At 41.6% G+C, this 72089-nt stretch overlaps 1 protein-coding gene across 2 annotated transcripts; it reads right to left on the bottom strand.

The window, feature by feature from the left end:
* Nucleotides 1-38703: 38703 nt before the first annotated feature.
* On the bottom strand, nucleotides 38704-71885 carry LOC111229726 (protein Wnt-7b). Of its 2 annotated transcripts, none has more exons than XM_022756189.1 (4): nucleotides 71588-71885; nucleotides 64071-64297; nucleotides 46685-46956; nucleotides 38704-42158 (listed from the first exon to the last, which is right to left on the bottom strand). In XM_022756189.1, the coding sequence occupies exons 1-4, from the start codon at nucleotides 71656-71658 to the stop codon at nucleotides 41679-41681; spliced, it is 1050 nt and encodes a 349-aa protein (XP_022611910.1). In that variant the 5' UTR covers nucleotides 71659-71885; the 3' UTR covers nucleotides 38704-41678. The 2 variants fall into 2 exon arrangements, with proteins under 2 accessions (XP_022611910.1, XP_022611909.1); XM_022756188.1 differs by lacking the exon at nucleotides 71588-71885 and adding an exon at nucleotides 68831-69141.
* Nucleotides 71886-72089: the final 204 nt, after the last annotated feature.

The raw sequence follows: 72089 nt of genomic DNA, 5'->3' as shown, positions 1-72089 counted from the left end.
TAAACAAACAGAGAGAATGTCAAATATGTGAAATACAACAAAGCTGTCATTGCACCATGGGCAAGGATTTGAAAAGTTTTGCGCAACATGCTTATATCAGAAACCTTTCATGATTCTTATGTTTTTCACAGAGTTCAATTTTCAGTATGGCTAAAGTCCGAACTTATGGATGTCTTCTTCCATCAAAATGTGTTTAAAAAAGACTTGACTCTATTTTCAATACCGTTACCAATATCATCAACAATATGAATGTTTAGAATCAAAGCTCATTCTTGACCTTTGGAATTAGTAGTTTGACAAAACAATCCCTAATGAACACACTCACAGGTTTTCTGCTGGAACTTTCAACCATTTCAGCCTTCATCAGCAAATTGAAATCTGAGTAATCTCCAGCCACTGATGAAGACTTTGTAACATACTGTATGTATGTATCTTGGGTTTATTTTATTGTTGCCAAATATAATTATTTTGTTAATTTTTCCCTTCGGTGAGAATGAAAGTACAAGGTTGAAAGCTCCAGAAACTCATCACTGAAAACTCACTCATACATGAGTCGCGTGCCTGGGTGCTTCCTCATCAGTGTGCATCCATTACTACGGGTGCTCATCGGTACTGCACAAACACCAACACACGCGCCAACCTAAATACACACATATGTCTTCACATTTCTGCATATGCAGAATAATGCAAACACTTCAGTGATGCAGTGAAAGTGTCTGATGGGGGGCTTGAAACTGTGACAGCTGGCTGTATGTGGGTTACCATTAGCAGCAGGGCCAGTAGGACACAGCTCTCAACACCAGCCAGCAGAGCTGCTCAGAGGGGTCCTGGAATTTACACGCATAATTATCACTCTCTGCTCTATGGCTTTAAGAGGCTCACTGTACTTGTATGTGTGCGTGCGTGTGTGTGTGTGTGTGTGTGTGTGTGTGCGTGTGTGTGTGCGTGCATATTTTTGTGTGTAAGACATATAATGGCATGTGTGTTTATCTCTGTGGTTTTGGGAATAATGTCATGTTCAATTGTATCAGCATCACTCACCTCTTCGGTAATTCATATTTTGGTTCAAGCTTCTTGGTTGTTTGTTTTGACAATCCAGCGTGGGAAACACAAACATACAATGAACTGCTACCTCTCTGTTTGTGTTTTTCATACCTAGATAATTCTTCTTGTGTTCTGAAGTATCACTTACAGGCGCTGTCTTGTGTTGCTGTAATACATCATTAATAAACTTGATGTGAGCAGTTTGTGAGACGCTCTCCAAGTTACTTGCTCTAACACTAGGTGTCAGTGTCGTGTCTAGCTCTCATGGTGCCGGCAGCAGACTTTCCATCCTCCCCTTTTTACTGACTTTGAAAGTCTCTCACTGAACGACTCATTAAATGACAGAGACAGGATAATAGTTATAGATGCTCAGTTTCAAATTTCACTTTTGCAGATCTTGTTAGGGGAAAAATAGAGTGATGACATGGCACTGTTATGACTCTTCATTCCACCATATTGAAAGTCCCTCATACAACAAAGAACACACAATAAAGGGTTATGTGTGTGCTTGGTAATAAAGTGTTTGAAGTTTGGTGTTTGCAGATTAATTCATAAATTAAGCTTGTACTCTTCCTTCTCTCTCAAGTTTTATGAAACACCCCATAAAAAGTCAAACACATCTTTAAAACAAAATTCCTCTATTAAAACTCATTTATAGATTAATACAACTGGTTCACATTCCTTTCAGAGTCCATAAAATAGAACCACATATCATGGCCTATTTGGTATCATACTGTTAAAAGAAGTAGATCATTAAGCAGGGCAGTGCATGACCTGTTGAATGTGCTATTTTTAAATAGTCCAATTAACGCACTCTTTCATTGAACAGACGAGATTTGCACCTCAACGTCTCTTTGGGCCTCTCAGTAAAGACATCGCTGTGCTGATAAGGATTTTGAGGGCAACACACTCCATTACATTACACCTTCATTTTGGGACAGAAAGCAGAGGAAGACGGGTCTGCAGAATGTCAGCAACTTAATGGTGATCTGTGGGGTCAATAGCGTCCTGCACCAACACGGGAGAAAATGCCTGACCTTCCACATCTGACAACCTTTACTTCCTTTCTTGTTAGATCTCTTTTTCCAATTTCATCTCAGCCATCTCTTTATTCCTTTTCTCTGTCCTCACATTTTTTTGTAATCTTTGTTTTGGAATGACTGCACAGTTATTTTAGGCTCAGCAACTGCTGGTAGTTCAGCTTATGATGATTATGCAGATTAGTTCATTCTGGAGAACAAAGTATTGTTACTGGAACAAGGAAGAAGATTGGTGTTCCTGGTTCAACAAACCAAACCAGCCTCAAGGCATTATAGCCACATGACAGCAATCAAATGTAGCACCAATTTGAACATGAAAGAGCATTGCATTTGTGTGCAGGTGCTACTTCATCCACTTTTCTTCAGCAGTTTGGATGATGACATGGCTTCATCAAAAAGACTGCACACCTTCCCCTGCAGCTCTAGCTTGGTTTTATTGGTTTCACTGTTGCCATCCCAAATGGCTGTAGTAGTCAGCTGACAAGATCTCTCTTCAGACTCTACTGGCCCTGCATGGGAAATACAGGTGCTTGGTGGAGACGACTTGATTGTTTCTTCTTTGTCTATCAAGGGGAACGGTAGTGCACTTTCCAGAATAGGTTGTGCCCCACTAATTAGCAGTTGTCACCGACACAGGTTATCAATGTATCAATAGCCCTGGACGCTGAAGTATTTTGGTTGAGTTTCTGTCTGCGAGCATATGTTAACCTTAATGAACCAACACCAGCTCTGAGCTGTGAGCCACCAATACATGGTTGGCAACAGAAGGAGACGACGGGCCAAACATTGACCAAACTATTCAGTCAAATCAAATGTTTGAGCTTGTAAGCTGTATACTACATGTTTGTGTGAGATGAAGGGACCTGGTTCCTGGTGTATCTGTCACTGTGAGGTCATGTGGTTGAGCTGGCGTACCACTGTGATGCAACAAGGTGAATGACGTCTGCTGAGGAGGAGGAAGGGAAATGCTCGGTGCTCATGGCCACAAGGAAATGATGCCACATAAACACACACACTGAAGGTAAAGGCTAATCTCTTATCTGGGGAATCACAAGTATGCTTTCCAAGTTTAAAAAGAACATGGGGATCCATGTGGAGCTGGGTGCCTATATGGAGTTGCATGCTTTGCGCGTCATAGAGGAAATTGCAAGATTATGCCTTAGGCCTGGCCAGTAGCAATTACTGAAGAAGTGGCCTATAATCTGTGGTTGCTCTGTGATGTGTGTGAGTATTACTGTGATTGTGTGGAGGCCGGGATGGCATTGTTGCGCATATTTTTGTACTCTTCTGTAAAGGTTGCTTGTCACATGCGTAGGATATTCAATTCACACCTCAACTTTTAAGATAAAAACAGTCTCTAGATTTAAAATATGATGATGATAACGTATAATACGGTATATAATTGAGGCTTAAAGACCTAATAATGTTTTTGGTTTGTTTTGTTTTCAAAGATGGAAAATGATCATTGCAGAAATGACATGCATTTTGACTATCATCTATTATTTAATGGAAGGGAAATGGGGCATCAACTTTTGAACTACACAGACTAGTAATTACAAAGCCATAGAAAATAAAATCAAGCTGTTCATAAATATCCCGGGGACAGTAAAAGCCCCTTTTTAAAAGTCTCACCTTTGATCTCACAAGATCACTGGCATATATTTAATTAATCATCAGTTTTTCTTGGCTCTTTCTTTCTCTTGCTTTCGTCACCTTTCCCCTTGGCACCCCTTTCCACATCAGGATTAAAGTTTCTCTGAAAATATTAATGAATATAAAGTCATATTTACCAGCCAATCATAATCTTTGTGTCATTAAGGCTTGATAAGAGCCCTCGTCTGGAGGAGAGCACCTGCTCTACCTGCCATCAGCTCCTCATGTGCTGCGTGCAGCTGCTGTCTTGGCTGGCCCATCGCTGGTTCGGTTCCAGGCCTTGAAGCTTTTTACCATCAACACTCACTCAGAGCTACCACATTAAGGTTGGTGACAAATGACCCCCGAGGTCATGGCAAATCATAACACCACATCATAACACCTCACAGCAGCTCATGACAGCTCAGAACATCTCGTTCCAGCCAGGGCTTTGATGCATGCCAGTCTTATTAACCACAAATGGAGGCAGAGTGCTGGATACTGCTGGTGGCGCAGTTAGGGATTTCCCAGGTAGAGAAGTAAGGTCATTAGGTCAAAACACAGCCGAAATTACAGGGAAAGGATGAATTGATATACTTTTGGAAATCAGTAGTCAGGTTTCGTGTCCATTCGACAGCCTGTATTGCAAAGTGTGCTTATGCTTCACAATAAAAAATATTTGAAACAGTAGTCAGGTTTCCATTTAAATGTAGTGCAAAATCTTTTTATAGTAATTGAGGAAAGAAAATGGCAATGTGTGTTTCCATCCACCACCATTACACAGGAGTTTAGGAGTTGAGCACAAGACAAACTGCTGTTGGGCAGCCAGTTGTGTGCCATTGAACCATTGCAGAAGATGAAGGCACAGTGAGACTACAGAATTAAAAAAGCACCGAACCTCAAATGGGGTAAAACCATATAGAAACGTGATACAAATATGACATTTGTGTTCGTTTCTTGTATCAATTTAAGGAACGCTATGCTCTCCTCATCAGTCTGCATAGATTGGATGTTTTTTTGTCACTTTAGTGGAGTGGAAGCTTAAATGACAAATAAGTTGTATTCTTCATGTACATCATGATCTATTTGCTAAGTCAGTCTCCATTTTTAATCGATACATCAACTTTTATAACTCAATGAAATGTAAAAAATTTTTTTTGATATTGTGAATTTTTTTTTTTAAGTGTCATTTCAGGCAAATGTAATTGTTGTAGTTTTGGCTGCTTACATAGTCAGCAGTTACAGCGGCAGTAGGTATGATGCACAGTTCATGGAGACTTTTGTTAATCTCTGCCATACAATGATGTATTTCCCCAAAAGAGATTAAAAAGAAGGCAACACTTTAAACCTTATTTCATATTTTGATTGTAACAATTTACAAATCAGATGATGCGTTCACCAGCCAAAACACTTTGGAGCAGATTTGCCACTTGCTTGAAGAAATCTTGACAAGCAATCCAGTCGTTGTAATGGTCGTGATCACTATGTGGTCAGGCAGACACCTACATGAATAAGCTATATAACACTGATAGGTCACTGAGGTTCCTCTGATCAGTAGTTGGTTGTGCTCCAACCCAACTAGAAACTATTCCTTTGAAGTTGCGTGGTGTCCAATCCAAAATCCTTGTTCACAGTAGTTCTCAGGTGGTTTAATGTCAAGGTTATCTGTTGAACACAGTTTACTACTTTTCTCCATTTTTGTATCAGCAAAGACAAGAACAACATAGTCCAACACACATTAACATTTACATTAACATTAACATAGTCAAGTTTACTGAGCGACAGGGTCCACCCCTTTCTGGAGTACAAGGCACAGCCTGTTGCACTTATACAATGAAATTTAGTTTCAAACATGATTACATTTTTTATTTTTTCCCATTTGTATACAGTAATTAGATTTTAAATGATTAGAAACATCCCTAAAACTCACTCTTTCGATCTATAGATACTATGGACACCTTACAAAAGAAACTCAAGAACCAGTGGTTTGGGCTGACCTGTTTAGTTTTGTGCATAAATCTTGTGTCTGAATTTTATGTGCGTTGTTTGCTTTTATATATAGTGACATCTGCTCCACAGAGGCATTATATGAATTAACCACTTACTTACTGTTTACATAGTGTGAACGAAGCTGTTAGTTTCTCCTGATACTGGTTAACTTTCACACATTTTGAATGTCATCCACTTGCCCCCTCTGCGTGCCTCATGGGCCCTGTTTGATTACTTGTTGTTCTATGTTGTTTTCCCACAGAACTGCAGGTCAGCTGCAACTCTCAGCTCTTTTAAATCAAGGCTGAAGACTTTTCTGTTTGTCATTGCCTTTTATTAAATCAAATATTACTCTCACACTGCGCTGTAACTTTTACTCTTGTATTTCTTCTTTTTCATTTTCTGTGTAACTCTTTCTTTCTATCTAAATATTTTTTTTGTATTGCTTGTGTTTCGTTTACATTTTGTCTTGATGCCTTTTATGTTTTATGTAAAGCACTTTGAATTGCCTTGTTGAAATTTGCTATATAAATAAGCTTGCCTTGCCTTGCCTATGTGGAAACAGAATGGCTGCGGTGTTTGCGCTGTGAAGTGGAGAAGAGAGGAGAGGAGGGCTACAAGAGGAGAGAGGGGACGGTTTTATTTGACAAACGCTCATACATTGAAAAGACCCTCTCTGTCTGTCTCTAGCCTGTCCTGCGTTTCCCTTCCCTCGCTGCTGATTTATGGGCTTGTCTGTTGCTAGGATACAGACGCGCGCACAGTGGGTCTTCATCGCTCTGAGTGGACGAGATGCACTGCCAGAACCTGGTCTGGACTCACAGCCAAACACTAATGCGAGCACAGAATGACCTGCTGTAACCGTAACCTAACCTGCCAGTCTAAGAAAACACAAGCATTAGCCAGCGTGCATGCTGCATGTCAAAGTCAGAACAGATTGGATCAATAACCTGATCAAATAACAGCCAGCAACCCACGGACTATTGTCGGGAGACCCGAGTTTACATCTGCCTGATATGGGTACAGACTCCAGCAGTAGACTACTACTACTGCTCTCTTGCTACGCTACCTATCCGCTAACACGCAGGCTAATTACCGCATAATGACTTAATAAGAGCTGTGGGTTTGACTCAGCAGGAAACAACTGTTCTGTTTTACATCCAGTAGCATGCTCCTGCAGCATGACTCACCCCGCTTGGCCCATTCCTTGGCTCCATGCGTGCTGGGAGACAGTGCACAGGCCTGCTTGTCTGACTGACTGCCTGACAGACTGATTGACACAGAGAGGGATGAAGGGGGCATGTGGTTTAAGAGAAAAGGTGGAATTAAGGGTGAGATAAAGTACACTTATTGTTATTGAGATCTGAGGGAGAGTTTTTTAGATAGAGAACAGGGAGCTTTAAAGTTACTTTCAAGTGCGTTTTCATCGCTTTTTCAAACAATTTCAATTGCTCAAGACTTCTTACACCAACATTGCTATTCTCATCAGGGTTTAACCAATAAACATGCACTGACAGTTTTTTTCTGTGAAGACTATAATAAGAGCATACTCTACCTCACATTTTTAAATTATTTGATAACACCATTCAGTATTGACTGAAGTGTGACACAGAGCGAAGCAGTCTGAAATGTTTTTGTGTGTCTCTCTTCACTTTTCCCTAAATTTTTGATTGCATAATAGTACAAGTCAAACAACAAAGCATGGTTACCTTGATATGACTATTCAGTGACTACAATCATAAACCACAGTATTTACTGTACAATTAGCAAAGTTTAATCAATGAAATGTGACTGAATTCAGAACTAAAGCTAATTCTTAAATGTCTCTGGAATTAATACTGTTCACCACAAAAAAGGAAAATCCGGCCACATATGAAGTAAACATTCGATCAGTCCACCTGCTGGCGGAAAAAGGAGCAGGTCAGGCAATGTTTAACCTCTTAGATTCTATAATCCTTCCTTAATGCTGGCTCACTCTTCCACTTAAATGGTCTGCATGTCTGAAGCTAAGCTGACAAGACGGAGGTATTGACATGAATCCGGCAATAAAGGACTGCTGGCTCCAGTTTGTAATTCCTTCTGAGGCCAGTTGGCTTATGCAAATAGTAGACCACCCGTTACTACTGAGGAAGGAGCCCACTATAATGAGCCTGCAGTCACTTTGAATGAGAAGTTCAGTACAATGAAAGTGCGAATCAAAATCATTTTCATCGCCAAATAAAATGAATGAACTAGCTCACCAGTATATTCTTAAACATGTGGCAACATGCTTTATGTTTGATATTCGGTTAATGTTGCCAGTTTTGTATGATTTATGCAGACGGCAGCACACTCAGTCACTGAACCTGCACTGTTTTATTTCTCTCCTTGACTGAAGCGGTACAGATGTCATGACAGATGTTTGTGTGGCTTAAAGAGCCAACATACATGACATACAGTGTTTCCCCTAGAATTTTTTTCAGCAGCGGTGCTGTTGTGCCAGTGTCCACGAGGATGTGACGCCAGCCCGTATTCATGTGCGTCAGAATAGCTTCAAATTAAATGACCAGGCTCTCCTCGCTCCTCTCTTCGCTCATGACCTACCGCTGCACCCTCTCTCTCCTGTCCTCCTTGCCGCTCTGTTGCTTCTCTTTCCTCCCTCACCTGCACTACTGGTCTCTCCTTTTGTAACACACTTTAGCACTTAAATAGGCAACATGTAACTAGCATTTTTATTTACTCCGTTCTTTATAGGCATTTGTACATTAAAATCCAAAAGAAACTTCTCATTAGCTTAAAAGGTGTGCAGTTTGCATCCCTAATTAGCTTTACTAACCTCAGTCACGGTCCACCTTTCTCTTTCTAACCAACCAGTTTAATAGACTCATCTGAACATAGAAATATAATAAAACTATCAAGATGGATGTGTACAGGACAAATTTGAGTTTAGTCTAAGTTTGTACCTGACGTTCACTTATTGGGCAAGTAAGTGGGGTAGTAATATCATTGCATATCTAAGTCAAGTGGCTTGCCTTACCCTGTGGAGCGCACTAGCTGTGCTGTAATTACTAACAGAGGATCTCAACACTGGACACAAAGGTAGTAATGACAAGCAGCTCATTAACGTGACTTTCCTATGAATGTAGCTAACGATACATAGTAGCCAAGAAAACATACTGTTAATGTGAGATTAGATGAACATGCTGAGAAATCAGAATGGCATATAGATATACTGTACAATATGTTCAATTTTAGATTGTAAAGTGACAGCTTCAATATGAATGAATTGAGAAACGATGTGAATTGATTTTAGATGAAGAAATAGGTACAAATGTACAACAGGCAAAAAAAAGAAGAGGAAATGATGGACTAGTATTATGCCACGATTTCATTATGGAAAACAAAACTCACATACTCACCACACACATCTACCATTCAAAGAAACATTCTGGTAACACAGCACTTTCACTGACAGAGTATAATTCACCCAGTTGTAAGACGACCTACATCACTCGGTTGGAAGCTATAAGAGGAAGCTATATAGTAACAGTATAGATCCATCAACAGGTGGTGTCAGTGACTGATTGGAGCTGCAGTGTGTGTCCCAGGCAGGAGTGTTGTTGGAATGGATGCCAGTCAGGCGCATCCACTCTCCCTGGATCGGGAGGAGGCACACCTGCAGTCGCGCCATATTTCTCTCTCATCACGTCCACTGAGAGTCATTCACAAAGACAAACACACTCTTCTTACACACTCAGATTCTGCGTGTGCGAGTATGTTTATCTCTTTTGGTGTTCTGCTCTCGTGAGTTTGCTTCATTGAAAAGAAACGCCTCAATCTGAGAAAAAAAAAAAAGTAGTTTTTTTTTTATCCATTTGTGATCTGAAGAAAGTAAGCCACTGAAACTCTTTGCTACAGTCACTCTTTTGTTGAAGATTTTGTTGAAGACCAGTTATACTTCAGCCTTTTATGAGCAGAATTGCACTGCAATGTCGTCAGGCAGCTTTCTGTTCTGTTGGATGTTACCAAATACTGTATAGAAAAAGAGGTTTTCTGTAAATGAAGGGATAGTGATATTGTGTCAGTGCAACTCAAGAATGGACTAACGCTCTGCTGAAAAATACTAAACTTGAAAGAGTCATTACTTCTGTTTTCACCAGTGTCTGTTTATTTGTCATCAGGATTTGCACTGAACTCGATGGGGGTGCGTATCTGGATCATTTACTATGAATTTGAATTTTTTTTGTATGAAGTTTGACATTGGTCTTGTCAGAGGTCTGCACCGCTGAGTGCCCTTCCAGTTTCCTTTAGGCTCGCTTGGTAAGTATAATGTGAAATAGTAATCCCACTTTGACTGAGAGAAATGAAAGGTCATCATTTTCAAGCACTTGGGGAAACGTGTCATTATTGCTTTGACTTCCCTTCTATGACCGCTGATTTGCTTTTATAAGTCTTACAGTTGTTATTATTATATCTTTCTTATTTGGTCATTTCTCAAGTGTATTGGAAACGTTCTTCGGAAACACTGTGTAGTGAAAAACAAAATGCTTGAATTATGGTAAAATCAATCCTCCACTTTGGCTGGAGAATCCTCATTCTTCTTTTCCGGTATCTGATAGAGATTGTTTATAAATCAATAATTGAGAATATGGTCAGTTTAAGGTCTCAGACATTAAAGCACCGGACCATACATTCCTTTTCAACCTGTGTCTACCTGCTGTGATTAATAACTTGGCACAGTGACTGGAACATTAGGTCACTGTAACAAATAGGCAGATCTAAAAGGTTTTGGACAGTTAAGTGTACACTTGGTGGCATGGTTAATGAGATATGTAGTATTGCTTTGGAAATGGTTTAGTGTGTGTGTGAGAGAGAGAGAGAGAGAGAGAGAGAGAGAGAGAGAGAGAGAGAGAGAGAGAGAGAGAGAGAGAGAGAAGAGAGAGAGAGAGAGAGAGAAAGAGAGAGAGAGAGAGAGAGTAGAGAGAGAGAGAGAGAGAGAGAGAGAGAGAGAGAGAGAGAGAGAGAGAGAGTGTTTTGGCTCCATAATAAGTGGTAATCAATTAGGAGACACTAGGCTGCAAAGCGAACTGATGCCAACAGAGTATTTCAGTCCAGCTGGTTCAATCAACACAGCTAAATGTGTTGAACTCTGAGTTTGAGCTGTGCCAGACAGATGCGAAAGGTGTCCTTGTAATTCTGCTTTTTAATGTTTCAACTGGCAGACCCGATGAGGATGTTTTTATAGTGGGTTCATTCAAAGATCATTGGGTTGCACTTCTCTCCAAAAAGGGGGTCAAAGACTTGCACGCCATTTTATTTGTGTTTGCCTTTGCCTTGGCTTCTTGTGAGGTGCATTTTATGATGTTGGGTGAATTCATGTCTTTGTCATGCCTGCGGTCGAGCCTGTGAGCTCAACATGCGCTCTGTATTTTGTTTTGAACATATGATTAGCAAATAAGCAAATGTAATGCTCTTGGCGAAGAAAAAAGCAATATTTTGCTTTCTGAGAAGGCAGATTTATTTCAGGAAAAAAAAAATATGGTAAAGTTGAATTTCAGGAAATAAAAAGACAAAAGACAACCTAACCACCTGCACTTAATTTTACTGGAATATGATCAAAACATGGTTAGCTAATCAGGGACAGATGATCTTAATGTGCAATCTGTATTTGGTTAAAAACTAGAACTTAAAATGGACTTATGCACTTCTTAAGAACCCAGTGAAGCCTTTCAACTATAACAACTAAACATGTTGTGAATTACTGCACGAATGCCAAGTCGAACCACAAGCCAGTCCAATATTGACCTTTGAACTTGACTATACCCACCAGCTTGATGTTGGCATTCCCTTTTCTTCTGTGCTGGTGCTGTGGTGTGTATCCATGTGTGTACATGTGTGTGTGCACATACTCTGGTGGGTGTTCATTCATCTTCCTGTGTTTTCTGTGAGGATATTGAAGGCTGTCATGCAGACATGCATGGGAAAGGTTTGCATTTGTTCATGGCAACAGGGCGTCAGGCTGTTTTTTGTTTGGGTTTGCTAAGTTGCAGGACAGAGTTCATGGACCTGCAGCCAGCCTTTAATTGGTAAACACAATTATGTTTTCAAAAACACATTTTATGGCTGTCACCAAGGCTGTGAGTAAAGAGATGGAAAGATATGTATTTATTCGCACATTAGCTGTCACGGCATATTTTGCACTGGCTATAAATGTGCCAGCGGTTGTAAAGGAACTCATAAATGATATTAACTGTGTATAAACAATTTTGATTAGTTACTCATGCTTTAAATGAGCTATTTGGATTTTTACAGTTTGATTGTTGCTTTAAATCAAGATGGTTTCAAAACCTCCAACTTAGCTCCAACTTAGCACACGTTGATATATGTGTGGAAATGTTGTCTATGCTTAAGAACACACACGATTTTGCTGCACTCCTGCCAGGTGTTTGAAGCTCTTGTAATGTTTAACTAACAACTGTGACTCTTTTAGATGGGAGGGTAGTCACGGGAGGGCGCAAATTCATGAGCTGGGAATAACGCACACACACTGACATAGTCGCATACAAGCTGGATGATACGTGCACTCATATAACATGCACACACACTCCTTACTCTAACAGCCCTGAGGGATTAGTAATGGTTTCTTGGCAATGAGCCTGGTTTCTAGCACCACTCATCATTGGGATCCCATATCGAGGGGATTTTCACTTCACCTCACAGTGTTTTTCTTGCTGTACACTCATATGTTTTGATCTTGACAGCACATGTTAAAAGAAGAGTGATTATTGTAATCATGGTAAAACATAAGAAGAGTTCAAGAGGGGACCACATGTTTGTCTAGTTGCGGTTACATAAATTGTGTGTGTTCTGTATTTCTGATGCGTGCGTCCATGCTGCTTTCACAACAAATCCACTAATGGTTTTATAGCTGCTAGTCACCATGGTAGCGCTGGAGGCCAAAAGAAGTGCACCCTAGGAGGACAATATGAGTGCGTTGAGTGTCTTCAGGATTAGGACCACAGGGCTATTTTTCATTTCACCTTTGGGCCACCGAACAAGAGAGTAATGGGGAGCATTGCCAACCCCAGCATCTAATCTCCCTTCAGCACTTGAGGCCAAGCAGCAGAGTAGGGGGGGGGGGGGTTAGGGTTGTGCGTGTGGGTCTGGGCGCGAGTGTCTGTGTGGGTGTGTGTATGTGTGTATTTGTTTGAGAGTAGGTAAGGACCAGATGATGCATGCTAACAAGTGCAGCCACGGAATATTAATCACAGAGTCCTTAGTCTCACCAGCGCTTTGGCTGAGGAGAGTATCAGCATTCATGACATGTCCACACTTGAACAGCAACACACAACTTGCTACTTTAACTCATTTCATTAGCTGCTTGTATGTTTTTGAGCTGACACACACTATCCCAAAAAGCTTTGCTTGTGGGTGTCTTGTCTTAAAGGGAGAAGTCCGGTATTTGTCAACCTGGATCTTATTTTCATATTTTAGTCCATTACCACTATGAAATATGAAGAATGTGTTTTAAATGGAGCTTAACTGCAGTTAAAGACAGCTTCCATCACAGGCATTACTCTCCTCATCTGTCATAAAGTCTAACAACAGAAAAGGCAGAGTGGCACCTTCTGTACATATTCTTCCTTTATCGTATTAGGATTACATCAATTTTGTCATCAAGATTAGGTTGTTACATAAAAACACTATGTTGCACTAGCATCAAGGCTGTTGTGGCGCTGCTGAAAGCCGATATGGATGTCATCACTCACATCTCCAGGTATACAGTACTGAGCAAACTCACCCCGAGGGAGAGAGACTTACGAGACTCGGCTACCTCCTTCTAGTGTGTTGCACCTCCAGCCAGGCGGACTGAGTGGTTACCTGGGAGAGAGACGAGCGTAGCACACAAGCACATACAAACACACACACACACACACACACACACACACACACACACACACACACACACACACACACACACACACACACACACACACACACACACACACACACACACACACGCACGCTTACACAAACATGACCGCGCGCATTGCGTTTAATGGTTTCTGTGGAAAGCTGCCAAACTCTCTGAAGGTCTCTCTCTTCTTCTCCTCCTTATTCCCTCCATCCCTCCCACTTTCTAGTCTCTTTCCCTTTACCCTCTGACCATCTCTCTCCATCCCCCTCTCTCTCTCTCTCTCTCTCTCTCTCTCTCTCTCCTTCTAACAGCATATGCTCTTAAACCCCCACCCCTCTACCTTTCCTTATGAAAGAAACAACCCAACATGGGGAAAATAAAGACATGAGATGTCTGTGAAGTAACAATTTATCATGAAACACGACGTGCCACATACAGAACAGGCCTGGAGACACAGTACCATCTTATATCATCTTCCCCGTTGCCTAAAAGCACTTAAAGAAGACCTCCATTTTATTCCTTCGAATTTTTCACTTCTGATTTAAACATGGAGGTCGTGACTAAGGTTATTGCAACAGGCCTCCACAGAGAGCAAGGGGGTGGCCGGTCAGGAATGTGGGGGAGCGTCTTAAATTGATAAAAGTTTGTCTTCGGCCATTCTGCCCACGCGTCAGATGGATTTGTGCTCTGCTGTGCTACATTCTCTTTTCTGCAAAGTGATGTTTTAAGATGCAGGAGATAACATACAGAGATGTGCTGGGTGGGTGAGACTGATGTCATCATGGTAACTTTAAAGGGCTATTTCAACACACTGTTAAAGGCCTCCAATGGAGTGCATAAAGCATTAGTATATGTGGTATAATATATGTATTTTATGAGGATTAGTATCAGTGCATACAGCTTCACTCCTTTAATACTTTGGTCAAAGCTTTAACACAACATGTAAGCAGCAGATGCTGACCAGAAGCAGTTGCACAAGATTTTTGCCTTCATTCATTTTCTGTGTGAATCATGGAAACACAAAACAGGCCCATGATGCACGGAGAAAAGCTGGCATATCGTGTGAATCAGCACAATAGTTGTGGCAAGAGATCTTGACCTTTAGTGGTGGATGGCCATGCAACAGACCAAAATTCACATACAGTCACAGACCTACAATCACTGTTCTCCTTTTTATTAACCATAAGCACAATCTTTCCATAACTTTAGGTATTGAAGTTACCTAACCGTGACCATACCATAATCATAAATTACTTGTCATAATCAAGAATCTTAACCATATTGTATCTACAAGCAGATATTGTAGAAAGCAAGAATAAAACTGTTGTTGAAATTCAGAAATAAAATGACAGTCATAAAAACGGATTCAGACAGCCAGGGTTTCATGCGTCATAAAGCCTAATGAACCAATCCTGTCAATTTGCGGGTGGCAAGCAAAAAAACCTGAAACTGACGATTTTGGTCACAACACACTCCTCATCTGAGTCTGGGCCTGACTGAGGCTCAAATGTGTCTGAGTCGCTCCGATGTTTCCTCTAACGCTAACCATCTTGATACGCAATGCTTTTTCACTGTCAGCCTTCCACAAGCAGAATGGTGGGCAGGGCCCAAGTCCTGGAAGTTAGTGTAGATGTGCTTCCAGCCCCAGTTTTAGATTTTTTTTAATTTTTTTTTTTGTTTTGTTTTAGCTTTTTATGTGGGAAAACCATGTTAAACAAAATATTAATCATAGCAGTATTTTTAAATAGTTTAAAATATGTTTGGAGAGGCAGTGAAAAGGCAACCAGATGAACTGACAAGGCCTAATATCTGCCATCATGATATTATCATGTGTATATTATGGTATAAATATTTCATTTTTTAAATATCATGGTTGTGAATGTATTGTTGGTGATTGATTTGTATGAAATTACATTAAATTCTTCTTTAAAAATGTGTTTGTACATCTCCTGGCCTGGATTCATACTGTACATGGAAGCTGCTTAGGACTTTGCAGATGTGGACTATTACTGTAAGTTACTTCACTGAAGAAGCTCAGGCCTAGGGCCTTACTGGAGTAGATTTTTATGATTCTTTCTTTTTTTTTGTTTTTTGTTTTTTTTTTTGTTGGTGGGTTTCAACCACAAATGTCCAAAACTCCCAGACTAACTCTGACCATGCGTGAACATGGTTAGCAGATCACACCGAATGTTCTTCCATCTCCTCCACACCCATTCACTTTTCACTGTTTGCTGGAGCCAGGAGGCATTTTCAGTTTCAACAGTCAGTCATTTGAAGCTTTGGACATGATATAACTCACTGACAAAGCTAATGCTAACAAAAGTTCAGTGCTGTAACTCTCCATTAGTGACTGAGAGCAGCAGTGTTTCAGATGACAGATGTTAGCTTGTTTGTCGCTGTAAGATTTTTCCATCCTTGGTGTGCACTTGCAAACACCCCATGCCTAACAATCGAAAGCTTGTGTTTCTTGATTTGCATTGCAGTGAAGAATGTGAAATCCTTGACATGCAGCAGTTTTTTTTTTTTATGGAGATCAATGAAGTGAATGGCTGTGGATGACGCAGGATAAACTGAATCAGATGTATGTGGTTTTGATCAGGAAGCTAAAGTAGAGCGACATCGAATACTTCCTCACTCCATTGTAATACATGGATCTCGCCTTTCATAGTACATTATGCCCAGACACAAACGGAAAAACAGGCCATATAATAGATTCTTTGATAGCATTATTAAGAAAAAATTGCATTGTTGTTTCAGTGCTGCAACACATCTGTCTCCTTCCCTTCTCAGCCAGATGTTTCTTGTTTTAGGCTTCATGGAGTTTTGACCATAAAAATGACTTTTTGATCTTGAATCTTTGGTCTGACATCATTCAGTTCCTGACAATGAATTTCACATTACGCCATACCAATTGTCCTGACTGAGGCTTGTAAATACCTTTCACTTGAATAAGAATCCTAATTTGTCATTCAGCAGCAGTGTTAATTTTGACATCCGTATTTGGATTTTGTCTCCACCTATTTTTTTTTTTTTCTTGCTGCAGTCTGGTCCTGATTTTATTCATTTCGTTTTGTTTTAGTCAGGTTGATGTTTGGTTGACTAATAGTTGGTAATCGTGTTTAATCACCAGTTATTCATGCATTCTAGATAGATGTTATATACAAAACACTCTCCCAGTGCACATAACCACACAGTTTGGGCTACATCTCCTGTAATTGCATGGGTACAGTTGCACTTTATTATAATAGAGAAAACAAGAACAAAAGGATTAATCCCCAGTCAGAATGAATCAGATGCTTAGTTGTACACTTCATTACACCACACAGCTGAAATGGACGATATTGATAAAACAGATACATTGTAATGCAGCAGCATGTTACAGCAAACCAATATCACAAAAAAGTCATGCAACACAATCCAAGTCAAAGGCAGCTCCTGCTACGCATAGTATCGTCCATATGCAGATAAATTACTGGGGGAAATTGTAGCTGTGGGAAATGTGATTTAATCACTGGATGTATTTTTCATTTTGCTTAATTGCAGTCAACCTTTACTGAAAAGATTTTGGTCATGGGAATTGTTTCTTGTTGTTATTTTTTGTGTTGCCATTTGCTTTAAAAACAGACTTTTATACTGTATACTTTAGTCACAATTTTCATTGACAAAATATTTGTATTAATGGTTATCATGGAGAAACCCAAACAACAAATATCTGAATAACTTAATTATCTTAATATATCTTCTATCATCAACCGCAGTGGCCTTGGGTGTACCTGCTTAACTAATTCTGTCCCATTGAGGGAGCGTCTACAACTCGTCATGGGTCGTGGGTTTCCCCATCCTCACCAACCTGTCTGGAGTGGACACTTCTCCACCTCCGCCCCCCCCCCTGCTTCGCAGAGCCCCAGGGCTCCCAACAACGCATAGGATTAATCCATATAATAAAGCGGGTGGCTGAATGGGTTTTGTAGGGAGCAGAAAGGAGGTAATGCTCTGTGTTTTCTAAATGGGGGAGCAGAGGGCCTTTCAGAGGGAAAACATGCTGATTACTGTATTGTAAAATGGCTTTTGATTCCCCCTGCCTGCTTTAATCCCCGGGACACAACAGTGGCCCTGTCTCCCACCAATGGCAATTGAGCCTCTAAGGAGACTTGTATTACCAGTGAGCGGGGTTTAATTGTGAACTCGATCAGTTATTAAAGAAGCCAGGGCCCACTGAATTGGAGACTGGTGGGCCAGTCCTCCACTGCTTTTGACCGTTCTGCCTCTTTCTTCCTAGACTGTGATTCGCAGTTTGTTGTTTGCAATGCATAGGCCCGGGATGAATACAGGCTCCCCACTATAGAGTTCTTTCTTTTCCCTCCTCCCTCTACGTTTTTCCTCCTCTTCTCCTACTGGCTTCCAGGGAACGCAATTAAAGTGGGGAATTTTATGGGAGGCTGGAGCAGTGGAGGGGAGTGGAGTGAAGGGGGAGCAGGCCAGCGAGGCTATTATCCGTCCCATAGGGTTGAATGGCCGGCCCCCCTCAGCGAACACAAAAGGAGTGGTCAGAGCTGAACTGAAGAGCGGCCCCATCTGAAGAATGGTGGCCATCAGCAGTGGCTGGTCCCTGCTGGCTTTGTGTCTGAGGATGTTCACCTTGCAAAAACTTTTGCTCTTAATAATGACATATTTCTTAGTTCTCAAAAACTTTAAAAAAAAAAGAAGATTAGTGCAAAGTTCAGTTACTTTTTATGAATGGGTTCAACAGATTTGATCACTATTGTGGAAGAGTTGGCAAATGTTTGCAGATAATCAATTCATTGTTCAGGTCAGTTATCAAGCTCTTATTTGTTTTATATGATTGTAAAATTTAGACAGTTAGTGGAACAAAACAGACATATAGTTGATGTAATTTTTCCTTATTTTCCCAAACCCTAACCTGTAGTTCAGAACCCTCCCAATGTGAATCATAGAGGTCAAAAACTAATAAAAGGGATAGGAAAAGGCTAAAAACATGTCTGTTTCTAACTTTTTATGTAATTTTTGCTTTTGTCTTGGAAAATAAGAGGTAACTCCACATGTTCACAGCCATAAAAATCCTTCTCACTACACAATATATGAAGAAAAAAAAATTATATTGAGTAAGACCTTCAATAAGTTGCGATCAAAATAGTTAGACTGCAAAATAAAACAAAAAACACTGGTTACGATTAAATACCTCAAATGAACTGTTTACTGTACCTGTTGTGGCTGTGTTCATTATGACTTTTATAAAACGTCACATCCTGTGGAGGTGATCAGAGTGGATAGTTGGGTCAACATAGCCTGTGACTTTGAAATGGGAGACTGCTATTAGCTTCCAGTCTGTGTTGCTTTCTTTAAACCATAACCATCATCTTCCCCTAAACATAAAGTAGCTTTAATGCCCTAAAACTAACCAAAGTTTAAGTGTTGGCAGATCAGAAAACAGTCATATAAATCAATTTTGTTATGGTCATATGCATTTTGGAAGTCACTGACAAGAGAAGTCATTCTGATGTCTGGAAGGCAAAGACTAATGATCTATTGTCATTTAATTTGGAGGACCTATTGAAAATAGCACAAAGAGAATATGAGATAACATGCTCACTACTGAGTTTTACATGAGTGGGTGCAACACTACTTGGGAACATCCTGAATCTACTTTCTTAGATCCTGTTATTATTCCTATATTAGTCAGTAAACAAGCCAGAGTTTGGTGAATTTGTCTAAACAATGACAAAAAGCCAGCAAAATATCAAAAAGTGATGTTGCAACTTTTGGCCACCACTACATAGTTATGTCCACGGCCACTTTTTTCCAACACTCCCTGTTTAAAACCTAAAAAGTCAGAGAGGTACACTTAATAAAACATTAAGACTTCTTACAAAACATCAGCATATTCAAACCAGATATGACAAACAGAGCAGTAAAAGTGACACCAACTTCTGCTCACTATACCACAAGTTTCTTTGAGGACAACCAAGGCAACCTTTGGCTCAAGTTGATGTTTTGTACACCTTCTACAACATGTCATACAGACCTAAAAGAGAACACCCATCCAGCACTCATTTTTACCTCAGCATTCCTTGCCATCCATCCGCCTAGTTCTCCATCACCAGACAATAGAGGATTGAGGACACCCTGGGCAGGCCAGCCTCTGTGGGGCCTGTGAGCTGTGTGCCAGTATGGGTAAATAGAAGCTCTTTAATATCCGCCAGGGGTATGAAGGGTGGGAGTGGGGTCAGAGTACGGAGCTCACTGAACTGGCAGCCATGCAGCCCATTGTTGCTGTTTGTTAACAGGTGTGTGTGTTTAAATGGGAGTCTTTCAGTGGAGCTGCTACACGAGCCCATGGGGCCCGAGCACCTCTCACCCCCTCACAGTGTTCTCATCAATGACAGCTTTTCAGCAGCCTGGGGAGGAGGAGGAAGAGGAAAGGAGAGTGATGAGGCTGGCTGAGAGATTAGAAGTGAGGGGACGGACTGCACTACAGTACACAGTGTGTGACCAGGTACATTACAGTCACAGAGAGTGTATTTCTAGTTGTGTGGGAAGGATGGACCTACAGATAAATACAGTTCCATGCAGACAATTTCAAATCTATTTAACATTATATACACTCAATCTATTAATGAACAGCTCAACTTTTGGGAGATATGTTTAATTTGCGAGAGATGAGAAGAATGATATGGTATCAGTACGGAGCAGGAGGCAGGCCACAGTTAACCTTGCTTACCATAAAGACTGGTGGCAGGGAGAAACAGAGTGTAAAAAATATGCCTACCAACGCTTCTAAACACATTAATTGATTGTACCTCATACAGAAATAGAAAAATAAAAACAGCATTTTGTGGCTTCAGGGGTTGTTGCATGCTGAGGCTGTTTTTGGCCACAAACAGCCGGTTGCAGCAACTTCCTGAAATCATAGCGAGGTGGTTTGATACCATCAAGGTTTACAGAAACAAAACCAAAACCTGTGTGCGCCACCCGTCGCTAGCAACCCACCCTGTACAGTAACTGGAGACGATGATCAGTGTTACTGGGCAGACGGATAAACTGTTCATCAGAAAATAGCTCCAACATTTTTGTTATAAGTTTATTTACGTGCATGTGCAATTTAAATGGGCTATTAGTAAGTTTTCTCTGCTGCCGAACACAGTTAATCCGGCCGTCATTGCATTTACAAGACAAAAGGTTATAATACGCTGGGCTAGCTGGTTAGCGTGCTATCTTCAGTAGTAGAAAAGACGTGATAGAGACAAGAGTTGGCATTGCTTTCCACCACTGGAGACAGCTCTTGGCGACTTAAGGAACAAAGTCGCAGTGTTTCTTCTAGCTGTTAATGCTAATGGTTATACTATGTAGCAATAGTAAAACTTACAAATAGCTCCTTTAAACAAGACACAACTTGTAAAGACAGATTTGAAGGCAGTTGTTTTGTTTATTTATGTGGCTTTAGAGAGCATAGCCAGCTGTTTCCCTCCCTCCAGTCTGTGTGCTAAGCTAGCCAAAACATGCACTGACCACAACTCTGTACCTGACACACAGAGATGGAACTGTAAGAACTGAATGTCCCCATTGTGTTCTCTATTACATTGGTAGGTAGGTGTTGTCTCCCTATTCGTTTTTTATCTCTTTTTTGGTAAGCCAACTTTTCCACTTCAGCCATGCATAATTTCTTTTTCTTTTTCAAATTTCTAGAATTTCTTTAATGCACTAATTTAAAATGTACATAAAAAATGGTGGAAATTTGCGTATTGATACCGATGTCTCCTTTCTCTCGTAAGGAAAAGTAATAAGCATACTTCCCAAAAAGTTACTATTCCTCTAAACTACAAGCTGTTTCATCTTAGGGTCTTTACATGGCTCCTCTGTTGACACTTTAAAAAACTGTTTCACAGTCGGCTGGCCATCACATTTTCCTTCGCATGTCACCCCTGCCTGTGACACACCGAGGCCCATGAAAAAAAGGTCAAGTCTTACGCATTTTCACCACGCGTGTATCAGGAAAAATCGTTACCCTGTGGCTGTGGAGGTTTAAAAACAGAGGGCAGTGAGTCTCCCCCGCTATATTGGGCTGTGTGTTGAGGATTACTGTACTGAGAGAGGGAGAGAGAGAGAGAGAGAGAGAGAGACACACACACACAGAAAAGGAAAGGGAGAGGGAAAGCTGTGTGAACGATAACCTCGCCACACTGCTCCATGGAACCCTGCCCTGTTAATAGTTTCCACCATGGGCGAGTGAGGAGGAGACTGAGTGAAAAAGGAGGGAGAAGGAGGAGAAGAGGAGGGAGAGGGGGAGCAGTGGAAGATGCTTCCTGTGTGGCTGAATGGGTGCTGGCCGCACAGCGGAGAAGGAAGCAGCCTTGGGCACTGTGGAAGAAGTGATGAAAGATGCACTTCCCTCCTCATGCAAATAAAAACTGGTTTATTGTCTCATCAACATGCTGAAGCTATATGGCTTCATCGGATCCTATGATTATGATCGTTTCTTAAAGAAAGCTATATTCATGTTGATGACATAGTTTGATTTACACAGGAAAGAGATTTAATTTTAAGTAACATACATCTTTCAACCCTAGAATTTGGGCCAACGATTTGATCTAATGTTTGTTTTTTCTTCATCTTAGATTGAATCAAACCTGGTCTTCTTTGGCCTAGTGTTGCCTGGCCTGGTCTGAGTAGAACTGATTTGTTTCCAGGCTCTGCATCTCACCACATGTCAATAACGGATCAGGCTGTCAACATGGCCCAGCAGAGGTCCAGTCCCGTCTTAAAATTCACTTCACATGAGCAAATAAACCGACAAATATACTGTGTTACTGTGTGATAGTCAGATGTCTCTACAGATTAGAAATAGATGACAGATTAGCCTCAATATTGTGCTTTTGTTGCTAGTGTTGTGTGTGCTGTGAGTCCTTAACTGTGTTTGCATGATATTTGTTCTTTGTGTGTCTTCTTTCATTTAATTTCATGAATCTTGTTACTTTGCTTTCTTGGTTTCTCTCAGAGTTTGTGTGACAGCCCTGAACTGGCTTTGACTGTACATTACCTGCAGTTAACTGGACAAAGGCATTAGATTAGATCAGAATTTATTACAGTAGAGCACAGTTGATTTTCAGCTCATCACATTTCCTCTGATACGGTGCAAATGAAACAAAGAAATGTTCTTTAAACCTAAAACCGAAGCAAAGTAATGTGGTCCTTGTAATCCAAAATGAAGTGATCCACCCTCTTTCCTCAACTCTCCCACCGCACTCTAGTGAATCATGGAGCCAAGCGCTCCTGTCCTCAGGTGGTGAGATATGATTTTGGAGCCCACGAGACAAAAACAAACTTCTGAGGCCTGCACCGCCCATGCCACCACAGGCCTTGGCACTGTCAGGCCTCAGTGGTAGAACAGTAGTATGTAGTAAAAGGCAGCTGTGCATTAAAGATTATACATGTCAGGATTGTCCTGCTGATACGGCGGGTTGAGAAACCCGTCCGCTCTCTCCCTCGGGGAGATCCTGACCCCAAGGAAAAATGAAGCATAGCGGTGTTTTCCTCTATAGGGGAGAGCAGCCGTGACATGTTAAGCGCTTCAACCAAAATAGAGAGGAGTATATTTAGGATGAGTCAACAGCTCCACAAAACAGTCCCCCATGCTTGAGTTAGCAAGCCACAAGGGTCTTTAACGTCTTTATTGTAACCTATACAGAAGAGATCTAATTCCGGAAAATCCCAGAAGCAACAAAGACTGGGACTCAATGAGAATTACACAGGACAGGACAGGACATACAGCTGGGCTTTATAGAGATACAATGCTGTAGACATTTATATTAGGATTATTTACCATGTATGATGTTCAACATATAGTTTTAATAGTGTGCTCCAATAAACTATTTTGCTAGGAGTGAGTCTCACTTGCTGAGAGACTGCACTGAATTTCTTCAGCTGATGTATTATCGTATGGTTATGCGTGATTAACATCTATTACATTCTTTGTCTTTAAAGCACCACTAATTAATATTTTTTACATCAATCATTGATTTAAAGAGACTGTGTAATGTGAAAATGGATGCACTGCTTTACAATTCTCGTTCAGTTTTACCGTAGTGTCCCGATACAGAAGTTGTTTTACAACAATACAGTTGTTTTAGGTGGAAAAGCTCGGGTAATGTACTCTATACCTCCCCAGCACCAAACAGCAGAGAGACAAAGATAGCTGCTAGCTGGTGAATGTAGTAAAGCATTTTGCAACGAAACATCCAGATTTCAAATTCAGGAATTGGTGGAGACCAAAACAGTGATAAAAGGTTTACATTGATCAGATGGTCAGATACATAACTTAAAGTGAATGTTAATGTAGCACTGTCTCTGCTGGATGTATGAATAAGCAACTGCTAACACTTGGACATAAGGTTTATAGTGTGCAAAATCAAATCAAGAAATGCATTAAAGTCGACTTTCTTTACTGAGGCAAGGAAGCGCATTCTAGTTTTTTGGTATTGAAGTTTATAAGTATCTCAGTTGACACTTTAGCAAGCTCAATGTTAGAATTACTATTAATGTATTGCACCATAAAGGCTTGGCTATTACAAATATGGAAGACTCTTATCAAATGCAAGTGTCAGTTTAAAATAACTGGAACATTAATCAAAAGCAGTGTCAGTCACTTTTGATTCCACATAACATGTCCATTCAACTTCCAACTGTATAACTCAGATTCCATTTCTCAGGGAAGACAAGTTGCATTATTTTAAAATTGGTCACACATCATTTGTCAGTGAGCAGATCATTTGAAAACAATAATCCCATGACAGAGATTGGTTGGATGGAGGTAGCCACATACAGGGAGGTCAGAGAGACCTTGCAGTGACCCTCATGACTGATCTGCATGTGGATCCCAAGCCTTCATCTGGGGAAAACGTGTGTAACTATTGCGATCCTGGAAAACACGTCTCTGAACTTCCTCTTGCTCCAGAGTGCATGCTGAAAACAAGGAGACGGCTTCCAAAAAAGACGTGCATTTGAGGAGTAGCGGGAACACAGATTGACAGTCTTTGGTTTGGTGTGTGTTTTTCTAGAGCATCTGTCTTCCTGCTTCGGCTCAAAGAGACAAGCCGGAGGAAGTGTTTTGCTCCTCTCCAAGGCCTTGAATGTGGGGAGGAAATCATCCGCACATTGCGTGAGACCCGACTGTTGCTCGCTGGTGTCTGTGACAGCACTCATCAGCTCGGCATTAATTAAGGATAAATACAAAGCATAAACAATAAACACATGACCACAAAAACCACAACTACCTCCCATACCAATTCAGACCTTCGCCAAAGAAAGTAAATATAATAATCCTTTCAAGATTTGTTTCCCCCCAACCAGCCAGAGAGCCCCCCCCCTGTACGAAGATTTAAGTGAAATGCATTATTCAACAGATAGGAGCGTAAGGATGTCATTCATTGGAATCAAGCAGACCAGCATTAGATCGTATTTCACATGGCAGCTTGGCAGGATCTAACTGCAGATGTGCAACTTGGCATATCATGTCATTTCTAAAATAACCTGTTTTTGAGTGCTGTGGGTCTGGGTCCATGTCTGAGTTTTGCTGGAGCACCCGTTGGAACTGATTTGTACGTGTTTATGGAGAACTGTGTTTAAATGGTTCTGCCTGTGTGTGTGTGTGTGTGTGTGTGTGTGTGTGTGTGTGTGTGTGTGTGTGTGTGTGTGTGTGTGTGTGTGTTTGTGTGTGCGCGTGTGTGTGCATGCATGTGTGGTTGAATGGGAGTAAGTGAGTGCGTGCAGAGGGGGGATGGTTGAGGGGACAGCTGTAACGGAATCACTTCATAAGTGAAATACCACTCCCTGTACAATAGCCAGCCACAAACCAGAGCTGTGGTGCAAATGTTTTTCCAACATGGCATGGATCTATCCCTGCATACTGAGATTAAAAAATGCATTTTTCACTTCCTTCAAACGAGAAACCAAAGAAGGTTATGACTGGTACGCTCAGGGTTTGGGGTCTCAGATGCTCTTCTTGCAAACAATTTCAAACAAGTTTGGCTGTTTTTGTGAATTTTAAATAAGATTTATGTTTCCAGTACAGGAGTATCATTAGGACTGCTAGAGCTTGAGTTGATCATCACATATGTCTTCCCCACTGTTTCACCGTTTCATTTCGGAGACAAGTTTACCAAGACAGGCTTCAGAATGCCCGTGTCAATGAAGACAGTCTATTGAGGGACAGATAAAGGGTGCTAAAATGCATTCGTTCTACATAGTTTCACATGCTGAGGGCTATTTTGCATCCCCCTGAAGAGTCGATTCAATAGTCTCTCACCCTGAATTTGTAGAATGGCCTTATTGAGGAGGCCAAGGGGATGAACTACATTCCAGAGGCCTGCTGGGAGAAAACAAGATGGCCGTGTGTGACATGTGGCTTTGTTGGTGGACGAGGGATGTCTCTCATGGCCATCAGGGTGTCAGAACTGGTTACCTCTAATCACGCCTGATAGGCGGAGAGGGCCTGGGCAGTACGGCAGGGCCTCGTGATTCAAATCACAACCGCTTACAAAAACGCACCATGACCACACATTGACAGATTAACATTCCGCATGTTTAACTCATATCTCAGGAGCTGTGAACAAGCGGTGGCAAACTCCCTCCCAGATTCCAGATCACATTGTTTGACCTTTTTTCCCTCGCAGCCTCCGTGATGTGAACCTGAGGGAACCGCAGGAATGTCAGAGATGGAATTCCTCTGAATGGCCGTTTGACCTGACTCACCACTTAGTGTCAGCACAAGGAACACACTCAATCATTAACAACTGGACCATGGTGACCACTGACTAGAATGGCTGCTGTGACCCAGGCCTCATGACTGGCGTGCCCACTTACATACACAGGCAGGGAAATCCTATGGCCCTGATTCCGCCTTTAGTCATGACCTTCTTATTACAATGATGGAAAAGAAGCTTGGGAGGTATTTAGTTTGAGTTGTCAGCCGCTACTGAATGAGTAAGTTATCGCCATGGTAATGATCTGTTGGGTTCTGGTGTGATGTTAATGGAGTTTGTTACTAAGGAGCTCTATAATCTGTAAGTCTGCTTCAACCATGACGCAAACACATTTATTTATTGCACATTTTGTGTGAACTTGAACTATGGACGCAGCCATCCAGCTTCCTCATTCCCAACAACATAGACCTACCTCCACACCTTTTCCACAAATGTTAAATCTGTATACCTCATAGCTTCAAACTCACAGGGCACATAAGGCCAGATATTAAGACACTTATTGGAGGTCTCTTGTGATCGAATTAATGTAATTGATAGCAGAAATACTAGACATTTAAACTGTATTTAATGTGGATTTGTGACATGTGGCCGATATCCAATCCGCTTAATAAGGCCAGCATCGCCACCGATACATGTAATTGGATTGGATTGTTGCATTCCTAGTTGTAACTCCATGCTATTTTCTCCTCCATCGTTAACAAATCAATGATATACACATCCTTTATCCTTTTGCTCTTTTTTTTTCTGTGGTTAGCAAGTTTGAGTTCGTGTCAGCTCCAGTGGAAATAATACTGACCACTTTTCACTGTGAAAAAAAAGTCTCACATCACTTCTGCAACATAATCCACTTCTCCGTCTGTATGCTGAGTGTGTTCCAAAACAGTCGTATTTTCACACAAAATATGCACAACTTCCAAGCTTTTTCCCCTCTATAATGTTACAGCTCATTTCCCACTGTGATGAAAAACATTTGTAAATCACAAAATATTAAGATTACGGATCACACTGGAGGCCATAGCAGAACCCTCATTCACAAAACAGAGCCTGAAACAAAGTCAACAACAAAGCAATGAAAAAATGCAAAATGGGGGGGGGGGTTTGTACAGCTTTGATAACTCAAACCCTTGTAACAAATTCCACGTGTTTATGCAGCAGCTAATTATATCGACCGCTAAAAGCATTCCATAAGCCACAAGCAGTGTCCAAATATAAAATGCATGAGGATTGGACGATCTTCAAATGAATAGTTAAACTGTGACGTTTATAATATTGATTTACCCCGTACAGAAGGTCTGTATTGGCTAATAAGTAAGTGAGTCTCATTGTTTTGACTTCTGATATTACTATTATAAATTTGGAACAAATCAAAGTTGAGTTGATGTAATAACCAGCCCGATTTACACCGTGTGCTGACAGCTTACTGCACTCTGCATAGAATGGAAGCAGGTAGACACTTAAATGCGCAATTGCTTCAAATGAATGACAGTGGAAGCAGCATCTGGTGTAGTATAGCTGACATTGCTGCCAACACTGTGAGGCCTCCCCTCACCACTTTGACCACACGGGTCTCTCCTATAGCTCCTCTGGCACAGAACCATAACAGTGAGCCATATCACTTTTTCACGTGATACATCCACCAGTGTCCTCCTGCGCAATCCACAAGGTCTTTATGTGGATTGGGAGAGATAGCGGGTTAGTTACAGACACGAGACTCTTTCCATGAAGGTCGCGGTGGTGCACCTGTTTATCCAAAGCCCAGAAAATGTCACAGCTACTGTGGTAGATGATGCCTTGTCTTTTCGAGTCAGAGCGAGTGTCAGTGAGCATCTGAGACATCTCTTGCTTCGCCAAAATTGCAGAGCGGAGTTTTGCTCTCCACACGAAAACATGCCACGTTGGTTTCATTTGATATCTGATCACAGATTATGTTCCCCAGTCATAATTAGGAAATATCTCTTTCAAACGTTTTGTGCCAGCAACATTATATTATGGTTAAAGGAAACCATTCCTGCAATGTCGAAACAGCAGCACTGAAAAAAATACGTCACTTTTGAAAAATGTACTCCAAGTGTTCATTCTCATTGGAGGCTTGTTTTTTTTCTATGAGCACCGAAATTAGTTTAACCAGCACTTGTCAACAGCCAAACCATCAAATAACTTACATGCAACATATTTGAAACCAAATGTGAGCAAGCTACCACAACAACCCTAACAAAACCAAGCTCCTCACAGGCAGGGGGCCGTAAATGAGTCCAAATAATGACACAACGCCACCCAGAAACAGCTGTTGGGGAACGATGGGAAAGGAAAGTGGACTGACCGGGCAGTGGGGACGCATGTGGGGTCTTTTTCAGGACTTCAGGGAGGAGGAACCTGTGAAAGGGCCTGCCACAGGGGAGAAAGGAACCTCTCATGGCCCATTGTGCATGAATGCTCCAACCTCTAGACCTGTCTCTCCAGCTCCAGCCATCAGCCTCCCTCCTGACCCGTTCTCATTACCCAGGCTTGCCTGCTCTCACCCAGTAGGAATGTTTGTGTTTGTTTGTGTTCGTCTTTCATTTTAGGTCACCTCTGTTGTGACCCATTCGACACTTCACAGACCTCAGCCCCGTTAACATAATCCTGGTAACCCCATATTGCTTCATTACAGTTGATGTAAGAAAAGTTTACACACACAACCTTGAAGAGTAACTCATCTATTATGGTGATTCTAAGGGCCTATGACTGACAAAGACACTAAAAACTTTTAGTTAGAATTTTAGGCAATTTTTTCAATATTAAATTATTAGCCTATCATCATTAATAGAATATTATATAGAATATTTTTATTACAATGTGCTAATAAAAATAATGATTTCTTCTTCTTTTCTTGTTTTGGTAAAACGTAGACTTCCAGAGAGCTTCTATAGAGAGGCCCAATTCCTGTATTTTCCATTCAAGAATACGGTGTAATCATAATAGAAATGATGACCAAAGCTATAAAAATAAGAGCTAAGTTGTAATAAACCTCAGTTATCCTTTAAGGTAGGGTTAGGGTTAGTACAGACTACTGAATGAATGAGTGACTGCAGTGGTTTCTGCAGCTTAATCAGCTGCATATTGCAATGGCCATTACAGGGTTGACATTCTGAAAATAGTATAGAGCTGAACACTAAATTTGTGTTCCTTTGTCATTATATTCACACATTCAATTTACATGCAAACTATTTGGCTTCTGGTCACACAATATCTGGCAGGATTTCAATATCTTATGGAAAACAATGAACTGCATTGGTCTTTTAACTTCACATGGCCACCCCTTACCTATTTTATGAATCTACATTCATCAGCTTCAGTTTCATGCAGACTCAGCTGGACTGATAACCGAGTCTTCCATGCCACATCTTGACATTGCGGCTACCCGGCATTGCCATCACAGGGCCTCTAAAGTACCAAATGTTGAGCTTGCAGATTGTCTTGCTTATACATCCAGCCTCTAATCTGCAAGATTTATACCTTGTCCCACCCCTGTAATTAACAGACTTCCTAATAACTCACCTCATACATTTATAACATTTACTATCCCCACATATCAGCACACAACAGGACCTATTAAGATGTCAGCTTCAAACTGAAAACATGAGGAGGTTTCCATAGTGACAGTCATCACTCATACTCCTCTCAAACCAGTTCTGCTTCAAGCTGTGTTCACTATTTATCCTTCAGCCAGATCTAAAGATCTTACTGAGTGAACTTCAAGTGGCATATTTTAGGAAAGAGAAAAGAAGGGATATGACCCAAGAACAGGATTACTGTGGGTCACAAATCACAGTTTGTTTAGCTGTGAAGTCACTTAGCCAGCTTATAGAAGCTTAATCAAAGAAAGATGAATAGACATGTAAAAGCTGCCCAGACATTCTCTGTCAGAATTAGCCAATCCAGATGCGCCCAAGCACACCCAGGAAGTCCAGGTCATTCACACCACCGAGTGTCATCCATGCTGTCATTGACCCCGACAACCACAGCACGTCAACCAGTAGTCTGAGGCAGGCTTTGGGGTCAAATTTCTGCCCGTGGCTCAGCACAGGAGCACAAGTGTCTGGTCAGACCCGCTGGTCAGGCACCACGCCCTGCCAACAACCACTGTCTGACAGCTGCTGTTGCCTCACCAACCTGCACGCATGGGAAAAGTCCACAGAAAGCCAAGCAGACAGTTGGGACATGACAGGACAGGAACGGCGTGAGTGTCTGCGCGCCCCATCACAACTATAGAGGGAGCAGGCAGTATTCTTTAATGGCCCGAGTGATGAGAGGTGTAACTGCAGGTCGGAGGCCAGCAAACTGGCAGGAGTTAAAAATGGATTTTACGGCTGCTCCAAGACAGACCTAATAGCACTTCCCAGTGAGGTCTAATGCGTTTATGTATTTGTGGATTACATTTTATTGCAATTCAGCTCAATAAAACAGAGAAATGTAAGGGTAGAAGTTTTCTTTGGAAGGATGATATACAGGTCCATATGTAGAAACCATGATACTCAAAATTAGAAACATATTAATTTTTCCTCTGCTTTCTGCCCAAGCCCGCTAATTGATAGAACATATCCGAATACTGGTAAGGTGATCCTAAAATGAACATACTGAGCAACTATTTTTCAAACCACATTTCATATGTTGTGAATGGGTAATGAAAATCATCACTGAGCAAACTCAAGGTAAAGACATTATCTTGCTAATCCTTCGCAACATTAAACAAAGATTTTGTTTTGCTAATGCAAGAACATAAATTTGATTTGTTGTGTTTACGGAACTCAAAGCAAGAGATCTGATTAACACCATATAATGACACCATATAATTGCTGTTTAATCCTCCTATGAGATTTACAACACATATGGCACTTCATATAGTCATATTATAATCTCCCACCCACAGAAGTTAATTGGTTAAAAAAACAAAGAGTTATTCACAGAATGGCTTGAAAATATCATTCAGATGAACCATAAATAATTATAGACACAAGTGAACTGGCTTCCAGCGAAAACCGTATCCTGTTTCTTAGAAGCAAAATTGAATTAAATTACTTTGTGGTAGCACACAGCTCTCTGCATCCAAAAAACATTAAGTTGTTTTGGTGCCAGTGTGGTTCATACTCAACAAGTTTACACCTGCACTGCAAATAAAATGATTACTCACATTGCTGATAGAAACTGACTAATGGTACATATTTGAAATGTATCTCTCCAATACACTGGTATTATTCAAGGATTACTGGGACCCTTGATGTATAACAGCTGTAAAAGCTTTAAAGAGGCTATTTGAACATTTTCTCTGCCACTGAACGTGGTTCGTCTCCAGGAGTGGGTGGTGGTGATTGTCGCTTGACAAGAACTTCGGCCATTGTTGTCTTTGCAATAAAAGAGGTTATAATACCTTACATCTTCAGGGCAGATCAGAGGCTCCAGTGAGTCGCTATCGGAAAGAGACAGGCTTGGGCTAGCTTGGTAATGTGCTAACAGTTGGGGAAATACAGTGTGCTTATTCACTTTCTTGACGAGTAATGTAAATACCTCTCCAAAATCTGTCTGGTAAATATAAGCCTACAGCCAGCAGTTGGTTAGCTAGGCACAAAGACTGCAAAGGTAACAAAATCTACATGCCAGCACCTATTAAAACTCACTAATTAATTACTTGTCATTTGTTTAATCCATAAAAATGAAGGCTAGGAAATTGTTCCAGTACATAACCACACATGCACATTTGTTTCCTTACAGATTCAACAAACCAGATATAATGTAATCATTAGTGAGCTTTAGAGCTCTAGCTGCTGGTAGGTGGATTGTGTTACCTTATGCTAAGATAAGATAGCTGTCTTCTGGCTGCTAGGCTGTTATATAATTTAATATGACAGCGGTATCAATCTTCTCCTTAAAGTCTGTCTCCCAAAGCATGTGCTTTCTGTCGGTTTAACAGCATGGTTGACTGAGTAACTACACAGGTCGTTCGGTTAAAACTGCTGGTTTTCTCATAAACCAGGGGCTGGATCTCTTCTCTAGAACTTCTCCCTGGTAACTTTGGTGGAGTATTAAAGAAGCAGAGGAGCTTGGAAGAGGACTGTCAGTGCCAGAGCTTTGCCTTAAACAAAGACATGTGTTACCAAAGGGATGTCAGCCTGCCCGCTACCCAGCACTGCGTAACTCAATCTCCCCACATTCTCATCCACTGAGGGGGTTCTTAGGAAGAAAGGGTTAAGTATGTTGATCAAAGACTCAATGATGGACCAAAGGACTTCTCTAGATCATCAGTGTGACCTTGGTGCATCCATCAGCCATTAGGATGTCAGGACTGTGGCGAGGCAAGGCCCAGTTGGTGTGGAGGCAGTAGGGGTGGGGGGTGGCGGGGAGCTGAGGGTCTTTAGGAGCTGGGGTGCTGACGGGCCTGTGTGGTAGATGGGGGAGCTGGTGGGGGGAAACGGGACCCGCAGAGACAAGAAAAAGAGGGGAAAAACTGGGAGGAGGGTTGGCGGATTAAAGCCCCAACCAGCCTTTAACTTCTCCCAAACCACATGGAGCTGGTGTCCAATGCCCTACATATTCAAAGGCATGTACACTAGCCGACTTCCAGCCGGTGACACAGATGGAGACAGAAATATACAAGCGCTGGGCAACCAATTTCTCTGATGTTGCTTTCCGTGCGGTGCGCTCTGCTGACAGACCGAGTTAGCCATCAACTCTCTGAGCAGGAGATGGACAAGTTCACTTGTGTTAAGCAAACTTTGTCACCAGGCTGCTCATCATTACCTGCCAGAAACGCTTAAAATCTGGAGTAGTTGTTGGGTTTGACACAGCAGAAAAAGCCATTAAATTTAGTCAGATAATTTCTTTGAACAACAGGGCCCAGTGTTTCTTGCAGCTACATGTTGAGCTGGAGCTGTTTGTGTGTTGTTCCGGTGACCTTCCATCCCCATGGAAAAGCAAAGGATTCAGCACAACTTTCCATGTATATGACCCACATCATGGAACCTCTTCACCTCCACCACTGCTCTTTCCACAGGCTAGACAGGGAAGGATGATACACTGGCACTGAATCTCACTGGCACTGGCTGTGTACTGGGGTTGGCTATTCCTGGACTAGCCTCTGGAACTGACTCTAAAGTATTCAGTGAAGCAAAGGAGTAACTGACTCCAGTGATACTCGTTGATTTACAGTAGGAAACTAACTAACTGCTCAATCAAAAGACTTGTCAGTGAGCTTAGACGTGAAGGGAAGTGGCTTGAGGTGATCACGACAGATTTTTTAAAGTTGTTGACAACATTTGTGTGCTGTGTAAGTTAACAAAAACATTGAAAATGCCAAGATTTTCCAAATTGCAGCTGTGGAGTGTCAAGTTCTGTGGTCTCAGCTGTGTAGCATATTTATGTTGTTTTATCAGAACAGATCATTTAGAGCGCAGCACTTGGAGCCTTTCTGAGTTTCTATGGTTTGGACTGAGTTAATTCTTTGTAATTTTAGTTCAGTTTATTATTTGCAGCATTAAACTGAAGTGGCAAATTCAATTTGCTAAAAAAGATGAATCATATTGTAAAGAGATGAATTGCCGAGCCATTAGCTCCTAAAATTCATGCTGTCTCCTTGGAAATACTGTACCTCAGTATACGTTAACAGCAACATGCCATGGAAAATGTATTACCAAGATATAAATTTTCATTTTTGTGAAAATTGTAATTTGCTTCTTCCAGAATGTTCATCTTCTGCCTCATCTCATATAGGGTGAGGGGTGAAGTGCTAAGAAAAGGGCCCTTAAGGGTCTTGTAGTTTTCCCTAGGTGGAGTCTGCTTTTAGAACCCCGACCTCACTTCATGAAAACAAAACGTGAGGAGGAAAAATAACCTCAAGGAGAAGCCGTGGCCTAGCCAACCACTGGACACTGAGCAGCACAAAAGCGCGTGTGGGCTGTCCTCGAACTCCCTCCGCCAAATGTCTCCACGTAGAAACCCACTTCCCATTAGGAATGTGTCTTTCTCACACACGCACTGGCAGATGCAGATACACACACACACACACACACACACACACACGTAGAAGTGGCATGCAGACAAAAACACAAGGTGAGGTGAACGGACAAATAAATGCTTAGTGTTCTTCTTTAAATCTGCCGTGATCTTTTGCACACACATGAACACAGACACAAATACAGCAGCGCCTGGGGTTAGACCCATCCCATCGTCTGAGACTGCTGATGCTGTCCTTACTGTAGCTGTGAGGCCTGAGGGCGTCACCGCATAAGTATTAACCTCGCTCATATTTTACAAGCACCACTTGCTACCCCAGGCCAACATAAACAGGTGTGCACGCCAAATTGGGCGTCATTACTCCCCAGGCTAATGTCTTGTCTGCTTATATATATAGATGAAACTTTCACTTTGCTATCTGTGAATCTGAAGTTATTTACAGTTTCTGTAGCACACATTTTTGAACCTGTTCAGTCAGAACCAAATGTAGGATAGAGGTTGCTTTTGTGTGTCTGTAGGTGTCTGGTTAGGGGATTCACATTCAATTAAAACTCTGTTGCATCTTGCTTTTTTTTTTTTTTTTTTTTTTTTTTTTTTAATTTTCATTTAATCATCATAAACAATATGTGCTAGTTTGATTTCAGTTCAGTTTATTGTGCTCTGCATTTTACTCTGATATAACACTGAAGATATTCTGAAAAAGGCCTCTCAGATCTCTGCTGTCTGTGCGAGAGAGAGAGAGAGAAAGAGAGAGAGAGAGAGAGAGAGAGAGAGAGACAACACACACTTCTGCAAAAACCCCCGAGCACGCACCAGCAGCAGAGACCCACGCTGGCACATTATTTGGACAATACAGTCTCAGATGGATGGAGGCAGTCAGGTAGTGCTCAGAGTCCTCAGTCTGGGGTCTTGACGATCCCCACTTTGCCTTGTGGTCTATGATGTCACACAGGGCTCTGCCTTTGAATGGCCATGTGTTCCTCACCACTAATATCAAACAGATGATGAGAAACCTCCAAATGATGGTCTTTCACTAAGACAAGCAGTCAAAACAAAGTTAAAGGAACACAGAAAAACACCACTCCAAGCGCTCGCATGAAAAAAAAAAAAGACTATACGTTCTTAATTGCTGCAGGCTGTGTTGCGGACAGTGTCAGGCTGTATTGTGTGCTCTTCTGCTTTGTTGAAAATTTTAACGTTTTAAACCGGCACTTTCATGGCAAAAAGACTGCTTACATTTCTGTCCACAACGGCTGCTAAGAGGTGTTTTCAGCACAGTAGTACTTCCATGTTTTTCTGTCACCTTAACCAAAGCCTTCACATCCTGGAATAACAAACAAGACTTAAAGGATTGCCCCAGTATAATCCGTCTTCCATGGGACTGTTAAACATCCCTTTCCTCAACTGAGGAGGAGTCTGTAATTGAAGTGCAGTGTCTGGAAGACAACAATCCTTTTTCTCCTCATTTGGTGTCTGGCTAAGCTCAAGCATCAGCTCAGAAGACCTCTGACTCCTGGATTTTTAATTTCATCCTATCATTTGGGTAATTTATTTCTTTGCCATTCTTGATCCCCCCCCCCTCCGCTCTTGTAGACGTGTCTTATCTTTGAGAGGCCAAGCTTCTGATCTGAACATTCCTCACTTTGTCTCACTTTGCCAAAGTTACAAACTACAAGAGGAGGCAGAATGATGGAGCTAATTCAAAGGAATTTGGGAGGGCTTTTGTCACATCACAAAACTGAAGAAATTCTGAAAAAAAAAAAGCCAAAAGACTTTGTTCACTGTCTAGATTGGATGTCATTTTTCTGATGGTGTATAAATTTATTGTAAACTACCCCCAAAAATGCAAAACTAAAAGTTGTTTTGTGCTTCTTTGGCTAACATCCATTCAATTATCTATGCGATCTCCAGATGATAAAAGGTTTTGTCAGCCGAATGAGGAATTAACGCTGGAGGATAGACCTGTTCTCAGCTACTTCATTGGTTCATATCATTTCAAACTTTCAGATGATGATGAGGTCAATGACCACCACTTGTGTACACAAACTTTTTCAGTTTTCTGTCTCCTCTGTCCTCTTCAATCTGTATAAATGCAAACTGGCAGTCTCGTGACTCTTTCAAATCCTCTTTGGGGTCAATTAAAGCTACCCTGGTTTCCCTAAGCACTGATATGGTTTGCCAGTGAACTCTGAATAGTGAGATCATATGATGAATTTGCATAAAGTTGATGCATGGCCTTGGCAGACATAAGCTACGCCCTTTCCAGTGATTTTAGTGGTCATGTTACTTTGCTGTTACATCTTCCCTCCTAACCGGGCCCTGAATTGGAAAAGTGGGCGCGTAGCTCCCAGTGTGAATTAGACCAGAAGCATTAGCTTGCAGAATATATCCCAATGAACTAATGATCCTGACACCCAAACAATAGCTGCTTTAGAAGAAGGCACACACAGCAGACTCTGTTTTTCTATCTCATATTTTTAATGACAAAATGTTTGTCAGAAACAAATGGATTTATTTTTCTCAATCCAGGGCATAGTATGGGGAGCTTATGCGGTTCCGGTCCCCAGGGCTTCAGACAACTAACAAAACACATCTTACTTCTGCTCTGCTGCCCACCTACAATGCTTTTCACATACAGGAGGACAAGTGGGAGCGTCCAGCAAATGAATGAAGTAGCATGACTCTCTTTCACAGAGCCACTTCATAGAAAGAGCTGGATGGAACCACTGACAATGATAGTGTCCAAAATGGGCATTTATGAATAATGTAAATTATGTTAAGTATTTGATTGCAAAATCCCTGCCTCAAAAATTACAGCTCTATCAACTCCTATGCTTTTTCATTTTCTGTGATCAGCAACATTAGCAATAAAAATCAATTAAAAATTCAAGACCACCATTATGAAGGCCAGAAAGATTGAAAAATTCTAAATTATTGATCATGAAATTATTGCTGAGATAAATACTCTTTTACCATATCTTTTACCATGCTTTGCACACAGTCCCAAACTTGCTTCGACAGCTGCTCCTACTTATATGGTGTACCCACTCTTTCTCCAAACCACTCTCAATTAGCTCCTCTTCTAAATAACCACTCTTTTCACTTGCAGTTTCCGGCTACACATGCACCTCCTTGTTTCATCAAGCCATCCCATCCATCTCAAAAACACCCTCACAAAAGAACTACACTCTTGTTTGTGTGTCTAAAAACAAGAGGCACACTGAGCCACTTCCTATTCATCCATCAGGTCATTTGCATGAAGGCTCTCTCCCCATTTAGTGACTCCGAACAGCTCTGCCAACACAGACAGCGAGAGAGGCTCGAGTGTTGAGGCAGTTATCCTGTCTTTCTGCATCCTAAATCCTCATTCTGTTTATCCTGTGTCTGAGTGTCATGAATTGTACCGCATCATGCTTTGAGAGCACACCGCTGATATGATCTGCTGTTCCAACCAGCAGAGAAAATAAACCTGCAAAGTGATGAGGTAAAGAGTTACTGTTGGTGTCACAGGTGGCTGTGACCACCCAAGTCAGACAGCCCCAATTAATTTGCAAAAAAAAAAAAAAAAAAAAAAAAAAATCTTTTCATCCTTAAACAAAAACCAGTTCCAACTTGATGAATAATCACATTTTTCAGGGTTACTAGGGATTTTTTTTTTTTTCGGAGGGGGGGGGGGCAATGTTATTCAATTTTAATGGAAAATAACTGTTTTCCATAATCCTTGTTACTTCTTGTGTTTCTTTTTTCCTTCCCTCTCTGTGTTTCTGATCACATCTCAGCTTGACACAGACATGGAGAAGAAGCTCCTTTCCATGCTGGGAGAGATAATTGACTTCTGTTCCGTGCGTGCCACAATCAAGACACAAGACCACAGCATATTACGAACATGTGCTGTGTACAAAATAATGTCAAAGTCAGCACACCGCTTGATTTATTTATTTTTGATTTTTAACGATTTATGCTTCCTAATGCATTTGCCAGTTACTATATTAAGCGTGGTTGGAATGTTTGAATAACAGACTTCTCCGTAAAGTTTGGCTTCAAACCTGGACACACACAATGACCAAATTTAATGTGTGTGTTTTCTTCGTAGGGAGAGGATTTATGAAAATAATAGCTTTGGATATTTGTTGGAACAGTGGATATGGGCAACTGAACACTGAGACATAACGGGAACATTCTTGTACCAACAGGCATTGAGCAATAAAATGAAGAATGTGGATTCCTTAAAGGATAAGCTTTCTTGTATGTTTCAAAATACAATTCATCATTACATTAAAGACACATCAGTCTTTTCACACAAGTTTTTTTCCTTGTCAAAGGAAACAGGGTCTTTTAAAATGCCTGCAATTGGATTTATTTTAATCTATTTCAGAAGAAAAACATGAATGTCAGAATGAGACTATATGCTAGATATGTTATATCAATAAGTTACTTTTACTGAGTAAATATGCAAAACCATTTACATGACAACTGTCCTCGATCCATCTGAGTAGCACCTCTACTGAAATAAAATAAGTTAAAACTGATAATACTAAACTAAACAGCACTAATCATGCGAAGTGCACGACTCGGCTTCATCGGTCTCTAGATCTCTAAAATATGTGGTTATCATAAATGTGCAAAAATTATAATACATTCTAAACTTATTAATTAGTATGTAAACCAAAAGATAAACTGGCCTATATAGTCTGTAAACCTCACATGACCTCGGAACAATGCGGCACTGTAGATTAAAGCTGAATAGACGGCAACAACGCAAATATTGAAAAAAAACAAAACAAAACAAAGTGGTTATAACTTGCAGTGCCCCAAAGCACTGCACATTCTCAGCCCAAAGTGAAGTGTTAGCCTATAGCCGATTATTTAGCCTCTTTCACGCTGCATGTATTAAAGGAACAATTCAACATTTTGTGAAAACGCTTATATTCACTTTCTTGCCAGCACTTAAACGAAAGGATCGATACCAGTCTCATATCTGTGAATCACATTTAGAGCTAGAGCCAGAAGGCAATTAGCTTAGCTTAGCTTAGCATAAAAACTGAAAGCAGTGTGAAACAGCTAGCTGGAATCTCTCCAAAGTTAAAAAAAATACACCTACCAACACCTTTAAAGTTTACTAATATTAAACACAATGTATCACTTTTGTCCAATTCATACAAAGGCATGTAAAAACAAAAATATATGGTTTTACAGGGAGTTAAATGCTTTAACAATCTTCTTGGAGAACAACATCGGGATAGACTGACTTTCTGGAGTCTTGTTGTCACTGCAGAGGTACTGTTGTTCATCAAGAAATAGTTACAGCACTTAACTAATTTTTATTAGCTCCGGCCAACCTTCCTATCAGTTATGAACACATTGTACTTACCGATTTTAATATCAATGGTCTGAGGATGCTGAGACATCTCTAAAAAGGCTAGCAAAACGTATTTGCAAGAAGAAAAAACAAAGGCAAACAGTGAAATTATTGTCCAGGCTATCTAATGATAACATTCATCACAGTTGACAGAATGATTCAACTTTCACCAGCTGTGGTTGTTATTGTTGTGCACTCTTTAGCAACAAAGTGGTTTAGATGATCTGTCTAAACTGTTGGCTTGTTTTTCAACCTTTCTCAATTTTCTCATCATCTCACTTTTTGATTTTACCTCATCCAATTTAGCTGTATCAGTGTGTTCCCAGCTCTCAACAATTACCTTAGTGAGTACAATGTTGTCATTACTGATAGAAATGATATCCAAATCTAAAATAAGATCCAAGTTGAAATAAACTGAATTCACCTTTATTGTTGTGGCAGAACAGAGCTAATCTAATCAGGAGTAAAAATTCCTCTATAACTCTAATGAGAACAAGTGAGTGTGAATCAGACCCAAATTGTTGCCTTGTATTAAGTGAAAAACCTGATAAAGACTTGTCTGGCAGCATATCAGGCTAAATAATAACAATAATAATAATAATCTCTTCTATAGGTTTGGTTATCACTGCTATTATATGCATGGCTGTATAGTTGTATTAGTCACGCCACTGACCACAGCTTTATAGATATTTTTGAAATGAATTAAGGTTCAACTTCAGTTGATATTTTAGCAATGAACTGCCAAACTGAGTCAAATGGGAGTTTATTTAGTTCTCATGAGTCGTATCTGAATAAAAAATATCAGTGCAGCACTCGACAACACATCCAGCAACATATCAGTTTCATGTTTAATGAATTGAGGAAGGATCTCTGCAGTTAAACGAGTTTTCTTGCTACGGTCTCTTAACTGAAATGGCAAAGGCATCCAAATAGATGTTACTGCTTGGGGAAAAAAGGATTGCAAACAATCTACGCTACAATAGAACCAAGGTGTTTGAATGTGAAACACACTGTAATGATGTCTTTTGTTGTCATCACACCAGTAGCAATGAAACCTTTTTTTTTCTTTCTTTTTTTTAAGAAAAGATGAGGTGTTTTGGGGATTGGGGGGTCATTTTCTAATAGACACACATCTTCAGTCAGAGTTTCTAAAAAGTATTTTTCTTTACACTTAGTACAAAAAAAGACATCTCTACCCGTTAGTGCTTCGTTTTAAGATACTATAACATAAATAAACAATTTATTTTCAGTGTTCAGAACAGACAGTTCCAGTGTGACTGGAAAACTAACATACTCCACCATATTCCAGTTGGCAGCAGAGGGTTTAACAGAGTTCTCCACTCAGATTTTGGCGCACCCCAACGCACCATACTTACAAAATGTTCTTCATTTCTGCAAACCTCCAACATAAGCCCCAGTCAGTTTGGGGGGTTATTCATGTCAAGATTCACTTTTTCTTTCCCCTTTAGTGAAAATACAACAAAACCCTTAAAGGTTTTCAATGAAGACTTGACATATCTCTCTCAGTCACCCATCATCAGCTGCTGTCATTTTGATCAACTCCCAGGTTACTGTGTTTCTTCTCCATGCACGAGTCTCTTGTCAATTTAACAGTTACAAATCCCAGAGTGCAAAGCACAGTTCCCACCGAGGGCCTCATTCATTACCTGTGGTCCCAACTTCACTGTGGATACATCAGTACATGAGCATAACCTCTATGTGACAGTAAAGTTCTGGGGTATTACCTACTGATATTTAGCATTTACTTTCTGAAAAGCAATTAGATAGATTCTGCTGTGCAAAACGATGCCATGAAGAGCTGATAGTGTAAATTCCATTCCTTTATTTCAAAATCTCTCACTGATCCAAGTCACACATTTATCTCGCTCTCTCAGGTCTTCCTCATTCAGCTAGTCCTTTGCGCCTCAATTCCTGGCACTGAGTTCCTCACGTCCTTATTTGCAGGTAAACACCTCCGTCCTCTCACTGCATGTGTTGCACTTGACGAAGCAGCACCATTGGAACTTACAATTGCACTGCCACACTTTGGTGTACTGGTGTGTATTGTAGCCCCGGCCGCAGCACATAAGGTCGCAGCCGTCTGTATGTGGCGAAGTGCGGTTGCACAGGCGTCCCTGGGTGCCCACGCTCCCTGTGGCTGCGTCCTCCTCGCAGTAGTTGGGTGACCTCTCGATGTAGACAAGGTCCGTCTCCATGGGCTTTCGGTAGCCCTGAGTCTGCTTCACCTTGAGGTGGGTGGGCTGGCGCAGTCGGCTAGCCCGGACTACCTCCACGTGCACGGCTTCGTTGTACTTGTCCTTGAGTACGTAGCCAATCTCGCGGAACTTGGGAAGTGTAGTCCAACAGGTCTTGGTGGTGCAGGAGCCCGAGACGCCATGGCACTTGCACTCTAGCTTCATCCTTTCTTCTAGAACCTGAGGAGTGATAGAGAAAATACAACATCTGTAGAACTGCAACGAATATAGACATGAAATTGAACTCCGAAGCATGAACTAATAACAATCAACCTTGACAGAGGATGACCCCATGTCGAATTACAGAAAATACAGTGTCTAAACTTTCCTCTTGATTTATCTAGCCATGCAGAAAGTTTTGGTTTCACTTGTGCAGGTTTTCAGATCTCCACCTCTGAGATTTATGCCTCATATCAATATAATGGAAGGATATGGCCTTTTTTGTGTGGAGAAAAAAAATTTAACTAAAACAAAATCAACAGTAATGTGTCTTACCTCACTACTACCTACTATTACGGTGCCATCAGCAGTTTTCATTGGAGCTAGTCTCTACCCGAGAAATATTCTTTTTGCCTCCATTGCATACTGAATAGAGGTGGCAGCAGAAACCTTGAAGTATCTTGAAAACAAATAAAACCAAACATATCTGTATGGCTAGATACCACTTGAAGTAAGCAAGAAAATGTGTCTTTTTGTAATTTGGGTGAACCAACCCAACTGTAGTTATTGACATGCAATCTGCCACTCAACATCCCGTTTCCTGCTGTGTGTACTGTATCGCATTACTGCAAATGCAAAAACAACATACCAGTAAAATGGCACGACCGCTTTATTCTCACCAAGACACTAACATTTTCCTAGATGAAATACAAGTTAACATTAGTCTATATTACCTCGAAATGGTGTAGGAACAGTTTAAGGCTAGCCATTTTATATTTCTGACATCCATGTATACATTGACAGATAAATTGTTTGAGTGATTTATCAATGAATAACCAAGTTTTACCCAGATGCTGGCTGAATGCTAGCTTTGTGTTGTGTTGTTTTTTAAGTGGAAACAAATGTGAAATATGTCAGATCAACTAAATGTCAAGATATTTATTTGAATTTTTGTGTAAAAACTGTGATGGCAATAAGGCATTTCAGCTAGTAAATCCCGTGCATTTATGCCACAGACACTTAAGTCTGACAGTCAGGCAATGCCAATCTGACTTGGGAGTGGAGTAACAGACCTTTGTGAGAAATCCAAGCATATCTGAAAATTTGAGTCATGGTTGACGTGCTGTTTCATGTCCCGAAGGAGGGAAAATTCTACTTACTGGTAATATCCCATCCTGTAATTTAGTCTACCTTCCCTAAACCACATCAATGACAGAGGAAAACAAACATGGATCTCATACGGCTATCAATCATCTTGGATAATTTGAAGCCAGATTATTGTGTCATTAAATGTGTTGCACATGCAGTACCAAACAAAGACAAACTCAATTAATTGTTTACAGCTGGACAAGAGACTCGAGGTTTGAGTGCTCAAACAATATTGTGATAAATAGAACAACACAATGTGTTGCACATGCATGAAAGTGAATTTGAGTATTATTTAAATACCACGGTTATACATTCAGATGCTTTTAGTCATCTTAAATGCAATAATTTACTTTTTTTTTTTTTTTTAGGTTATTCCCTTGTGCAGACTTGGTTTTCATTTCTCTTTGAGGTCATCTCCAACATATGGTACACAGGCAGAATGTTTTCTCTTTGCTGCCTGATCCTGGGGCATTTGGGAAATGTTGTGCGCTGTCATCACTATTTAAGTGTCAATCTTTGCCCTGTGGGTCTTCGAAAACTCAAATAAAACTCACAATAAGAAGTGTACCCTCTCCATCTCTGCTGAACTGTTCTCAAAGGCAAAGGAACAGAGGAAAGAGGGGGTGGAGTTCCAATGGGTCATATTAACATGTTTGTAATAGTCCTGACATGACTCCTATAACCCAATTAGGAACCTCCGACTTGCTTGAACGATGTGATGTGTCTTTGTTGTATAAGATCTAAGTTCGGTTGGCAGGGCATTTTTCCAGTGCAGCTTTTTTCCTGGCGCCTCGCTTCGCCAGCGGCACAAGTCATTGCATTTCTATCAGACACTTACGAAACGTACACAAGAGTTGTTCAGTATCTCTGTCGTGTCACGTGATCACAGTTTCCCAATGTGAGGACATTTGATTGAAAAAACATGAGCTCCAGCAAACCCATTGAAAGCTGGGGTCAGCTGTCAATCTCGTCTCGGATGTTGATTCAGAATGAGGATTTCCAAAAATGTATAGTACAAAAAAAAAAAAAAAAAAAACCCCACAAGGAATGCCTGGCATAAGGAGTCTGACAGATGCATGGAAACATTTACTTAAACTGTGTCCATCAAAGCCCCTGATCTGTTTCTAATTAGTCCAATATGACCAGACTCCCATCTACAGATCACTTGTCAAACACACACACACACACACACACACACACACAATGCAAGATGAAAGAGATCTCAGGGTGATTCACTGGGTGTTCTTTTGTGTTCGGTTGAGTCACGGAACGTATTGTAATTTTTGTTTTGTTTCAATGATGCTTCTTATAAGTGATTAGAAAACAAAATCTCAGCTGGATCCCATCAGAGGCTACCTCCTCCCTCATCAGCATCACAATCATTTTTATCAGCTCATTTGTCTTGAATTTATTGCTGCAAAAGCTTTTTAGTGCAGAATTGATCGCACATGCTGCTACAAAAATGAAAGATGATCTCACCAACTTGCAGGTAAACTATTTTTCCCAATCAAAAAAACCTGCCAGTGTGGGAATTTTCTTTCCCACATAAAAACAGCCGTGTATTCTGATTAAATTACCAATAAGAGACCCATTCACACTTCCAGATTGTCTTATATCCAAATAAAATCCACATGTAACTTAATACACTTTGATTTAGGAATAGCCACATATATGCATCTCCATTAGCCAGGTCATAAATCTGATGGCGATCCATTATGGTTTTCCTGCACTACATGCAACTCAGGGCCTGCAGTCTAGTCCAGAGAGTGGTCGTAATGCACCTGTAGCAATTCAGTTACAACATCTCACAGTCAACAGTAACGGCGAGCTCCTTAATAATTGTCCATAAACTTACACAAGTACATGGATGAATTGCATTTATGGACTATGAGCAAGACTAAAGACGGTTTGAACGTTCATATTTCAATCCATCTTGAATTCTTCTTGGATGCATTAACACATAGCTCTTTTGATATCTGATAGCTATCCAATCCGCCCAAGTGACTAAGTGCTAACAGGGCCAAACAAACTATGTGTAAACCCAGAGAAGGCTCAGACCTCTGTATCTTATAAAATCTCCTCCAGTCAAAGAAAGACTTTCCTTCTGTCTCAGCACTGGCATGCAGCGCAGACCCCTATCAGTCTGCTGTGTTAACACCGGCAGTGTAAACCTGCTTTCACACCCTGAATAGACGCAGTCAAATGACAGTGTCATGTTTTGGGATTGTGCAGAGAACTGCAATAATACCCTGTCCTCAGCATTTCATAATTCTTTGACAGGAGCTGGAAAGCAGGGATGGCGGTCCATATGGCAACCACTGGCCAGGCTCTTATTTTCCCAGTAAATGATAAAGCCCAAGTTATTAATTAGATCCATTTGTCAACATAACATCATCTCTCTTTTTTTTTTTACCTCTCACCCTCTTTGCGTCTCTTTTTCTTTCCACCACAACTGTTGTGGGATGACTAATAGCAAACAAACGTGTCCATAATGAACCTTGCCAACATGGTCTCTCAGAAATAAAAGCCTCCCTCTTAGTAATTGGCTGAAGATAAACACGCTGCTGAAAGGCTAACCAAGGATCAATCAGTCAACAACTTGATCAATCACAGTTTCTGTCACATGACTGTATGACGTTTTGCACTTGATCTGGGACTGTTTGCTGTTCTGCACTGGAACACATTAACACACAAATCTGTGCATCCATCTATCCACATGCGCACACACACAACCTCTCTGTTTATACTGAGTCATAAAATGTTATGCCTCTTTAGAGGAAAATTATTTCATGTCATCTATTGTCAGCTCTCTTTTCCATTTTATTACAACTTGGGTCTGTGTTTCCTCATTTTGGCCATCACTTTTATTGCTTCTGATAAACATAATATAACAATAATGTAATTGCTGAGATCTGGGAGCACAGAAACATTGCTGCAACAAAGTGGGGGCAAGAAGCATGGGCGGTAAAACGATCTGCCAAGTTGTAAACAAACTTAAACAGCTCAGCCAGATTATCTAAACCAGTGTATTTGGAGATGAAAGCAAAAGTGAGCACACCCAAAATGTTGGTCATAATCCCTCACTGCAAGTATGATAGGTTAAAAGTTAAACAGTTTGGATATCCAAATTAGTTTTAGCAATGTCACCACATTTACTAGGTGAGTAAAATGTTATTATAACAGAAAGGAATGATGCCCAAAACCTGAGTTGTAATAAATCTGAATTATCAATCAGGTAATTATTTCTTAAGATGGAATGAGTTGCTTAATTTTATTATATTGTCCTTTCTTTCAAAAAGACTTTATTCAAAAGTGTTTTGCTCTTGCTCTCTCTGGGAAAATACTTGTGGCAAAGCATCTGAGATTCCCCCCCAAAAAAAAAAAAAAAATCTCTTTACCTTTCTCCCCGCCTCGTTGTTATGCAAGTTCATCAGACGGCGTGGGGTCTTTTTAATCTCGCGGGCATCCACGAAGCGACGGGAGAACTCGATGCCGTACTTGATGTCAGCCGAGCAGCCTCCCCACTTCCAGCCTTCCTCCTGATTGTAATACCCCTGCTTCTCCCGGTCGCAGCCGCACTGGCTCAGGTTGCCCTGGCTGCACGCCGCTGTGATAGCGTGGGCCACCCCTGCCGCCGTGATGGCGTAGGTGAACGCTGCTTCCCGACTGCCTGAAAAAGGGAAAAGAGATCTTTTTCAGGAAAACTGGGATGAGATACTACACGTACATGACTTCAGTATTCATTTTGACCTCAAACAAATGTTTAGCACCTGCCATAAGGCATTAAGACCAATGTAAATATGTTGTTATCTACCCTACTTTGGTTTTGTGAACCTTAAACCTTAATATTCCTGTCACATCATCTAACCACCCCAGAGAATGTGATCTTGATAAACAGTACATAAATTCAGAGGCCGCTCTATCAGTCTTGATAACTACCAAATTTTTCCTTCCGTCTTTTTAGCAGCTTCTCTCCTGCACCTTGGTGGAAATGTGGTCACATTTCCGACCGCAAAGTCCTCGGGCCCGGTCTGCCAGAGTGCAGTGTTGGAATTCCAGTGTGGGGAGAGCTGGTCTAGGTGCTGTCCAAAGTGCTGAATTCCTCTACAGAAGCACCTTGTACTGCTGCCCACACTGCAAACAGCTGGGGTCTGCAGGTCTCTCTGCCTCACTCACACTGAGCACTGACAAGAGAGGAGACGCTCTGAGGAGCCAGAGCCAGACGGCACAGAGACTGCACCAGATCAGCTAAACCTAAACAGGAGATATTTTACCTGTGGTGTATTATTTGTTATGCTGGAACACTTCTGCGTGAAATTCCGTTTCATGTTATTTCTGTGCTGTCATTTGAGCATGTGACCTCTCAAATTGAAGGACAACATTATTCCCTGAGTTGCGAAGATTGTCGTCCTGCTTGGGCTTATGCTACTGGATGAAATGCAAAAAAAACGCTATCATCAAGCGAAAAATAACACAGTTTAATGGTTCTGAAAAAGTATATATTGTGAGGAGACAGGTTCTTACTACAGCAACAATATATTTCACAACCTGAATGATTAAGTCTTGTAAGCAAATTTGCACCGTAGCTAATGGTTATATAATATGTTGATCACATTTTCAATTAACCGATTAATCATTTAGTTTATATAATGTCTTCAAATTTCCCAGAGCCCATTGTGATGCCTTCAAATACCGTAGCTTGTTTTGCGCACATTCAATTTGCAGTAATTTAAATTGGAGAAAAGCTGCGAATCCTCACACTCGAGTAGCTGAAACTGGAAAATGTTTGACATTTATCCTTGATAAATGACTGAGGCACTGAAACAAATCACGTGCTTATCATGCTGTCATGTACAAGTTCTTTGGAATATCAGTGATGGATTTCAGATGAAAAGGACCATGGTACACATTTAGCCAAAAGGTCGATGACAGTAATGATAGCGTACCATTTTCTTCTCTTCCTCAATATCTCAGAGTCCTCTACTACTCTCCTAATGGCCACAGAGGGATCCGGCTTAAAAGGCCTCTCCTGGTCTAAAACAGACTGTGGGTTATTACAACCCCAGTCTCCCTTCAACTGGCAGTAATCTGGAAGGGGCCGAGCAGCAGAAACAAGCCTAACCGCAGAGTGTTTCAGGGGGCCTTTCAGCATTTGGAGAGGAATGTTTCCTAAGTCTTTTGATGTATGTTGTGTAATGTACTCAGTTGCAATTATTGGAATCTCTCGAGGTAAACTTTTTTTCTGCACTGCAGAGTCATAAAGGCTCCTTGCTGATATACAATTTCTTCAATATCTTTCAGAGTTACACAGCTACGAAGCTCGTCAGATCAGTTTTGCAACAAACTTTACTCCGCAGAAAAGAATCAAAACAGCAACTGCACATGGCAGCAGAATTGGGTGTGAAGAGCGAGCAATGATAATAATAATAAGAATAACTTATCATTTTTGATGAGTTCTGGTGAATATTAATCTGTCAGATCATGCGCGGTATTGGACTATATTTTGCCTGTGACATGCTCAAACATGTCAGATGTGACAGATTTACAATATGTTTTCATAGGAATAGAGTTTAAACAAATACACAAAACCTTCTGAGTGCAAAAGGGAGCTACAGCGCATTTGAATCTAGTGAAACACAAAATGAACTGTCATGTAATGTAAACATTCAGTACCTACAATAAATACACTGTCAGATGTTGCAGCCATAGCCGCAGTCGTATCCACTAAAAACAGAAATAATATCCTAAAACGACCAAACGAGGAGGAGACGTTTACATCTGCAGCAGCAAAGTACAACAATAAAGTGAAAATTATATGGAAACAAAACACAAAAAAATGCCTCAGATATGAGAAGAAAATACAGTATGGCCTGTGTCATCTTGCCTGACCAAATAAACTCTTCACCATTTTGAAAGTTACTAGGCATAAAATCTTTGCTTATTTTTACCTTATTTCATGGAAGCAGACTGTGCAGTCAGTTAGAGTCAAGGCTGCTAGTGTTAGGTGGAGCCAGGCCTAGACTAGCTATGACTGCTTTGCAAAAGGCACAACAGTAAAATATACTTATCTATTGGGCTTCATATTGCCTATGTGTACTTTGTTTCAGGCTATAAGAAGTTATTTGCATGAAGTGCTTCTAAATATACTGTTTATATGTAGTCATTTGCAGCTGTTTTCCATTTCATTTCCTCCTCTTTCTTCAGAGGGACTTTTGCACCTCTTATTCTAGTCTCAGGGGCATTTTCTGAACTCTCAAAGACGTTTTCACCCAAAGCCACTGTTAATTTCCTATCCTGGCACTGGTGCTGCAGAGCTAATACCACGGCCACAGGTTTGCCCGGTGGGGACTGACTCACAACCACTTGCTTCTCTGGTTAAGCAGCAGAGCTGTGCCCCACCAGCTTGTGGTAACACTCTGCTGCCCCCACCTCACACGCACACATGCACAAACGGGGAGCACGCACAACTTGTAATGTATGTGCATTCATACGCGTAACACATGCACGCAAATACTCAGTCACCGGCCACATAGTAAAAATACACAACACACTCACACACCACCCTCCACCCTCACACACATACACTGTTAAAAACACATTTGCACATAGACACTCAAACAGAGCGTCACTGTAATGTTTAAAACAGGATAAAGGCAGTTTCCAGAGAAAGGGTGGTTCCCTGAGCCATAGATGCATGCCCATTTCTGGGCCCATTGAGTTGTGCTGCTCATGGGGAAAATGATGATGATGGAGCTTGTACTGGATGTCACCCCCTGGTGGGTCTGGCACTGCCAAGGCTCTGCCTGGCCATAATGAAAGCCAATTACACAAGCCATGGAACTGTGGTGATCAAGACCCTCTTTTTACTATGTGCAATGAACCAAAGAAGACATCGGAAATCAGATTTTCAGCGCTTAAAATACAGTGTCCGCTGGGTATATAAATATCCATTTGGAGCATTTAGTCCAAATAAAATAAAATGATTTGTGATGATTTGAAGTTATTCACTCCAAATAAATGTAGTAAACCTTAGTAAATGTTCAGGTTGGAATTTAAGAGAAAGTGACAGAAATCAGAGATCCAAAGGTTCTGATTGTGTACTGAACAAAACAAATATACTAATATAACCACAACCAGGAAACTCCCTATTTCAATAACAATGCTGTTGACTTGTGGATGCTGTGTGTGCATTATCATTGTGCTCCTGTGCCCTCAGGAAAGGAAGGCCCTGCTTTACTGAACAGACGTGTGGTCGATGAAATGTGGAGGAGAAAAAGCACCCTTAACAGCAGTAGAAAGCCCTGAAGAAGCTGGCCCCAGAGTCCTGACAGCCCTCCAGGAGGAACCACCCTGGGATAGCCTCGCAAGCTGCCAGTGGAAAATTGGAGTGACCAGAAAAACCTCAATGAACTTGGAAACATCCAGGAGAGAAGAATGAGGGAATATTAAACCAGATGTCTAATGGAGTTTAGTGGCAAGTGTCTGCTACACTATCCAAGAAAGCAGGGAAGAAGAAGATCAGCCCCGCTTCGCCCTAACAGGTACAGTAGTTCATAAACAAGTACAAAACATCCTGTTATATTTCTGCGTCAGGGACTAAAACCGGAGATGTAGTGAAGGCCACTGACTCAGTATGCCTTGGCCTTCACATTAGCTGACCACACCACTTTGGACACTTGCCCCTGCTGCGATGCCCGTCGTGCTCTTCTGACCATCTGCCAGAGCCGGGACACAAAAAGAAGTCTCTGGATGTAGTGGCTCGCCGCTAAAATGGCAATCTGTGTTTAGAGCCGGAGGAAGGCACACCGCTAGACAAATTTCACATGACACAGCGCAGGAGATTTACAACTGACGACACTGCACAGGCAGAGCTGGTACGGTATAAGCTAGCTGATGTAGTAACACTACCGCTGACCTCAACGGGCCTCGTTTTCTTCACCGCTCACAGGCCAATGGTTAGGCTTTGTTGCTGACAAGAGAGGAAAGGGAAAAGATATACTGAAGAGACTTGGACAAGAGACAGACTGCTCTGTCTGAAAAACCAACCCAAGGTCAGTTGTTTTGTGCGTCCATTCGGTCACAAGATAAAGGGCTGAAAGCTAAACTGCAGGAATCCGTTTTCTAGCTGGGGAGACACCGAATAGACAACAACCTTTTTATGTCTTATTTCATTATATCTTTTACCTTACCTTCTGAATACTCTTTTGCACTTCTTGGTTTCTGTTATGACTAAACTCACTTATACAGAATGGCTAGTGTATATATTGTGCTTGTTTAGCTTCTTTTCTAAAATCTTGTTAGCTGTGTGTTAATGTTTAGTTTCTGGCACAAAGAAAGCTACTGACAACCACTCAAATTTCTTCTTTACGTCAGCATACTTGGCCGCAAAACCAGATTTTGATTCTGACAACTGAGGTTGCACAAGCACATAAGAAGGTCTGCAGTGAAGCATGCAGACACACAGCGCTGCAGCACAGATACAGCTTCATTACTGCAAAGGTGAGGAGGACTGGATAGAGTAAGAGGGTAGGAGAAGCCATTCAGCGCATGAAAAGGGCTGGAGAGAAGTAGTTCAGGCTGGAATACTGGTCGGGGTCTTGCCAAGCAACAGGAACACACACACACACACACACACACACACACACACACACACACACACACACATATGCACACACACACACACAGACCGGCAGAGCCCAGCAGTGCAGCTGAATGGCCTCTCCACACAAGCCAAGCCTGTTGGTGGGGCAGTGAAGGGGAAAGCTTTTTAAAGGCCCCCTCATCCCGGACATGCACTCACACCCCAGGGACACAGGAGGATTGGATTGCATAAGAAATTACATTTCAACAACACAACGATACACTGGAGTTTTAGAGCTTCGTATCCATTAAGCACCAAGGACATCCTGTCACGGACAAATGGTACCGCAGTGAACAAAGGGAAAAGTGTCACCTGCTGGTGGCCAGGAGTCTTTGCACTTGGGGTGATGTTGACTGACGGTAGATTCTAAACTGGGCAAGATAGAGGACATGGTAGTTGACAGTCCTCAAAACTCACCTGCCACTTTGACTCAATTAGCAGATAACTGTGTTTTTAAATGGAAAGGGAGATATCCAAAGTAGTTATCACTGTTTGAAGAAACGAAATCCTGTTTGAAGTTTTTCTACTCCCCCCCCGTTCTTTCTGCCTTCCTGCACTTCCATCATCCAAATAAAATGAAAACATTAAAGCTTTTCCTTTTCCTCTTAAAAAAAGGAAAAACAAAACTTTTAGAGTAAGATAATTTCAAAATATGACCAAAACATACCAACACATAACTCTGCAAAGGAGTGAATCAAATAGAAATCTGATATACACGTATATGTTTTCAATAGGATAACTCCATGTACGTTCCATCAAAGGAGATATTTTTCCACACAGTGCATATACAATAAAATTATGACACCAAAGATACTGAAAACAAGCTCTAACCAAAGCCGACTCGGCGCTGGAACTGTGTCTCCAGGGCCCCATGGAAGGGGAAGAAAGCTGGAGGAAAATCCCTAGCTTTGTATACCAATCACTGAACTGACTAATGTGCTCTCTACTACTGTTTTCCGTTCCGCTTTATGTACCGTTGCTATGAACATATGCTCCCAGCAAATTATAGACAAAGTTGTGGTCCGTGAGGTTTGCAGCTCGAGGAATTAGCACAGCCGTGTTCCTGTACAATAAAATAATATTGTTTTACCAGAACTAGGCTCCACATTCTCAGTGTACTCACATCATGGAGCTGGGGAAGTGACACGCTTTGGCATAGCCGCTCACTGTAGGGTCTCGACTTTGATTCGTATAATAAGGAGGGCTTTGAGGAGTAAAGCTAAAACAATTATGAGGGTATTTAACGTTGCCGGTATTAAATGCTGAGAATCTAAGTAAGCTGCCTCCCAGGCATAGAAAATTGGGCTGGCAGAAAACATCTCAAAAGCATCCTTTTTCTTCCCTGATCTCCCTGAGGTGGAGATAAAGCTTTTTGACTGAATACCGAGACTTGCTAAAACAAGCATAAATCCTTCTTCCCACCCTTTCATCCTAATAATGAGACCAAATCAGGACCTCACCTGCTCGGATCTGGAAATGTAGGCCTGTATGTGCTCTACGTGGTAATCATCAAGTTCATGTGAGGACAGTGTTGAGGATTTTCCTCAATTTCAATCCCATTTGACTTTGTTTCATCTTCAATGGAAACATATTTACTGAGATATATATCAATCCCACATCATATCATCGAAGATATCATTATCATCATCACTATAATCAGTGAGTCAAATATGCCACTGATGACATGTTTCCTTTCTCATTACAAAAGAAACCTCCAGACCTAACATTTCCATATTCGCTGATACTCATCAAACCCTCAAATGAAGCTCCAGGTCTCTTAACATCCTCTCTCTCCTACCAGTGTCTCTCTGACTCAAACCCACTAACTCTCCGTCTCTGCGCGCTCTCACCTACGTGGGCCAGTAGCTGTGTGATTGTTGGCACATGTAAATGTCCAGTGGCGGCCCTGCGTGTAGAGAATACAGTGATCGGCCTGGGATTGTGTGGAACAAAGCGCACTGTGAGATTACAGTTGATCCTCTCGCATCCTGTTTCCTCCTGCGTCTAGCAGCACTGGCAGACACAGACAGACGCAGATCCCACCGATAACACATCACTGTGGGGAGGGGAGGGGCGAATGACACACACACACACACACACACACACTCATAGGCACACACAGGGGCCCGAGGGTCAGGGCCCAAAACGACCCCGGGCCACGTCAGCAGACAGACGGTGGGTGGGCAGGAGAGAGAGAGAGAGTGAGAGAGGGGTGAGGGAAAGGAGAGGGACCCCAGCTCCCGACACACCCACACAGTCTGAGACAGAGACAGAGCTGATGAATGGACAAGGAAAAGGGGCCTGGCAATGATAGCGCCGTTTGGTTGCGTAGGACGAAGAGGCCCCACCCTAGATATATACACATGTTGTGGGCAGGGGATGTGAGGCGAAATATTGGAAGAAGAAGAGTAAGAGATGACCTTTACCGAGACGTGATGACCACAGCCCACACACTGTTGAACAACAAAGCATCACACTCCCCCTATCTGATAAAGTTAGGGGAAAGATCCTACACACTGACATGCACACACACACACACACACACACACACACACACACACACACACACACACACACACACACACACAGATATATACGACTGCTCTGTTTTCTCTGGACTCACATGGAGGAGGGCAGAGAGGATTACAGCAACCCACATGATGATGGGCTGAAAAATAGGCCTTTTATCCACCACCGTTCCACCATAACACAATGCACGCGTCATTTCCACACTGTTATCCGCATGGTATCAAGTACTTGGCTGCCTGGGAATGAATCTGCAGTTTCACTAGTGGTGGTGGTTTGGCACTACGATGCATCAGAGATATTTTATCTACTTGTGATACCAGCCACAATTTAGCGTCCTTTTGTGATAAGGACAAAATATTTTTTATCTGTATTGGATAACAGAAGTGGGTGAATGAACTGATAACCACATTTTTTTTTTTTTTTTTGCCCAGAGGGTGCACGACCAAACAAGAAATAAATCCCACAGAGGGAAAAACCAAGGCGGCAGTGAGATGATTGATGGTATTTTGGGAGAGTTCACCAGTGTCAAAGTATCCACTTGTGTGCTTTTGAGAAACCCCCAGTTTTGAAGAATGAGTTTTTCACTGTCTTCATTAAACTAGTCCCGGGTATAACACTCGTTGCCAACTGACTAAGCTCATACGTCAAACAGGGTAACGTTGTTTTTTCAAACCACAATTTAACTGTGACGCTTCTCCCTAATGATGATGTGTTTAAAATGTAAGAAGCAAAGAAATCTGCCACTATTTCTTTTTTAAAATTTTGACTAATCGGGTTAACAATGTAGGTGGCAACAGTTACATTGTACAAATGACTTATTTGCTTTCAAGGAAAGAATGTTTATCCTGTAGCTGATATTCAACTTGAATATCTATTTATAAGACCGCATCACTAAATGATTTAAAAGGGGTTTGATGAAAATGTTCAGCTGCTCAAAATTAATATTTCAACTTGCATTTCCTCGTACTCTGTCAAAAATGAGGAAACAAAGCAGGAATGGAACCACACGATCATTTGAATAGATTTTCTTGTCCGTTTATTATTAGTCTTAGGTTGGACTGTGATGGTGTACTTGCATTCTGCGGGGATATGATTTCACCACAAATGACCATCAACTGATTCCGAGAAGGGGAAGGAGCTCCGCCAGTGCATTCATGATCTGTAAGTGTTCTGTTGTCCTCAGACTTGGAGCTTGTCGAGCAGTGCATGAGAGGAAATGTGAAATGTGGGGAAAAGATAATTAATGGCAACCCTCAAGCAATCAACAATGAACATTAATTACTATTGTTGTTTTTTTAATTCCACCTGATTCTATCTATGGAATATGTTTTTTATTCACTGCAGTCTATGATGCTGTGATGCCTTCTCTACTGTTATAAGTTACGGTGATCACAGGATGATGGTTAAATTCCCTGGAAGAGAGGGCAAACAAATGTTTTTTTAAGGAAAACTTGATTGGCACCACTTACGATGCAAAGCCGTACGTTGGATTTTACAACTGTTTGCTTAAGAGTACACTGTGCACTTTACACTATTAAGATATGAAAAGGAAAATTCAGTGCATCTATTGTCTCTGACACGCTGCATCCAACCTGAAATAGACTCCAAAACTTTCAAGCTTCAATCAATTCAGATAAAAAAAAAAAAAAAAAAAGGGTAGGGCATGTTAAAAACTTCTATCAACCACATCCTCTTTACACTTACGTTTCCTCCTCCACTGTTCAAACTGGGAATACAAAGCCCAACCTCAGCATTGAGTTATGTCTGACTGTATCTGCCTGTAGTGACCTTTCCCCCTCCTCTGAGAGGGAGCTCTGCTCGACGGAGTCCCGCTTTCCCAGCTCCCTGATCAAGTATGTGCCTGTCCGGGAGTTCTTTCCACACAAGTGGTTTCCAGTGAACCTGCTGACTTAAACATCCTTTATCTGACTAGACGCTGGTTTGGCCCCTGCAGCCCTAAAGTCCTGGCAGGTGGATCGCCCTGTTGCCTTTCACTACTGTCTGAGCTTGTGAGGGGAGAGGGGTGAAAGAGGGATGAGGGAGGGACTGGCTGGGAGGTGATATATACTATAAAGGAGGATTGGGAAATGCAGACATGAAAACACCCTCTATTCTCTAACTTCCTTTCAGCATAAGGCTCCGCATTTTACCACATTTCTTATCCCGTTTGCTTGTTCTCATCCTAAGAGTTTTCTAGTCAGCTTCAGGCAACAACATCAGTGCCTATCTGAGGTAAATCAGAGTGAGAGACAGCCAAAGAGATGAAACTGAAGAGAAAGCAAAAGGGAAAGAGGTATGATGTAGGTCACAGAGGGAAACAGACCTTCCATCTTTTCTTAAAAGCCTTTTGGTTTCGAAGCAACATTAATAAATAAAGTCTTGCCTGCAATACCGCCTAAGCCAATCTGCTGTTTAAAGCCTCCTTTAAACAGCAGATAAATTCAAATAAAAATAAACTGTTGGCACTGCTATGATAAATAAACATACAGCAGCATTCCCCCTGCAGCAAACAGCTCACCTGCTCAAGTGCTGTATCTATTCTTGTGCAATGAGCCGGAGGCAGCATTGATTGAACTTTTGTAATATTGCACTGCCGGCACAACAAGAAGCCTCTTTCAGAGGAGGAGCATGAATCGGGACAGTGACAAACTGGCTGGAAAGTCAAACAGAGTAACCAGAGCAGGTCGTTTCATGACAAGGGAGCCAGTGTTGGCCTTTGATGCTGAGTGTAGCCGTTGAAAGGTGTCCATTTTCAAGCTCCGATCGCCGACATCAAGTGCACTGCAATTTGAACAGAGCTGTAAGGTGTTCATAAGCAGATCTTTTAAGTGAAGGGCATCGCTATTACAGGTGGTCAGCCAAAGGGAGGACAGACGGTACACCATACAAGTCCAAATATTATTAAAGAAGAAAAAAAAAAAGTATAAATATGTAGTGAATCTGAATCTACTGCGGTTGAGAAATAGAATAAATGCAACAGGAAAATAAGTGTTCATATAATATGTGTGTTAAAGTTGAGCCATGGGGCAAAGATCACTCGCTGGATCTAAAACACATCAACTTATTATGTGAGATGTGTAACAGAAACCACATGGGGCTTTCAATGCACTTCACGCGTGGGTGAGCGCACTCAAATATGCATAATAAAAGTGCATCAACAAATTACAGCCATGGGATCAGTCTTGACAGGAATATTTAAAATACAGTGATTCATCCGGAAACCAGGCCAAGGATTATGATTGGAGGATTGACCACGTTTGCCATTCTTATCCTGAACCCCCCCCCCCCCCCCCCTCCTGACTCACTGATGGATCTGTCTCTAATTTTATTATTACTTCTTAATAGACTGCAACAAGCCACTCAATAACACCCATTTCTGTTAGCGCAGGATAATTCGTTCCACATTTTTACAGACTGAAGGTACCAACTCATGCCAGCACCAGAGCGGGGCAGACGGGGGAAGACTGCTAAATCTGCTTTTGCAGAGGAAACAGAGATGCACTTAAATTGCAAGTTTCAAATCTCACTGCGACTTTATGGTGTTGTTCTCCAATTTGTCAGTTAGAGCACAATGACCAAGCCAACGCTCTGTGCAAAACAGAGAAAACCGTTGAGGGATGGAACTGCAACAAGAATAGGGATACTTTCGTTTTTCCATCAATCCATCGAACTTCAAGTCTTGTGTGCAGCAGAGTGTCAGGCAGCGAAGGAGGTGCCAGCAGCAGCAGTAGCTATCTTCTGCAGTGAAAACACTTCTGTTTACAGTAGAAGAGAGAAATAAATATCAAATGACCTCCCTTTGAAACTGAATCACCTCTGCTGAATGAAGATATCTTGGGCCCTGTAATGCTCAATAACCCAACTATTAATGTGTGTTCTCTTGGAAAGCAAATGTAATACCATGGAGCAGCTCCAGAACAGAAAGACTGCCTCCAAGAGCAGGCAGCACAGAGAGAATGCATTAGACTTGCGGTCGGCTGATCTTTAGCTCTTGAAAAAAAAATGCCGACATCTCCAGTACAAAACTAAGACTGGATCACAGAGCAGGGGGAAAGGTTTAGTGTTCATAATTTGGGGGATTTGAATCAAAAACTTAAATGGGAGCAGAACGGGAATAGCTTTTCCCCTGTACTTGATTATGATGATGTGGGAATCTGCAGATTCGGTGAAGGGATTGGAACATTTTGTTGAAGGGGTGTATTCCATGATTTCATATGCCATGCTAAAGAATTCCATAATGCATAAAGACATGGTCAGAAAACATGGATACATCTTCAACCATGAGAAACAACCACTGGAAAACTATCACAACCGAGGACGTCGCGTACGAGCTGACGACAGCCAGACGGAGTAAACAAATCGCCCACTTTTCCACAGTGTCAAAGTGGCAGGTGAGAGCTGCAGTAGCTGTGGTGTCTCTGGTCTCCCACGATGACCTGCTGGGACACCTCAACTAGTCCACTTCCGAGCGCTTGATCTCACTGCCTCGTAATGCAATAGCCAAGCACACACCTGTATCCAGCAGCTTGTCTGATCACTTGGTAAAAGTTTATGGAGAACTACCAAAACTTTGAGAGTTATGTAGCTCCTTGTTAACAAAACAAATCACTGTCAATATATTGAGAGAAAAAGGCTTAAACGCCAATTACCAATTACTGGTAGTGACAATGTGAATGAGTGGAACTCTCTAAGAATAATACAGTCATCTTTTAAGGAACTGCACATAAACAAATCTGTAGGTTGTTGCAGGATGATGTTGCAGTACTCATCCACATGCAGTTCAGCTCAGTTGACTTTGAGCCTGATTTCTCCCAATAACCAGTTTCCTGTGTGCATGTGCACATAGCGAGAGATCAGTGACGTCAGAGAGACATACTTAAACTAGAGTTACAATACCTAACAATTGTTCTATTTCACACAGGATTCACCCTCAAAGGGTCAAAACTGAATCACTACACACCCTGCTATGATACTAACAAAAAACATGCTGTTACATGCTGTATGCGTAGCTGGACACCTGCGTTGCCACTCCCCATTTAACCAGACCTTTTATAGAGAGTACTCTTTGCTATTTGACACAAGCCTTATTGACTGTTGTTAGTTGTTGATCATTGTCCTGGTAAAGTAAGCACGGTGATGGTGAGTGGCTCCTTTCAATAGAGCAGCAACTCTGTAAGACTGAAGTGCAACATATCTCTCATACCCACAGGTCTCTTTTCAGTGCTGAGTACAAACCCAGAGGGAAAGCTGAACACAGCAGTCAGAACATCTGCACGTCAGCCACTGTGAGTACAGTTAAACAAGAATTATATTGATAAGAATTGTTTGAGAAATAAATAATTGGTTACGATATGTATTCTCAACTTCACTGTTGAGACATGTTGACAAGTCAGTATCACTAGACACAGCTTTAAAAGGTTTAAAACAACTCCTAAATTTAACCAGATTATCTAAACCAGTTATCTGGAAGTCACATTATTGAAATTTGTAACCACACTGTCCACTGTAAACATCCTGCTGTATTACAACAGTTGCACACACTTGCAGGTTGGCAGTGCGGATGATTATAATGGGCATTTCAGGAGGGCTCACCCTTCTCCAAATCAGTGGATTAAATCATGAATATGATTAAACTAGTGGTTTTTTTTCATCATCCGACTGTTGACACTCCCTGATACTGTACTTAATGCGCTCCCTTCATCAGCCAAATACTATAATAATCTCTAGGAAGAATGGTGAAAACAAACAAAACAGTGAGACCTTTGTGCCTTCCTAAAAATGATCCCATCATGTGTCTGACGCTGTCAAGTCCCAAAACGTATGGAAGTTGTAATCATCCGTAATCTATTTTCACAACTTTATCAAACAACAAACCCGGAGCTGACTCATGAGGTAACACTGACCAACATGTGCAAGCTGACGTAGAAGCTCAGAAGATGTTTGTCCTATTTCATGTTTCCAGAATGAAGTAATACCCAGTTCAATTCAATTCAATACAAAACTTTATTTCCTGTGCAACTGATGTTCCAGTCAGTGAATGAAGTTATTGTTCATCTCAACATTTGGCTTGATCTTTACCACAACTTATCAATAACACATTTATTACACAATGAGATTTGCGTGTGAATGGGTGTGTGTTCTTGTTACAATCTGTCATTGATAGAAAGAACTCATTAAAATGTTGTTACTGGTCGTTTTAGCACCCGAGTTTTTTTTTTTTTAATTGTTGCTCCAAAACTAACCTCTTCAGGACTAGTGTAACCTTCTAAGACCATGAAGCCACAATCCCGATCACAAAACCAGTGCACAAGCCTCTGTTTGGACAGTTTACTGACCCCATGGACAAAGAGCCGCTGTGTGCGCCTCAGTGCAGCCATGGGTTCCACCAAATATGCCAACACTGTCAAGAGGCACAAACGATGCAACATTAATCTCCTTTCTGCCCCTGTGCAGAGGAGGAATAAATCAGTTTACTCACTTTAAGGAGCTGCATCCGTGTCTAAGGGCACAAAGCTTAGTGCAGGACATTTGCTCATTCAAGAAGAGGCACGATTTCTTACAGTTTTTGCCACCAAGAAAAGCAAAAGAAGATTACACGGTCTCAAGGACTCACAGATAGAGCCATAAAATGTTACATCTTGTAGTCCAAAACTGTGAAACAACTTTAGCTTCTGCTGACAGATTAGTTCTTTGGATTTATTGTATAAGCGTAAAAACATTTGCCTTTAATCTGTACAGTGTAGCTTTCTTTTTTACTGTATATTACCTGCGTGTGTATGACAAGAAATCTGTTAACTGCGGTGATTATCATGTAGAACAAATATAAGAAAAAAAAAAAAAAAAGTCTGTAAATCTGCCATGGGAACTCAAGTTCCACATTGGTCTAAAAGAAGACGTCATTGGATATTTTATTGAGAAGGCCACCAAGTCCCATCATTATTGGACAATCATGGCAGGCCCAGTAGTCATCGCTCTCTGACCAGAACTGGACACCAACAGTGATGTGCTCAGCGCGGGCACATGCTGCATTTATTTGCTCAGATCTACTATGGAAACCAAACAAGAAGAGCAAAGGGCGAGCATGAAATTCATTCAAACGACGCCTTTACTGAATGGGAAGTAGACGTCGCATCACGCACCGGAAAAGTGGACGAGCCCCCTGTAGAGTTGAATGGCGTCAACCTGATTGAGCTCATATAGAACATGTGACTTTGCATGCACATCAAATACACAAAGATGAGTGACAATGCTAGCAAAGCCACATTAGAGAACATGAACTGTACAAAGTAGAATGACTAAATTTAGTTTTTTTGGGTAAACATTATAATGCATAAAAATACCAACATCAATCCTAAAAAAAAAAAAATGCAGAGTAGACACACAGATGCTTCCAATGAACCAGTGCTTAATATCATTCCTAAATCTGTACGCCCTTTAAAAGGGGCATGAAAGAACAGACCAAAAAGGAGGAGAAAGGGGGATGTTGAGTGTTGAGGAAAACAACATGAGCTCCATTACAAAAAGAAAGCGCCACATTCACAACAAAGTAAAAATGCTTTTGGAGAGGGAGCTGGAGCTAATTCAGCTACTCCTTAGGAGGAGTGATTGTTAACAGAGCCACTGGATTAAATGCACAGCCCAACCACAACGTAATGGCAACAAAGTATCTTCTAAATGAAAGGAAATATATAAAAGTCCCTGTAAAACAAAAGCGATGCAAGAGAGGTTTTGCGGAACGCCAAGTTTCTCAAACAAAAGCATCGTAAATGTAAATGTTTGTCTGCTTTAGGTCTTTTCCTGCATGTATGTGCACACTCTCATGAACCAGCCAGGCGAGGACACAACCAATTTAGCCCGATTAACAACAGATGTGTCCAGCTATTTTAGTTCGACAAGCGTTCTCTGCAATAACACCATTAGTTGTCTCCTCATTTGCAATATCATTTTTCAACCATACGTTTTCCCCATCAGGACTCCAGTGCCTTTCGGTAGCTTTTCCATAACTTTGGCATAGCCAGCGACGCTCGGCATGCTGCTAACCAACAGGCTCGCTGCGGAACCTACATCAACAGAAACCAGAGCGCGCTGGAGAAATACAACATTGTCAATTGAAATGAGGACAACTAAGATGGTTCTGGAATCAGCAGTATATGAAGTCCTCTTGAGCAATGCCAACGCAAATGGTTATACAATGGAGAGTCAAAGAGACTGTGTGTTGCTGGTTTGAGTTTTGACTGTGTGATGTGTGCAGTTTGGGTTTGGCTTGGGAAGAGCCATATTTCATGGGGTTCAGAGGGTCGGGGGCTGGTACCACATTTTTGATACTCTGCTTGTACTGTTTCTGCAAACACAGACAATAGGATGGCTCGAAAACACGCATTATGTAACTTCTTTTTCCTTTTCAATTGGAAAGCCACTAGTATTATCATTCTCAACTTCTTCATCATCGTCACCAAACGACTGTCAGTGATCACACAGAACTGCACAACATCCAGGTTGTAATCCCTTTTTTTTTGGTGCATAAACACAAACCTGTGAAGATCTATCACTGATAATATTAGTTATTTCCAAGCAATGACCATATCACTCACACAGCATTCCTACCCTTATCCTCATGAATCCTGAAATTGCCCTTCAATTACCCCTGTGAGCAGCTTCAAAGTTACAAAATCATGATTCTATACTTCTAACAGCACTGTCTCGTGTGATGTACGTTCTGGTGTTGGTTTATTCCAGCTGTTTATAGCTCAAGCTGAGGACTTATTCAGACCTAAGAAGCCATTTTTACAGCCATCTTGCGCATCATGTACCTTTAGTTCAGCGTGACATGTTTGGTATTTTGGGAAGCTTTAGGAAATTCAGTTCCATATAAAATAACATCTGAAGAGCAAATCAACCGCGAAAAGTGGGCGACTGGCCCGGAGCCCCAGAGTCAGAAAGCCCAAAACTCTGGGTTCACTGCATGTTGATTGGTATTTGGTATTTTGATTGATTGCAAATTTGTTAGAGAATTTGCACCACTAAAGTATAATATCAATCATGCAGAGGCCTGTATTATTACATATTTCTGTGGACCCCTCTTGTGTCAAACTCTGTTTTTAAGATCAGATTACAACTATAAAATTTAACTATTTCAGATTAATTTTTTTTTTTGTTTGCTCACATGGTGCATATTCCTAAAACGTGTTTAATTAAATAATCACAATCTATTTGGCATATGGAAATAGTGGAACGAGTAAATGTGGCTATGTCCAATAGTTTACAGAAAGCTCTGATACGTTTGTTATGATCTATCCAGCAGAGAGTCCTGCAGAGTAGGAGAAGTTAACCCTAAAATCAAAGTATTAACTCAAAACTAACCACAGAATGGAGATAATGCACATAAAGCTAAATTCAATCCTAACTAAACTAAATGTAACTTGCTCATTAAAGAAGTGAGAAGTGGCAGAAATTAAATCACTTTGCAAAAAATATCCTCAGTCTAACAGCTAAACCTCAAAAAGGGAACCTAAAAAAAGGGGGGGGGGGGCAGCCATACCGGAGCACACATACACAAATACACACACCAACACACGCTATGACCTCTTCCCTTCTGTGATAGAACCCAGACTGACCTACTCGCAGCTCCTGACCGAAGACTGTCCTTTCTCCCAGCGCCGAACAGTTCCAGCGTCCATATCGGAACTGGTATTGACACTCATTGATGCCCATCTGGGCGCCTTCACCCACAACAATGATGGCGTCCGGGCGGTTCTGGCAGATGGCCCGCTGGCGAGGTGCCAGCCCGGGAATCTTGTTGCAGATGATGTTGGCACCCAGAGCCACCACCGAGGACAGGGCCCTGCAAAACAGTAAGAGAAACACACCGCCACACGTGCATGTGAGCATCCGTACACAAGCGTCGATAAGGACACAAACACATGTGCACATATCAACACACATACATGCATGCATGGGTACACACACACACACTCACGCACACACACACACACACACACACACACAGAGACACAGACTCAGTTCGAGCTTCCAGAGGATGGTCAGACTGACTCACTTATGTGAGACTCTCCAGAACAGGATTCAATTCAACCAGTGATTGATGCACGTTCCGTACTGAAGTGAAAGCTGTGCTGCATGAAAGTATTGCTATTTAATGGATTAGAGGTAAATGAAAAACCTGAAAACTTAATCCAACATAAAGCATAAAAGACACACACGGGGGAAACTTGCTAAAACAGCCCAGAGAGAGAAAACAAGATGCTTATTTGACTACTGACAATGCCATTCCGCATTGGTTTGGATGGTGGGACTTTGAGTAATGAGTTGGGGTTTTCGGGTTAATTGTTAGGTAACATAGTGGCATGAAGAGTTGCCAGACTTGACTCTTACGCAAATACAGTTTGTACACTTGCTCAGCGTCTTGTGATGCAGATGCAGGGTTCACTTTTTAACCAAATGTCACACAAAATATTATTCCTTATGATTTGTGTAATTATGTGTTTGAAACCTTTTCAGGGTGTAAAGTGCTGCCTATAAATTTCATGAGAGACTCGCTTTTGCTTTAGCCACATCCTAAGACCGGTTTGAATGGAAAATATGTAAGGTTTTCAACACTGGTCGAGTATTAATGTGCTGTATAGTAAATGGCACAGCTCCTCCTCAGCTCTCCTCAGGGAGACTTCATCACATCTGATCACTCCATGCGATAATATCAAAACACATGTTAGAGATGGTTTTGTGACCGCTGAGAAAGCCAAAACAGATTACAGCTAAACAAAGCGCTGACTCTCTCCACAGCTCTGTTTATAACCCTTGAAACCATGTAGATACATACTTTTCAAACATGTCAGGGGACAGGGAAGCCATAAATGAGCACAGAAGCATACGCCGGCTTTGAAGTATGACGTCGACCTCCAAAGGCTTCACCACAAACGGGGCAAACTAACGCAGGCGAGTTGTGTATCAGCGAAAAAAAAAAAAAAAAGCGACGGCGGCGTACGAGTGGGTGAAAAGGAAGAATGGGCGAGGGGAGGAAGAGAAACGGAGAGACCCTGATCTCTGTGGACTCTAGTTCACAGTGGCGTGGGTCGGGAAGAGACCCCCCTAAGACTAAGAACAAAGATGTGATCGCTGATTAGAAATCTGTCCTGGACAACCATGTTCCCCTTCCCGCTGGTTGCTTAAGTTTCTCCACACACAGAAAAACATAAACCTCAATTTCAAACACATAAGTTCAAATAAATCCTAACTGCAGCGAGACGTGTATCTGTTACCAAACTCAGGACTGCACACGCACTCTCGCTGCAGTCAGGAGGAGTGTACTACAGTATATAAAACTAAAAGTGTCGTTGTGTGTACATTGTTGATTTTGCAAAACCTGTTTTAAAAGTTGCCGCTATTTTTTGAAAAAAGAGAACCGTGGTCAAAATGTTAATGGGACAAAAGAGGATAATTCATGTTGCACCACGACACTGTTGGTAACTTCTAAACTGGAAAAACAACCACAAACATCTCAGAGAAAACAGGGAATTCATCAGGTGCGTTCAGTGTCCACAGTAAACAGTCAAGCCTGCGGCTGCTTTCTGACTCTCTCTGCTCTCTCTGCTGGTAAACAGGCTTGAACTCCTCTGACCCTCTGTGACCCCTCTGCTGTATATGTGGTCGTTCATGGCAACGATGACATCCAGTCTGTACAAAGCAAAAGGTCAGGCTCATTAAGACAAACTGGAGAAACTCGCTTTCTGAGCGTTCAGGGTGAATAGAGCTGATTTGTTTATATCAATCCAAAGGCAATAAAATGTATGAGTCATTTATATCACAGATATTTCAGTGCCCTGCTCAAGAACTTAATACAGCAGCACACTGATATTTTCAAATCAGTAACGACCTCCCCTCTTGGCTCTTTCTCATGTCATTCACCTGCTAATTCACAGAGTCTACCATGGGCAACCCAAACCATCAGACGACACCAAACAGAGAATTCCAGAGCTAAGCTTTTAAATCCCTGCATCATCAAAGTGCACAAATGCGATTCTGTTTGCTTAGCGTATACTCTGTGTGTACGCCAGCGGCTTGGGGACGGGCTCGCCCACGGTCGCACAGATCTCCCATCAGATAGAGCATCAACAGAAACTCACGCTGCACTCACTCATGTCACAGAACTCGGCCTGCACGGACGCTGCAGTAGCAGTTAATAAACATCAAGCTTATACAACACATAGGAGGCGACTGAATGTATTTGACAGAGTGCTGCAAAGTTTGATTATTGACACAAGAGAGATGAGCTGAGTTTTTATGGAAGTTTCTAAGCAACAGGTTAGACAGACTTTTTTTTTTTTTGCCACATTTGAACCTTGCACACACACACTGCGGGTAAACCTCTGTTTTGCATTCAAATTTCTTATGTTTTTATATTAATCAATCACCAGTCAACAACGTACAGCTTCCCCTCTACAATTAAATTTATATTCTTTAATAATATGAGATTATTCTTGACAAAACGTGGGTTTTCTGTCTGTGTTATATCGATTATAAAGAAAAAAGAAGAAAAAAACTCCTCCAGCATTAAACCTCAGATGAGCACAGGCCCTCTGCTGTGTGACCTGACAACAAGTTAATTTTCTTTGGAAAAACTTCAATCTGAACCAGTGTCAGCGGCGAGGGAGCTCACAGAATTCTTTTAATGGCAGGGTAGCGCGGCTTTAAGAGTAACTATAGTCTACGTCATGGCATACAGTGCGCTCACAGCCACCTACTCCATCACATGGAACACTTTGAACCTAACTGACACACTATTAAGCTCCCAGGCATGCATCTTCTACCGAGGAATGCACTCACAAAAATGCCTGAGACACAACTTAACTAAGTCAAGTGAATAAATGCTCTTCTTCTTCTTTTTTTTTTTTCGAAGTGCAGGAAATGAACTGTTATTTTAGTGCTGAATGTAATTTTCCTCCTTTTGCTGCTAATTTACAGACACAAGAGCTTAAGATGAGCCGTGCACCCAAGCTGTTTAATTCATTACAAAATCCTATTTACATCTGTTTTAAACTACTACAGCCACAGTTGCACACTGGTTAGGCCAGTGTGATATTAAAATGAAAATGGTCAGATTATTGCCACTGGAACATTAAGCGTGAAATTCCTTGATACTGGAGTGTGAGGTGGCCACCCACTGCTCTACACATTTTACAGTTGGACATGTCAAAACACTGGTTGTTCAGTTTTGAGGAAGGGGCTCTGCGTTATTTTGTATCCATATTACTTATTCTCCTCAGTTTTGTGGCTAAGGCTCAACAGAAAACATACTTAAATAATCCAAACAAACAATGGTGTGCAGCTTTAATGTGCAAGCCATCACTAAACTTAGAAGTGGAGCCCACTTTTAACTGAAAACCAGAAACCACATCTATTTCAGCATCAGGTTTGGGGTCTCCAGGCAGCAAAGGAAGGAGCGAGGGAGCATGGGTGAGTAATTATTTTGGAAGCTTTAGGGAAGCCAGTGTTCTCCTGCAAGAGTAATTCTCGTTTAATTCAAAGCCGCAGCGCATTATAGTGTCAATCACGTGCATGTTGCAGGGAAATACTTTTTAAGATGTGGCTTCAAACGATAACATAGAAACTACTGAGAATTGACCAGAGATGAGGTAATGAACAGAGACCATCTCTCACGCGCTAGGACAGGTTAACGGTGCACGCTTGCGTAAAAGAAAAAAAAAAAAAAAACTGCCTATAATGTGTTCACTTCTCCTCACGAGGGGAAGAAGACAGAATCTCAGCATCCAATTGTCTTGAACATCTCTGCCACTCTGTGGCCAAAATGAATCCATGTAGCAGTTACCCAGACGTTTTGTTTTTCTGATCTTGCAAAATGTTTGCAGCACGACAGCTTAACACAAACCATCACTGCTTACTCACAAGAAAACGCTCCTCCGCCTGCACACGGCACAATAGCGCGTTCAGGTTTTCACATAATTACTTTATTCCCACGTGGATCGTTTTCCCGGCGACGTTTCCACTGATGAGTGTTCACTAAGAGATTTGACGCTTGTCTAACATGGGGAAGTGTGTGAAACATATTCAAGAATTAAATTAAAATAACTGACTAAGTTGCATGTCTGCTCCGCCTGTTCCCTGTGCCGTTAGTTTGATGACACAATATAAACAAGTTGAGCTGAATCTCCAATCTGTGGACGCGGAAAACTAAAGAAATTCACCTCAGAACCGGCGTTTAATGGCTAAAGGAAAAGGGAAATATAGTCCGGTAAAAAGGCTGCACAGGAGCAAAACCAAAGCCGTGCGTCTTTGTGTTGCTGAGGATGAGCGCGCCACTCTTTGAAGTTAATTAAGGAGCCGTTAATTGGCTGAAACTTACAGGTAGCTGCCACTCGTCAGGATCAGGAAGATCTGTGGATAGTAGACTGACAGCAGTACACTGCGCGACGAGAAGATGATCATGATGACATTGAGCAAATGGCCACGTTCGGACTGATTGAGAAGGCGCGGACAGGATGAAAAAAAAAAAAAAGCAAAACTCCCTTAATTCACGGCTTTAAGTCCCTTTTCGCACAAAATCAAAAAAAAAAGGGTGCTGCGCGTCTCCGTGTCTTTGGTGCGGCGGCTCTACGCAGCTCCAAGCTCCCAGGGCCGTGTGTGCGCTGAGATTGGCTCTGTCATCTCTCAGCGGCGGAGGCTGTTACACAGTACTGTGGGTTCCCGAGCCGGAATGATGATGGTTTTAGGGATTTTGCATGGCAGAAAAGTGCCTCTCTCCACTCTCATGAGAGTCGTGCCTGCCATTGGGCAGGGAGAGACACTGCTATCCGCCCACTTTGCCACAACGGGACAATAGGGTGACACTGATCCGATCCCCGTTGGACGTGCAGGAGGTTTCATTCATCATCAACCCCCCCCACCCCCACCCCCACCCCACCACCAAACCACCCCACCCCACCACCGTCCCTTCCAGCTCCCTCCTCCTCCTCCTCCTCCTCCTCCTCCTCCACCACCACCCCACCATCCAGCCAAAAATAAACAAACATAGACGCTGGCTGTTTGAGCCTCACATCATCATCACAGCTCCATGTGCAAAAAAAAAAAAAAAAAAAAAAAAAAAAATCAGCACATTTCTTTGACAGTATGACTTTTGGACAAAAGTCCTCATAATATGACAGAAATGGTTGTCGTTATATTCCTGTATGGCGCTCTATGTGAGAGTGATTATGAAAATAATATTTTTTATCTCATAATATGGTACACTGGTTAAAACAGTATTATGTCCTCTGGTAGCAACTACTCCTATAATATTTCCTCAGAGACGCATGTTGTGGTCTTCAAATAAGACTAATTGACCTTATTATACCCTGTGGTAAGACTATAATATCGCTATAGGCGTCTACAATATTTTTTCTCTGTGCTGCGCTCTGATTGTATCTGACGGCCGCCACCCTGTAACATTCAAATACTCATTTTGTGACCCTGCTGTGAAGTTGTGCAATCATTCCCTCAAACTGCAGGACTGCTAAAAAAAAAAAAAAAAAAACTATGTAAAGGTGAAGATATAAAAATAGCACCATTGTTGCCCGAGCCTGGATCTGTGCAGAGAAATAAAATACTTGGGGAGATTTTGTCGCAGAGCTGAGTGAGTGGAGGGCTTTTATCGCCTCAGCATCGTGAGTCTCACTCAACACCTGCAGGCTCCAGCCATTGTAAATGAAGAGGGTACCATGAAAGATTTAGCCGGGGGGAGAGAAAAAAAAAGGATGGAAGGAATGAGCTAAATGCTCGGGCTTAGTAAACACGGAGATAGGTGACTTTCCCCTACCTCCACCCCCCCCCGCCTCCCCCCTCCCCATATTGGAGCTACTGTCATGTGATATGAACATCTGTGGAACTTGAAGTCAGTTACACGCTTCACTCCACTTGAGGTTCTCGCAGGGAGGGCTGACACTTTTCTTTTTGATTCACTGCTGCTGCAGGAAAATACAATGAAATCAGTACAAGAGCCTGATTGTTGTGTGGGCTCACTCATTTTTTTTTAATTTTACCAAGGAAAATGGGGTGTGTCCCCCGTGGTAGTTTATATTTCAGTTAATAACTTAAGATTGTTTCATGGGCAACTGGTTGCAGTTACTCCAAAAAAGCAAATGGCACATGAAAGGTTGCCACCTACAGCTATTGATGAATAATCTGTTAAAGTGTCTGAAAAGCTCCTGTAACATGTATTGATCGGGTGGGTTTACCCTCCACTGCATCCTCATTTGCCAGGTATGCATTGTTGCATACTTACCTGTAGCTAACAGGCCCCTGGGGCTTATTATAACTTCAAGTTTATTGTATAGTTTTAAGTTATAGTGTAAGTTTCTGGGGGTCACCTTCGAAATTAGAAATAATTTCAATTAATCATTTCATAACTAAAGAAATACAAAACAACAAAAACTTCCTACATGATTTTAATGAGACAGAATTTGTCATGATTCTAGTGTGTGTGTGTGTGTGTGTGTGTGTGTGTGTGGTGGTAATGGTAGTGGTGGTGGTGGTGGGGGGTGTCTCATTTGATCAGGCTTGGGAGGTGCTGCAGTAAGGGCCTGCGGAGAAGGAAGGGATAGAAGTCCTTCTGTGTTTATACATCAAGGTGAAGTATTGCAAAACAGGTAAAAACTCCGTCTGGGCAATGGAATGTGGAAATACAACTCAGTCTGCCGCTATTAATGAAGGTATGCAGGGGTGAGCTGGATCTGGAGCAGAGACAGCGGCTCAAATTATCTTGTGCGACAAAGGAGCAGGAGTCTCCTGAGGTGAACTTAATACATCTGACAGCGAATACGAATCGATCATATTGTCTGTTGGCATGAGACCTGATCTGCAACTTTTACGCACAACACATTAAGGTGCAGGCGTTTGTATATAATGATTAAAAGCTTTTCTTTTTTTTTTTTCTTTTTTTTAAATACACCTGCTGAAAACTGTTTTTTTTTTCATATGTTTTTTTTTTTAATCTGAGGTCAGAGGGCACTCTTTGCTTTCCTGTAAAAGAGTTTATTTGTCAGAGTGTCGCAATGGCTTTGATACTCAGGTTTGCGCATGTGAGCAGCAAAGTCTACGCATGAATCACAGGACATTAAAAACTCACCCAAGTCTGAGGTATATGATGCCAAAACACAGGAACACGTAGAGACTCCGCTTTCGGAGGGGTTTGTGCATGATCGTTACCACTTTGTCCAGAGGCCATGCACTGTAACATGAAGTGGTCACACTTTTTTCCGTTCACATTGGCAGCTTTCCTAACCCTTCCAGATGCACGTAGACCGCCTGTTTTCCGCGACATCAAGCTGAAGCGCCTTTGAAATCTTCGACCGTGTGAAATCCATGGTCCAGCGGCACAGGTGAGATGCTGATGTCGACCTGAAAGGTGGCTAAGAACTCCAAAATGAAACTTGAGAGAGGGTCGGACTTGAAAGGTGAATGAGTTCTTGGAGGAAGTGCCTCCTATTCGTCCTTACTTTCACGGGAGAGCCTAATTAACAATTCCCATTTCCTGCGCCTTGCAGGTAGAAAAAAAAAAAAAAACTAGTTGCACTCACTACAGCGCCCTGCCAGCCCTGTGCGCTTCGTTTGGTTTAAAACCTTTGCTC

The sequence above is a fragment of the Seriola dumerili genome, unplaced genomic scaffold (genome assembly GCF_002260705.1).
Source record: "Seriola dumerili isolate Sdu_G_001 unplaced genomic scaffold, Sdu_1.0 BDQW01000242.1, whole genome shotgun sequence".
Classification (NCBI taxonomy): domain Eukaryota; kingdom Metazoa; phylum Chordata; class Actinopteri; order Carangiformes; family Carangidae; genus Seriola; species Seriola dumerili.
The sequence above is the reverse complement of the archived record's forward strand: the minus strand, read 5'-3'. Positions and strand labels throughout refer to the sequence as shown.

Excerpts from the sequence above, each read along its gene's own strand:
- LOC111229726 (XM_022756188.1), bottom strand. The coding sequence starts at position 68,913 with ATGATCATCTTCTCGTCGCGCAGTGTACTGCTGTCAGTCTACTATCCA. Across the intron at positions 46,957-64,070 it reads CGGTCAGGAGCTGCGAGTAG|GCAGTCGGGAAGCAGCGTTC; the intron begins GTCAGTCTGGGT and ends TCCCTTTTTCAG. Across the intron at positions 42,159-46,684 it reads ACAACGAGGCGGGGAGAAAG|GTTCTAGAAGAAAGGATGAA; the intron begins GTAAAGAGATTT and ends ATCACTCCTCAG.